This window comes from Oncorhynchus keta, chromosome 23 (genome assembly GCF_023373465.1).
Source record: "Oncorhynchus keta strain PuntledgeMale-10-30-2019 chromosome 23, Oket_V2, whole genome shotgun sequence".
NCBI classification, from domain to species: Eukaryota; Metazoa; Chordata; class Actinopteri; order Salmoniformes; family Salmonidae; genus Oncorhynchus; species Oncorhynchus keta.
The window spans coordinates 44,862,144-44,934,232 of NC_068443.1; the positions used below are offsets into that span (position 1 = coordinate 44,862,144).

The 72,089-nt window shown below is 42.9% G+C and overlaps 1 protein-coding gene across 5 annotated transcripts; it reads right to left on the reverse strand.

Annotated features, from left to right (window-relative positions):
• Positions 1-10,094: 10,094 nt before the first annotated feature.
• On the reverse strand, positions 10,095-50,996 carry slc39a6 (solute carrier family 39 member 6). 5 transcript variants are annotated; one of them, XM_035800628.2, is made up of 12 exons: positions 50,957-50,996; positions 35,769-35,976; positions 32,578-33,229; positions 32,088-32,244; positions 27,997-28,158; positions 27,534-27,703; positions 27,032-27,220; positions 17,755-17,839; positions 16,826-17,221; positions 16,287-16,367; positions 15,603-15,793; positions 10,095-11,594 (listed from the first exon to the last, which is right to left on the reverse strand). In XM_035800628.2, exons 1-12 carry the CDS (start codon positions 50,979-50,981, stop codon positions 11,442-11,444), a joined length of 2,469 nt encoding a protein of 822 aa, XP_035656521.1. In that variant the 5' UTR covers positions 50,982-50,996; the 3' UTR covers positions 10,095-11,441. The 5 variants fall into 5 exon arrangements, with proteins under 5 accessions (XP_035656521.1, XP_035656523.1, XP_035656522.1 ...); XM_035800630.2 differs by lacking the exon at positions 50,957-50,996 and adding an exon at positions 48,363-48,523; XM_035800629.2 differs by lacking the exon at positions 50,957-50,996 and adding an exon at positions 47,960-48,186.
• Between the last annotated feature and the right edge of the window lie 21,093 nt (positions 50,997-72,089).

Below are 72,089 nucleotides of genomic sequence, written 5' to 3' on the forward strand. Positions count from 1 at the left end.
AAATAAGAGCATAATTACATCACTGATTCAGAGGGGTTTGGTTAAACGCAGAAGACACATTTCAGTTGAATGCATTCAGTTGTATAACAGACTAGGCATTCCCCTTTCCATTTAATTTTAAAACAATATTGTGTTCCTGTGTGTGTGGGGGAGAGAGAGAGACAGACAAAGAACGAAAAGGAAATGGAGTTCATATTGTGTACAAACCTAGATCTATGATCAGGAGCAACACTCTTCAGGGTAAGGGGGTTCAGAGGAGTTGAAGCACACAACAGGACAGTTGGGGCAGGAGAGCATCTAGGAGAGAGATGTCAGCTGTTCCCCATGGGGCTCTGTAGCAGTCTTCCTCAGTTTTGATTTGTCAGCTTCTCTCACCCCCAGGACAAGCATAGAAAAAGAATGAATAGAATGAGAGACTGAGAGGACCAGGTCTGTTACTCTGTGGGTAAAAAGACAAGTGACGTATCATGTTGGGACATATCAAGCTGGTGTCGTGTGTGTACTTGCCTCACTGGAGGTCTTCAATCTAACTTAATGAGAATGGGACAATGTAGGGGTTGAGAACAGCTGGCTTCCTCCGGGCCACCTTGCCATCCACTTTGTTCCATCTTCAAGGGTTCATCATCTTGGGATGATTTGAACCAGGGATCTATACAGCTACAGTGGGGAGAACAAGTATTTGAGACACTGACAATTTTGCAGGTTTTCCTACTTACAAAACATGTAGAGGTCTGTAATTTTTTTATCATAGGTACACTTCAACTGTGAGAAACGGAATCTAAAACAAAAATCCAGAAAATCACATTGTATGATTTTTAAGTAATTCATTTGCATTTTATTGCATGACATAAGTATTTGATCACCTACCAACCAGTAAGAATTCCGTCTCTCACAGACCTGTTAGTTTTTCTTTAAGAAGCCCTCCTGTTCTCCACCTGTATTAACTGCACCTGTTTGAACTCGTTACCTGTATTAATTAAGAATTAAGAGAATTAAGACCACTTTCGAGTAGTAAGACATGTATAAAAGCAAAGCATACCATTAATAAGTAGGGGCTAGAAGCAACTTATATGGTGAACTACCGAGTGGCTAGGACAAGCAAGCCCCATACTGTATGGGAGGACTTATTCTATCTGCTGCGCGGATATGGCTGGGACAATGATCGGGGAAAAGGCCAAAAATCTATACAGAGAATACCTTCATCAAACAACACTGCTTCACGACGCATCAGTGACATGGCAGGAGATGTTTTGATGAGTCAACAGACGTGGCGGGCCTGGGACAGCTCCTGGTATATGTCCGTTACGTTCATGGGGGGTCAATTAAGGAAGACTTCCTCTTCTGCAAACCACTGGTAACCAGGACAACACGAGAGGATATTTTTAAAGTACTGGACAGCTTTGTGACATCAAATGGACTTTGGTGGTTAAGATGTGTTGGTGTCTGTATTGATGGTGCAAAAGCCATGACAGGGAGACAGTAGAGTGGTAACACGCGTGCAAGCAGTTGCTCCCGACACCACTTGGGTACACTGCAGTATCCACCGAGAGGCTCTTGCTGCCAAGGGAATGCCTGACAGCTTGAAAGACATTTTGGACACTACAGTGAAAATGGTTAACTTTGTAAAAGCAAGGCCCCCTGACTCTTGTGTATTTTCTGCACTATGCAACGATATGGGCAGTGACCATGTAACGCTTTTACAACATACAGAGTATTGACATTTCTTTTTTAAATTGAGAGACAACCTTAAATTTTTCTTTACTGACTGTAATTTTCACTTGTCTGACTGCTTGCATGATGTTTCTCACATGACTGGCCTATCTGGGTGATTGAGGCTGATTTAAGAAGTTGGAGCTCTTCTCTGTCTGCATTAACAAGGACAACACACAGGTCTTTCCAGCATTGTATGATACTTTTGTGTGCAAATTAACTCAAGCTTACGGACAATGTCTGAACAAGAGAGCCTCATCGAAATTGCAACAAGCGGTTCTGTGAAAATTGAATTTAATCAGAAGCCACTGACAGATTTCTGGATTGGGCTGCGCTCAGAGTATCCTGCCTTGGTAAATCACGCTGTTAAGACACTGGTGCCCTTTGCAACCACTACCTATGTGAGAGTGGATTCTCGGCCCTCACTGGCATGAAAACCAAATACAGGGACAGACCGTGTGTGGAAAATGATTTAAGACTGAGACTCTCCAATACAACCCAACATTACAGAGTTATGAACATCCTTTCAAGCGCACCCTTCTCATTAACCTGTGGTGAGTTATTCACCATTACTGAACAATTCAAGTATTGTATGTAAGTAAAGAGCAAAATGATTGATTATTATTATAATTATTTGTGCCCTGGTCCTATAAGAGCTCTTTGTCACTTCCCATGAGCCGGTTGTGACAAAAACTCACACTCATTCTTATGTTTAATAAATGTATCGTACAGCGTGTGTATTCTACAGTGTGTGTCAGGCTTACAATGAAGGCAAAAAACAACATTTTGAGAGTGCACTGACCCTGGTGCTCGAGGGGGTACGCAGCTGGAGGTTGAATGTTTGAAGGGGTACGGGACTATAATAGTTTGGGAATCACTGGACTACTCAATGCCACAGACTATTTCACAAGAATCGCAACATTTCCCTTTCTTTCTGTGCTATGTTTGCATACTACTGGTACAGAGAGCAGGTTTATTTAATACTGTAACATTATGGAACAATGTGGTTTAAATTAAAGAAATGGTTAGCCGGGAAAGGCTATACAGACACAGACATACACGGAGTGTACCAAACATTAGGAACACCTTCCTAATATTGAATTGCACCACCTTTTGCCCTCAGAACAGCCTCAATTCATGGACTCTACAAGGTGTCGAAAGCGTTCCACAGGGATGCCGGCCAATGTCCCAGCTCATTTGTTTCGGCACAACTTGTGAAAATTCTGTGCAACTTCCAGCTCGTGTTTACTGTGAATACAGGCTGTACCCGATCTAAGTTACAGTTTCAGACACTGGCTACCGTGGCTATTTGATCATAATGTCGGCCTACCAGGGTGGCCCTATCATCAAAGACAATGGAGAAAATTCATCCCATAACATTTGAACATTTTAAAATAGCTGTTCAAACATTCAGCCTACAGTAGCAACCAATGTGTGGTGTTCAATGTAGGCTTACATCCCATGAGACCTTTGAAAGAAAACATGCAGGGATTACCATGAACCTGCTTATCCACTTGTCCTTCAGAAAAGTTATGTTGTTTGATGCCAGAACTTTCCAGTTCAAAGTGAATGGCACATATCCATGTACAGCAATGGTCTATTTGCATATAGGCCTACTGCAGCTCTAATTGGTTATGCCACACCGGTCTGTGGGCTGAGTTATGCAAGTCAATGGAATGGAATCCTACTCAGATGCATTCTGCCTACAGCAAAATCTCTTGCATAGTTAGTTTAGCATACTAAGTCTTGTATAGTTTGTTATGTTTTTGTAAAGTGGCTAATATTGTGTTGATTAGATCACAATTACCACAGTAAAGAGAAACGTTGACCTGTTAAGGATTGGACCCTTTCAAAAATGTTAGCCTATAATGACATACCCAAATCTAACTTGAATACTTTGAAGTTTGTGTATATGTGAAATCAGGACCAGAAGCAAGGATAAGCATATTCTTGATACCATTTGAAAGGAAACACTTTGAAGTTTGTGGAAATATTTTTTTTTTTAAATTGTACCTTTATTTAACCAGGCAAGTCAGTTAAGAACAAATTCTTATTTTCAATGACGGCCTGGGAACAGTGGGTTAACTGCCTGTTCAGGGGCAGAACGACAGATTTGTACCTTGTCAGCTCGGGGGTTTGAACTCGCAACCTTACGGTTACTAGTCCAACGCTCTAACCACTAGGCTACACTGCCGCCCCAAATGTGAAATGAATGTAGGAGAATAAGGTGTTCCTAATGTTCTGTACACTCAGTGTATATCGGACATGCTATCTATCCTTTATCACATGGCAGTATTTGTTTTATATCCAATGTATTTAGTTTACGTTAGGATGAAGTAGCCTGGGCCTTCTAATCTAAGTAGATTGCATCCTATCACCTTTCAATATTAGTTATCAACAACTAGAAAACCATGTTATCTGGAACATCAGTGTTTATTTAACCAGGTAGGCAAGTTGAGAACAAGTTTTCATTTACAATTGCGACCTGGCCAAGATAAAGCAAAGCAGTTCGACAGATACAACGACACAGAGTTACACATGTAGTAAAACAAACATACAGTCAATAATACAGTATAAACAAGTCTATATACGATGTGAGCAAATTAGGTGAGATTAGGGAGAAGTGTAATTGAATAATATGCATGGATGTGATAGTTGTCTGAATTAATCAACATGCAAGCTTACTCATTAGAAGAATTCGGCAGCTCTAATGCAATATTAGGTTAACAGTAAAACACCACTATTCTGCAATAAAGATACTAAACAAGTCAAAGTACCTTAACCAGCAACTGCTGAAAATATCATTCCACTTCACAGCTGCGTCAAGAAGATATTTACTAAAATAGTCCGAGCTTCATGTGTCTCACCTGACAGCATGAGATGGCGATGGAAACAAATAACTTGAATATACAGTAGGCATAAGCTACAGTATGTCAGAGTCATTTTTACAAGAAGCTTCCAATTACAGTTAATAAGAGTATTTTCCAGAATTCTACCCACAATGCAGTGTAATCTACAGCATTAATGCTGTTAAACACATTTACAGTTTTTTTTACTGTTGAAAATACAGAAATGTCTTACAGTGTAACCAGCATGTTGGCGCCAACCCTCCAAGAGCCCCAACATTGACATCTATTTGGCCGAATAAAAATAAAGAAATAATGTTGCACCCTCTAATTATGCTCTCAAATGTTTCAGCACGCAGTGCTTCCTTCAGGGTAAAGTCAACGCCTTTACAATACATTTTTGGGTGCATCAGCTCATGCCTTTTGTTAATATAGTTGGCCATAACATAGGCATATATAATGTGCTATGCTGTACTGTACTCTACTGTACCCTACTCTACTGTACTGTACTCTACTGTACTGTGCTCTACTGTACCCTATGGAAATTGCATGGGGTGTGCTTGATTTTATACATCTGTCAGCAATGGAATCCACTAATTTGAAGTGGTGTCCACATACTTCTGTCTACGCATGGTATTATTTTAAATGTTTCTATTATCAATTCTTGCGACTGGTGATTATTTTTCCGTGAATCAAAATGACATTTGCCGATGTCGAATGTGCATGCTCTGAGTTTAGTAACTCATTTAGTGCCAAAAGTTTTGTCAATTAAAGAGCAGGTGTTGAAAAGTGTTTTGTGCACTCAGTGTACGCCAGTGCTGATGTTACAGTTGGAAAGCTGTAACGTTGCTGTGAAGCCCTTTGTGACTTGACCAAGGCTGTCCTGATTAACATGAGACAATATTTTTCCAATGATAAATGTTTTCTATGGATTTTTGATGAATATTCCCTTTTGTTCAATAACAGCTTCTACACATCATCAAATTCAAATCAAATCAAATTTATTTATATAGCCCTTCGTACATCAGCTGATATCTCAAAGTGCTGTACAGAAACCCAGCCTAAAACCCCAAACAGCAAGCAATGCAGGTGTAGAAGCACGGTGGCAAGGAAAAACTCCCTAGAAAGGCCAGAACCTAGGAAGAAACCTAGAGAGGAACCAGGCTATGTGGGGTGGCCAGTCCTCTTCTGGCTGTGCCGGGTGGAGATTATAACAGAACATGGCCAAGATGTTCAAATGTTCATAAATGACCAGCATGGTCGAATAATAATAAGGCAGAACAGTTGAAACTGGAGCAGCAGCACGGCCAGGTGGACTGGGGACAGCAAGGAGTCATCATGTCAGGTAGTCCTGGGGCATGGTCCTAGGGCTCAGGTCCTCCGAGAGAGAGAAAGAAAGAGAGAAGGAGAGAATTAGAGAATGCACACTTAGATTCACACAGGACACCGAATAGGACAGGAGAAGTACTCCAGATATAACAAACTGACCCTAGCCCCCCGACACATAAACTACTGCAGCATAAATACTGGAGGCTGAGACAGGAGGGGTCAGGAGACACTGTGGCCCCATCTGAGGACACCCCCGGACAGGGCCTAACAGGAAGGATATAACCCCACCCACTTTGCCAAAGCACAGCCCCCACACCACTAGAGGGATATCTTCAACCACAAACTTACCATCCTGAGACAAGGCTGAGTATAGCCCACAAAGATCTCCGCCACGGCACAACCCAAGGGAGGGGGGTGGCGCCAACCCAGACAGGATGACCACATCAGTGAATCAACCCACTCAGGTGACGCACCCCCTCCAGGGACGGCATGAGAGAGCCCTAGTAAGCCAGTGACTCAGCCCCTGTAATAGGGTTAGAGGCAGAGAATCCCAGTGGAAAGAGGGGAACCAGCCAGGCAGAGACAGCAAGGGCGGTTCGTTGCTCCAGAGCCTTTCCGTTCACCTTCCCACTCCTGGGCCAGACTACACTCAATCATATGACCCACTGAAGAGATGAGTCTTCAGTAAAGACTTAAAGGTTGAGACCGAGTTTGCATCTCTGACATGGGTAGGCAGACCGTTCCATAAAAATTGAGCTCTATAGGAGAAAGCCCTGCCTCCAGCTGTTTGCTTAGAAATTCTAGGGACAATTAGGAGGCCTGCGTCTTGTGACCGTAGCGTACGTGTAGGTATGTACGGCAGGACCAAATCAGAGAGATAGGTAGGAGCAAGCCCATGTAATGCTTTGTAGGTTAGCAGTAAAACCTTGAAATCAGCCCTTGCTTTGACAGGAAGCCAGTGTAGAGAGGCTAGCACTGGAGTAATATGATCAAATGTTTTGGTTCTAGTCAGGATTCTAGCAGCCGTATTTAGCACTAACTGAAGTTTATTTAGTGCTTTATCCGGGTAGCCGGAAAGTAGAGCATTGCAGTAGTCTAACCTAGAAGTGACAAAAGCATGGATTAATTTTTCTGCATCATTTTTGGACAGAAAGTTTCTGATTTTTACAATGTTACGTAGATGGAAAAAAGCTGTCCTTGAAATGGTCTTGATATGTTCTTCAAAAGAGAGATCAGGGTCCAGAGTAACGCCGAGGTCCTTCGCAGTTTTATTTGAGACGACTGTACAACCATTAAGATTAATTTTCAGATTCAACAGAAGATCTCTTTGTTTCTTGGGACCTAGAAGAAGCATCTCTGTTTTGTCCGAGTTTAAAAGTAGAACATTTACAGCCATCCACTTCCTTATGTCTGAAACACAGGCTTCCAGCAAGGGCAATTTTGGGGCTTCACCATGTTTCATTGATATGTACAGCTGTGTGTCATCCGCATAACAGTGAAAGTTAACATTATGTTTTCGAATAACATCCCCAAGAGGTAAAATATATAGGGAAAACAATAGTGGTCCTAAAACGGAACCTTGAGGAACACCGAAATTTACAGTTGATTTGTCAGAGGACAAACCATTCACAGAGACAAACTGATATCTTTCCGACAGATAAGATCGAAACCAGGCCAGAACTTGTCCGTGTAGACCAATTTGGGTTTCCAATCTCTCCAAAAGAATGTGGTGATCGATGGTATCAAAAGCAGCACTAAGGTCTAGGAGCACGAGGACAGATGCAGAGCCTCGGGTCCGATGCCATTAAAATGTAATTTACCACCTACACAAGTGCAGTCTCAGTGCTATGATGGGGTCTAAAACCAGACTGAAGCATTTTGTATACATTGTTTGTCTTCAGGAATGCAGTGAGTTGCTACGCAACAGCCTTCTCTAAAATTTTTGAGAGGAATGGAAGATTCAATACAGGCCGATAGTTTTTATATTTTCTGGGTCAAGGTTTGGCCTTTTCAAGAGAGGCTTTATTACTGCCACTTTTAGTGAGTTTGGTACACATCCGGTGGATAGAGAGGCGTTTATTATGTTCAACATAGGAGGGCCAAGCACAGGAAGCAGCTCTTTCAGTAGTTTAATTTGAATAGGGTCCAGTATGCAGCTTGAAGGTTTAGAGGCCATGATTATTTTCATCATTGTGTCAAGAAATATAGTACTAAAACACTTGAGCGTCTCTCTTGATCCTAGGTTCTGGCAGAGTTGTGCAGACTCAGGACAACTGAGCTTTGAAGGAATACGCCGATTTAAAGAGGAGTCCGTAATTTGCTTTCTAATAATCATAATATTTTCCTCAAAGAAGTTCATGAATTTATCACTGCTAAAGTGAGTCATCCTCTCTTGGGGAATGCTGCTTTTTAGTTAGCTTTGCGACAGTATCAAAAAGGAATTTTGGATTGTTCTTATTTTCCTCAATTAAGTTTGAAAAATAGGATGATCGAGCAGCAGTAAGGGCTCTTCTGGTACTGTCTTTCCAAGCTAGTCGGAAGACTTCCAGTTTGGTGTGGCGCCATTTCCGTTCCAATTTTCTGGAAGCTTGCTTCAGAGCTCGAGTATTTTCTGTGTACCAGGGAGCTAGTTTCTCATGATAAATGTTTTTAGTTTTTAGGGGTGCAACTGCATCTAGGGTATTGCGCAAGGTTAAATTGAGTTCCTCAGTTAGGTGGTTAACTGATATTTGTCCTCTGGCGTCCTTGGGTAGACAGAGGGAATCTGGACATCAAGGAATCTTTGTGTTGTCTGTGAATTTATAGCACAACTTTTGATGCTCCTTGGTTGGGGTCTGAGCAGATTATTTGTTGCAATTGCAAACGTAATAAAATGGTGGTCCGATAGTCCAGGATTATAAGGAAAAACATTAAGATCCACAACATTTATTCCATGAGACAAAACAGAGTATGACTGTGGCAGTGAGAAGGTCCAGAGACATGTTGGACAAAACCCACTGATTCAATGATGGCTCCGAAAGCCTTTTGGAGTGGGTCTGTGGACTTTTCCACGTGAATATTAAAGTCACCAAAGATTAGAATATTATCTGCTATGACTACAAGGTCCGATAGGAATTCAGGGAACTCAGTGAGAAACGTTGTATATGGCCCAGGAGGTAAAACCTTAGCTAGCTAGTTGGCTATGCTATAAATTATATAATAATGATTATTAAGGTTTCTCCATGTCCTCTTCTTGGTTGTGAAGGTAATGTAACCTTAGCTAGCTAGTTGGCTATGCTAGAAATGATATAATCATGTTTCTTACTCTCCATGTCTTCTTGGTTGTGAAGGTAATGTAACGTTAGCTAGCGACCAAAACAGGCACTCCATGGGTGTCTAAAATATGAAGTCAACACCTGACTGTTCTGGGTCACCACACACAGTATCCCGCTTGGATGCACGAGTCTTCGTCAGCCCAGTTGATGAAGAAAGAGTTATGTCAATGAGGTCCAATGTTTGTTTTTTTCCCGTCTAGAGCCTTTGCTTGAAGGCTTGAACCATAAATAAGAAAAAGGGTAACAAACCAAATACGTTACCCTACCTATGAGGATGTTAAAATGCTTGTTCAACTTATCACAGTTGTATGAAGTAGCAACCAACAATTCAAGTAGCTCATGGTTGTATTTCAACAAGGTACAATGGACTTAACATGGAAGTGTTTACATTACCAACACACACCACCTGCTACCGGCAAAATGGATTTAGAATATTAATTTGACCACTGGATGGCAAACTCATATTTTCTCTGGTAGGCTTGGGCGGTATACCAGGATATTCCAAATACCGACGGTGTGATTAAAAGTACAAGACATCTAAGATGTGTCAAATCAATTATATCCAGCTCAGGGCTCCAGCTTAATGCATTTGTTTTGCTAACTTAAAAGATAGCTAAACTCGTAACACATTTCTTTTGGAAGCAAAGTGTCAAGATCAAACTTCTTGGTTACAGCAGACATTCAAATTGTTTTGTGTCGTCGTCGTCCCGACAGTATGAACATCTGAATACTGCCCAACCCTATTCAGTGGCACTGTCAATTGAGTTCAATGTCAGAGGACCTGCCCGAGCAGCATAACTACTTTCAAGTTCCAGATCAAAAGTATTTTCAATGTTCACAGTTACATTCTTGTGGGTGCAGTCATACTCTACTTATCCAGTGAGGCCAAAGAGGGTGGTAGTAGGCAATAACTTTTATTTTTCTTCTGGAATGTAAAGTAACACATATTACATCCAAAGCTGCCTGACGTACACAACAGTAAAATAATGGCACACAGACAGGATCTCTTCATGATATGCCTCTTCCTAAACAGTGTGTGAAACAGATGAAAACATTACATTTTTCCTAACCAAACTTTTGGTTATCTTCTCAAAACACAGCGCGATGAGATATTGTCACGATAACTTAAAAACATAATACCACGGAGTGGCTTCATTTCTGAACAGACACAGATCACACATTCATCACAGGACCTTTGAAAGAAGTTACCACTATAAATCACTTAGTGAAGAGAGAATGTTCATGTTATCAGATCGATCGCTGTCTATCTAGTCCCATGACTGGATATCCTCTACTGACACTGGCTAAATGAACAAACTTCGGGATCGAGATGGAGCCTTTTTTCTCTAATAGACTACGTTCATGGGAGAAAATGCTCAACACTGTGTTACTTGTGAGATACTGTACCTCTGAAATAGCTCTGCAAATCAAGGCTAATTTCCAACACATTTACAACCACGTTTCCTCTGTGGACAATGTAACAGACTTAAAAGACTGATCTAAGTTCCCCCCCCCCACCACCGAGTATAGCACCATGCACACAATTCCAGAGGCATAGTGATTAACTGCCCTTAAATTGGCTTGATTCATTTTGATCGGGCATTTAAAGACTTGGTGCACTGTTACCAAGGAGGTGGGACAGGTTGGGATTAAGTGGATTTTAAATAAACAACATTTAAAGGATTGACCCTTGTTCTGACGCCCACAAACAAAGCTTGTCCTTTCCAAACATCCCGTCAACAAAACACAGTTCTCCATTTTTTTTTTTTTTTACTGTAAATCTTGACCAGAAATAAAACATGAAGCACACTGAGGGAAGACAGACAACTATGCAACAAAGGTTTGACAGACATAAAAAAACACATACAGAATACATGCCAATTGACATTTTGCAACAGGTGAACCTTGACCAAAAAGAAATGTTCACACTATTCATTTCTTTTTCAATTCTTGGAGGAGATGAGCGGGAAAAAAACAGTAATGGCTGACTCGTGATGTGGCCACTCGGCAGGTGAGACACACGGCACTTGGTCCTGTCAGTTTGAGGAGTGTTTCTTAACACTGCTGGTTTTCCAAGGATGCCTGTGAATGTGGGCTTTTACAATCAAACTTAAGGCTACATTCTGTTCTAATCAACTAACCATGTTCGATTAATCTATTCCTTCTCCCAGTACCAAATTCGGTTTGGATTCAAACCTGCAAACACAGGGGTCCTTGGAGACCAGGTTTGAGATCCATCAGTTTAGATGTCTATTTCCAGCTGGATTTTGTGTTCAAAGATTGCGATGAGCAGCATGATGCAGAAGCCCAACAGGATGCCTGCGTTCTGGAGCAGGAAGAAGCCGCAGTGGCTGAAGCCGTGATCCCCAGCATCGTTGTGGAGCATCTCCGGGACCTGTAAAATGTCAAACACTGGTTTGTACTGAATGGAAGTTATCTGGGAAAGCAGCTTCTAATTCAAGGCATAGAATCAAGTAAACAGGCCAAGCCTGCATCCCCATTCTCCACCCTTCCGCTAAATATGCAATTTTACACTTTCTTGAAAGGATTTAACAAAATGGTGGACCAATAATAATGGTCCTTCTGTAGCTCAGTTGGTAGAGCATGGCGCTTGTAACGCCAGGGTAGTGGGTTCGATTCCCGGGACCACCCATACGTAGAATGTATGCACACATGACTGTAAGTCGCTTTGGATAAAAGCGTCTGCTAAATGGCATATATTATTATTATTATATTTAATTACACCAACCCTTTTGCTTTTAAAATGCATGATGGAAAGGGCTGCACGATTTATCGAATTTATATTGACATCACAAGAGATCCATACTTTTACTATACTTTGAAATGCCACTAAGTCGCTTGTAATGTAAATTTGTGGTAACAGAAACCTCCAATCACAGACGCACCTCAAATGTATTCCTGGTCGAGAAATTGCTCTTATGCAGCTTTGGAAGACATCACATGCATTCATCATGGCCACAAGAGGTCAGACTTGAGGGGACTTAGCTGGGCTGTACAACAGCTGCCTGTGACAACCTGCTTCTCTCACAGAGTGAGTGAGTGAGTGAGTGAGTGAGTGAGTGAGTGAGTGAGTGAGTGAGTGAGTGAGTGAGTGAGTGAGTGAGTGAGTGAGTGAGTGAGTGAGTGAGTGAGTGTGTGTGTGTGTGTGTGTGTGAAGAGGCCATATGGTTCAGAGGGCCACTTATCAGCAAGCTAAGCAAAAGGCTAAGCAAAAAGCTAAGCAACAGTACAATTCTGTTTGCCTTGATGGGATGGGTATTTTTTGACAAGTCCTGCTGAACCAGCATAACAGATGGTAATGACTGTTGGTTAAAAAAAACAACTCAACGTTGCTCTGTTGGTGGTTGGACAACTGACTACTGCTAAAAACAGTTGCATGGCCTGAAAATTAGGGGTGTAACAGTTCACCAACCCCATGTTTCGGTACGTATTGCCGTTTTGGGTTCATGGATTCCTTTTAGCAGGAAAATGAAATGTCAACAGTTACAAACTGAAATTTAGTACAGTAAGAAAATGCAAAGTGTTGGTATTCCTGATTCCATACATTACATTACATTAAAAAAAACACGATGACTCATCAACAACACTAAAATAAAGTGCAATATGCTTGTGAAATTAATATGTAAACATGGCTTAGACATTGTATAGGCCTATGCTATAATGTTTTCTTACAAACAGAAAAATATGCGCACTTGTGTGACTTTCATAAAGTGTGTGTAGCACAGTACTTCTCATTTCCCACTCCAGGTATGTGATGTTACAGTGCCTTAGGAAAGTATTCAGACCCCTTGACTTTTTCCACATTTTGTTACGTTACAGCCTTATTCTAAAATGTTGTAAATTGTCTTTTCCCCTCAATCTACACAAAATACCCCATAATGACAAAGCAAAAACAGGCTTAGAAATGTTTGCAATTTTTTTGTTGCTAAAAACTGAAAAATCATTGACATAAGTCTTCGGACCCTTTACTCAGTACTTTGTTGAGGCACCTTTAGCAGCGATTACAGCCTAGAGTCTTCTTGGTTCTGACGCTGGCACACCTGTTTCTCCCATTCTTCTCTGCAGATCCTCTCAAGCTCTGTCAGGTTTGATGGGGAGTGTCACTGCACAGCTATTTTCAGTCTCCAGAGATGCTAGATTGGGTTCAAGTCCAGGCTCTGGCTGGACCACTCAAGGACATTCAGAGACTACTCCTGCAATGTCTTGGCTGTGTGCTTAGGGTTGTTGTCCTGTTGGAAGGTGAACCTTTATCCCAGTCTGAGGTCCTGTCTTCTGGAGCAGGTTTTCATCGAGGAGCCCTCTGTACTTTGCGCCATTCATCTTTCCCTCGAAACCTGACTGACTCCTAGTCCCTGCCGCGGAAAAACATCCCCACAGCATGATGCTGCCACCACCGTGCTTCACCGTAGGGATGGCGCCAGGTTTCCTCCAGACGAGATGCATGGCGAGTTCAATCTTGGTTAGTCCAGAGAATCTAGTTTCACATCATCTGCAAGTCTTTAGGTGCCTTTTGGTAAAACCCCAAGCAAGCTGTCATGTGCCTTTTTACTGAGGAGTGGCTTCTGTCTTGGGAGACGAAGTGATGCTGTTTTTCTCCGGTGGTAGGAATGTGTAAACATGAGGTGTTGGCTGCTGAATGGGCTATTCTCGTTGAGCATTGGCAACATACTCTCTGTCCATCATCACCATTGTAATCTACTGGGAAGCCAAAATGTTCCCAAATTGGACATAACGAGGATGGAGAATCCTCCAGGTTTATCAACCCCACCATTCACCATCGTACATAACTAGTCAGTGGTGTAAAGTGCTTAAGTAAAAATACTTTAAAAGTACAACTTTTTATAAATTTATTTAACTAGGCAAGTCAGTTAAGAACAAATTCTTATTTTACAACCCACTGTTCCCCGGTAGGCCATCATTATCTGCCTTGTTCAGGGGCAGAACGACACATTTTTTACCTTGTCAGCTCAGGGATTCGATCCAGCAACCTTTCGGTTACTGGCCCAATGCTCTTAGGCTCCCTGCTGCCCCAATATATCTGTAGTTTATCATTTATATTTGTCAACTTTTGCTTTTACTTCCCTACAGTCCTAGAGAAAGTACTTTTTACTCCAAACATTTTCTGACACCCAAAAGTACTCGTTACATTTTTAATGCTTAGCAAGGACAGAAAATGGTCCAATTAACACTTATCACTTACCCTGGTCATACCTACTGCCTCTGATCTGGCAGACTCAAACACAAATGCTTAGTTTGTCTGAGTGTACCCCAGGCTATCCGTAAATAAAAAAAAAAAACAGACAATAATGCCATCTAGTCTGCGTAATTTAAGGAATTTGAAATGATTCTTACTTTTTATCTTGATAATTAAGAATATATATTTTTTTACAGTTATTCTATAGTTCTTATTTTATATTTAAAACCAAATTCTTTTAATCAAGTAGTATTTCACTGGGTGACTTTCACTTGAGTCATTTTCTATTAAAAATGTATATTTACTTTTACTCAAGTATGACAGTTAAGTTCTTTTACTCAAGTATGACAGTTAAGTTCTTTTACTCAAGTATGACAGTTAAGTTATTTTACTCAAGTATGACAGTTAAGTTATTTTACTCAAGTATGACAGTTAAGTTCTTTTACTCAAGTATGACAGTTAAGTTCTTTTACTCAAGTATGACAGTTAAGTTCTTTTACAGTTAAGTTCTTTTACTCAAGTATGACAGTTAAGTTCTTTTACTCAAGTATGACAGTTAAGTTCTTTTACTCAAGTATGACAGTTAAGTTCTTTTACTCAAGTATGACAGTTAAGTTCTTTTACTCAAGTATGACAGTTAAGTTCTTTTACTCAAGTATGACAGTTAAGTTCTTTTACTCAAGTATGACAGTTAAGTTCTTTTACTCAAGTATGACAGTTAAGTTCTTTTACTCAAGTATGACAGTTAAGTTCTTTTACTCAAGTATGACAGTTAAGTACTTTTTCCACCACTGTAACTAGTTCCCGGCTGCGCCACACAAAAAAAATAAAGTTTGAAACGCAGCAATTAAGATCCAAATTTTCATTACGTGAGCATAGGCTCTAGTTGTTTTAGCGGAATAGCCAGAAATGTTTGTTTTTTCAGCTCCGATTTACTCAAGAGGCACACAACGCAGCGTAGGCATAGCCTAATTGACCTAAAGTTTTTATTAAAAATAATTTAATGTACAGGAGGTCCCTATATGAACAGTTCGGTACGAATATGTACCATTACACCCCTACTGATTATGACGTATGGCCTGTGCAAAACACCTAAAAAGTATGGCCAATAATGCTATAAACTGTCCTTTCAAGAACCTGCAAGTACACAGACATGCATGTTAATAATGTTCAAATCATGGGACTTACCATGTCCACCAGGGCAACATACATGAAGAGCCCGGCGGTGAGGGCGAAGATCCACATGCAGATGTTGTCAGCGTAGTGCCCAATGAGGATGCCCGTGATCATGCCCAGGTACGCCATCATGGCAGACAGCATGTTGTAGAGAATGGCCTGTCGCACTGTCATGCCAGCCTTCAACAGCACAGCGAAGTCACCTAAGGGGGAGGAAGGATGCAAGGCTTTAGGACACACGGACCGGAGAAAAAGATGCAACAATTCAATGAGCACTAGTGTTATTTTCTAGATTCCTTTAGCAGCGGCACTGCACCAATGTTAAATTGTTGCCAAACCCCCAAAAAATATGGAAGATGGAAAAATATTTCTGAATAAGCGCACTTTCAAGATGCTAAAGCTGTCCACATTTATGAAGACAATCCCATAGTAGCAAACTTGTCTATTGGTCAGCTTGTCGTTGTGCGTTCTATGAGAGGACAAAACATTCCTCGAAGTGCTTTCAAATTGCAAGTGCCACATGGGAGAGAAACATGCAAAAGCCCAGTCATTGCACAACATTTTGATGCAATTGGGGAAAACCACACCTTTGAAAGCAGTTTTGACAGCTACTGTTAAAAAAAAAAAAGAGAGAGGGGGTGTTCATTCAACATCAAGTTAAAATGACAGCTGTAAGTATTGGCTGTTTCGTCTTACCCAGCTCGTGAGGCAGTTCATGGCAGAACACGGCTACCGACGTACTGAGGCCACTGGACAGCCCTTCTGTGAATGCCGCCCCTGTCATAAGTCATTAAGAAAACATGAAATAACCGTTAACCCAAAAACAACAACTGCTCTCCGGACTCCGATGATGTGGACGTTGATTAAGGCACCTCTCTGACACAGATTGGGTTAAATGTGGAAGACATGTTGCATGCATTCAGTTGTGCAACCGACTAGGTATCCCCTTTCCCTTTACAAAAACGTTAAGAAATAAAGTTTCTGTACAGCACTTTGAGATATCAGCTGATGCAAGAAGGGCTATATAAATACATCCGATCGATTCTGTAATAGCGCAAACTCATTTCTCTCCTCGTCAATTTATTTAGGTCATCCTCAAATAGCTGAAAAGAAAAAACAAAACCATAAAAGCGTCTGCTAAATGGCATATATTATTATTATTTATTATTATAAAACAGCATTATCAACCTGACGCTTTCCCCTTGTATTGAGGCCAAGTTAAAACGTGAACCCACCGATGGCCAGGCCGTCACTGAAGTTGTGCAGCCCGTCGCCCATGATGACCATCCAGGCCAACGTGGCCACACCCGCCTGCTGGAAGTGCTGTTCCGAGTACGAATGCGAGTGGCTGTGTGGATGGTGGTTCTGAGAGTGGTGGTGGTGCAGGATGTGATGGTATTCGTGGTGGTGGTGGTGCAGGTTGTCTGCCTCGCCCACCGTGTCGTGGAAGTGGGAGTGGCACTTGTTCTCACAGTCCCCTGCTGTGTAGGTGGCAGCAGCCGAGCCCGACATGGAGGCGTAGCCCTCGGGTGAGGTGGCGGGCGCCAGCATTACCTCCTCCTCCTCGCTGACCCGGTGGAGCCCGTCGCTGTGGTGGTCGCCGAAGTTGCCACCTCCGTTAGTATTCACATCTTTGGGGGAAATGGACACGACAGAAGGCAGGGTTAATTGTTTTGTTTTGTGTTTTTTTTTAAAGAGTGGGAATTCTTACTAATTTCTGTATTTTTCATGTTTATTAGAAAGAGACAGTGAGAGAAACAAAGTTAGGCGGACAGTGTGTGTTAGAAATTGCATCGGATTCGAACTCACAAACACTAGCAACAATGTGCTCCGAAAGTAATTGCTAACCCACAACACATGGTCGTTTCAATGTTAATCCTTTGTCTGGACAAGGACAATGTCTTACTGGTGAAATTAGCCTTTGAGACAAATCTGGCACATGCATTACATAAATGCTGATCAATGTGCATTATCCCTGTCAAATAGACGTCATAAAAATAAAGTAAGTAAAAGTTGGTTTGCATGCATTGTCAATAAAATGTTAGGATTATAAAACTAGGAAGTCAAACTTTGTCTCTGCATCTGTGTTTTAACACACTGAGACAGAGTGAATGTCACATTGTTAAATGTCTCCACAACCCTCGACGATCTCTTTCAGATTGACCTTCAATTGGCTTTAGGTCATTCTCCTCCAGGCCCGGTAGTTTCTCAGGATCCACCTTGTCATCATTCTGGTCATATTTCTTCACCTGTTTGGTTAATATGAGATTAATAGTGGTAAGAACAAAGATAATCATCACATTTTTGTAACTGCAGATCACAACATACATGAAACTAAAATAATACAAATACAAGATGCTGAATGATGGAACCATGTGGTTGCAACGGTATTTCCCCTAGGATTGTTTTCAGCAGTGGTGAAAAGGGTGAGGTGGCATTGCTACTAGCATAAGAGCAATGAGAAGCTAGCTGCTCCCATTCATTGAATCGACTATCCATTTAAAATGTAGTCTCGGCAGAAATACTGTACACACACACACCTTGTATAACTAACCTTGTGGGGACACACAATTCAGTCCCATTCAAAATCCTATTTTACCTAACCCCAACCCTAAACCCCCTAGAAATAGCATTTCATGGTGTGGAGACTAACAAAAGTTCCCCAGTTTGTAAAACAAGTATAGTACCACAAGTATAGTTAAACACACACACAAACATTAAGAACACCTTCCTAATATGGAGTTGCGCCTTTGGAACAGCCTCTACCGCCCCGTAGCACTCACTTCCGTCATCATGAAGTGCTTTGAAAGACTAGTCAAGGACCATATCACCTCCACCCTACCTGACACCCTAGACCCACTCCAATTTGCTTACCGCCCAAATAGGTCCACAGACAATGCAATCTCAACCACACTGCCCTAACCCATCTGGACAAGAGGAATACCTATGTGAGAATGCTGTTCATCGACTACAGCTAGGCATTTAACACAATAGTGCCCTCCAAGCTCGTCATCAAGCTCGAGACCCTGGGTCTCGACCCCACCCTGTGCAACTGGGTACTGGACTTCCTGACGGGCCGCCCCCAGGTAGTGAGGATAGGTAACAACATCTCCACCCCGCTGATCATCAACACTGGGGCCCCACAAGGGTGCGTTCTGAGCCCTCTCCTGTACTCCCTGTTCACCCACGACTGCGTGGCCACGCACGCCTCCAACTCAATCATCAGTTTGCGGACGACACAGTGGTAGGCTTGATTACTAACAACGACAAGACGGCCTACAGGGAGGAGGTGAGGGCCTTCGGAGTGTGGTGTCAGGAAAATAACCTCACACTCAATGTCAACAAAACTAAGGAGAGGATTGTGGACTTCAAGAAACAGCAGAGGGAACACCCCCCTATCCACATCGATGGAACAGTAGTGGAGAGGGTAGTAAGTTAAGTTCCTCGGCATACACATCACAGACAAACTGAGTTGGTCCACCCACACAGACAGCATCGTGAAGAAGGCGCAGCAGCGCCTCTTCAACCTCAGGAGGCTAAAGAAATTCGGCTTGTCACCAAAAGCACTCAAACTTCTACAGATGCACAATCGAGAGCATCCTGGCGGGCTGTATCACCGCCTGGTACAGCAACTGCTCCGCCCACAACCGTAAGGCTCTCCAGAGGGTAGTGAGGTCTGCACAACGCATCACCGGGGGCAAACTACCTGCCCTCCAGGACACGTACACCACCCGATGTTACAGGAAGGCCATAAAGATCATCAAGGACAACAACCACCCGAGCCACTGCCTGTTCACCCCGCTATCATCCAGAAGGCGAGGTCAGTACAGGTGCATCAAAGCTGGGACCGAGAGACTGAAAAACAGCTTCTATCTCAAGGCCATCAGACTGTTAAACAGCCACTGCTGCCAACACAATGACTCAACTCCAGCCACTTTAATAATGGGAATTGATGTAAAATATATCACTAGCCACTTTAAACTATGCCACTTTGTTTACATACTCATCTCATATGTATATACTGGACTCGATACCATCTACTGCATCTTGCCTATGCCGCTCTGTACCATCACTCATTCATATATCTTTATGTACATATTCTTTATCCCTTTACATTTTGTGTGTGTATAAGGTGGTAGTTTTGGAATTGTTAGCTAGATTACTCATTGCTTATTACTGCATTGTCGGAACTAAAAGCACAAGCATTTCGCTAAACTCGCATTAACATCTGCTAACCATGTGTATGTGACAAATTTGATTTGATTTATAATAGCCCGTTATAGGGCTCTTCAATCTTTTGTCCTTTTACCCTCTGAATGGCACACATAGACAAGCCATGTCTCAATTGTCTAAAGGCCTAACAATCCTTTGTTAACCTGTCTCCTCCACCTCATCTAGACCAGTGGCTCCCAAACTTTTTATAGAGTTTGAGAGTCTGTCTTAAATCATTTTCCACACAGTCTGTGCCTGTAATTAGTTCATGCAAGTGAGGGCCGAGAATCCACTCTTACATAGGTACGTGGTTGCAAAGTGCACCAGTGTCTTAACAGCGCGATTTACCAAGGCAGGATACTCCGAGCGCAGCCCAATCCAGAAATCTGGCAGTGGCTTCATTTTCACAGAACCGCTTGTTGCAATTTCGATGAGGCTCTCTTGTTCAGATATCGGTAAGTGGACTTGCGGCCAGGGCATGAAAGGGATAACGAATCCAGTTGTTTGTGTCATCTATTTTGGGAAAGTACCTGCGTAATTGCGCACCCAACTCACTCAGGTGCGTCGCTATATATCACATTTAACATTGTCCGTAAGCTTGAGTTCATTTGCACACAAAAGTATCATACAATGCTGGAAAGACCTGTGTGTTGTCCTTGTTAATGCAGACAGAGAAGAGCTCCAACTTCTTAAATCAGCCTCAATTTTGTCCCGCACAGAGTCCCTGTAATCCTAGATTCAGCTCATTCAGGCGAGAGAAAACATCACCCAGATAGGCCAGTCATGTGAGAAACTCGTCATCATGCAAGCGGTCAGACAAGTGAAAATTACAGTCAGTAAAGAAAACTTTAAGCTAGTCTCTCAATTCCAGAAAACGTGTCAATACCTTGCCCCTTGATGACCAGTGCACTTCTGTATGTTGTAAAAGCATTACATGGTCACTGCCCATATCATTGCAAAGAGCAGAAAATACAGTTCAGGGGCCTTGCTTTATTAAAGTGAACCATTTTTCCACTGTGTCCAAATGTCCAAAACGTCTTTCAAGCTGTGAGGCATTCCCCTGGCAGCAAGAGCCTCTCGGTGGATACTGCAGTGTACCCGATACTGTATGTATCATTACAGATCCATACAGCAACATGAGCAGCAGCAGCTATATTTGGCTAAATATGGACCATTTGTGGAATTGGCGAGAATCACATTTTTATTTGGGGTACTCCCAACGGCAGCATCGCGTATCCCAGTTTGGAAATATCTGATAGACACTGATTCAAGTGCATTTAATAAAGACATATCAGTAATCGATCATAGCTTCACCTAGTTGACTGTGCCTTTAAAGAGCTTGGAAAATTATGTCATGGCTATAGAAGCTTCTGATAGGCTAATTGACATCATTTGAGTCAATTGGAGGTGTTCCTGTGGATGTATTTACAAGGCCTACCTTCAAACTCAGTGCCTCTTTGCTTGACATCATGGGAAAATCAAAAGAAATCAGCCAAGACCTCAGAAAAACAAGTGTAGACCTCCACAAGTCTGGTTCATCCTTGGGTGCAATTTCCAAACGCCTGAAGGTACCACATTCATCTGTACAAACAATAGTACGCAAGTATAAACACCTTGGGACCACGCAGCCATCATACCGCTCAGGAAGGAGACGCGTTCTGTCTCCTAGAGATGAACGTACTTTGGTGTGTAATGTGTGAAAAAGTGCAAATCAATCCCAGAACAAGCAGCAAAGGACCTTGTGAAGATGCTGGAGGAAACAGGCACAAAAGTATCTATATCCACATAATCTGAAAGGCCACTCTGCAAGAAAGAAGCCACTGCTCCAAAACCGCCATAAAAAAAGCCAGACTACGGTTTTCAACTGCACATGGGGACAAAGATTGTACTTTTTGGAGAAATGTCCTCTGGTCTGATGAAACAAAAATAGAACTGTTTGGCCATAATTACCATCGTTATGTTTGGAGGAAAAAGGGGCACGTTTGCAAGCCGAAGAACACCCATCCCGACCGTGAAGCACAGGGGTGGCAGCATCATGTTGTGGAGGTGCTTTGCTGCAGGAGGGACTGGTGCACTTCACAAAATAGGTGGCATCATGAGGTAGGAAAATACATCCAAAGTTGTGGCAAAATGGCTTAAGGACAACAAAGTCAAGGTATTAGTGGCCATCACAAAGACCTGACCTCAATCCTATAGAACATTTGTGGGCAGAACTGAAAAAGTGTGGGCGAGCAAGGAGGCCAACAAACCTGACTCAGTTACACCAGCTCTGTCAAGGGGAATGGGCCAAAATTCACCCAACCTATTGTGGAAGGCTACCCGAAATGTTTGACCCAAATTTAACCATTTAATGGCAATGCAACCAAATACTAATTGAGTATGTACACTTATGACCCATTGGGAATGTGACAAAAATAAATAAAAGCTGAAATAAATCATTCTCTACTATTATTCTGACATTTCACATTCTTAAATAAAGTGGTCAACCTAACTGACCTAGACAGGGAATTTTTACTAGGATTAAATGTCAGGAATTGTGTAAAACTGAGTGTATGTATGTAAACGTCAACTGTATACACACACACACACACACACACTAAATATTAAGAACACCTGCTCGTTCCATGACACTGACCAGGTGAAAGCTATGATCCCTTATTGATGTCACTTGTTAAATCCATTTCAAATGAAGGGGAGGAGACAGGCTAAAAGAATGTTAAAGAATCATTTAAGCCTCGAGACAATTGAGACAGTGTATGTGCCATTCAGAGGGTGAATGGGCAAGACAAAAGATTTAAGTGCCCTTGAGCGGGGTATGATAGTATGTGCCAGGCGCACCGGTTTGTGTCAAGAACGACAAAGGTGCTGGGTTTGTCACACAACAGTTTCCAGTGTGTATCAAGAAAGGTCCACCAACCAAAAGGACATCCAGCCAACTTCACACAACTGTGGGAAGCATTGGAGTCGACATGGACCAGCATCCCTGTGGAACGCTTCCGACACCTTGTAGAGTCAACATGGGCCAGAATCCCTGTGGAACACTTTCAACACCTTGTAGAGTCAACATGGACCAGAATCCCTGTGGAACACTTCCGACACCTTGTAGAGTCAACATGGACCAGAATCCCTGTGGAACACTTCCAACACCTTGTAGAGTCAACATGGGCCAGAATCCCTGTGGAACACTTCAGACACCTTGTAGAGTCCATTGCCGGATGAATTGAAGTTGTCCTGAGTGCTAAAGCGGGGGTGCAACTCAATATTAGGAAGGTGTTCCTAATGCTTTGTACACACACACACACATTCAAAAAGTATTCAGACACCTAGACTTTTTTCACATTATTTTTTTACGTTACAATGGATTAAATAAAAAGCAAAAACCAAGCCATGAGGTCAAAGGAAATGCCCATAGATCTCTGTGATAGGATTGTGTCGAAGCACAGATCTGGGGATGTGTACCAAAAGATTTCTGCAGCATTGAAGGTCCCCAAGAACACAGCCTCCATCATTCTTAAAATGGAAGAAGTTTGGAACCACCATGACTCTTCCTGAAGCTGACCGCACACGCAAACTGAGCAATCGGGGGGAGAAGGGCCTTGGTCAGTGACCAAAAATCCAATGGTCACTGACAGAGCTCCAGAGTTTCTTCTTTGGAGATGGGGGAACCTTCCAGATGGACAACCATCTCTGCAGCACTCCACCAATCAGGCCGTTATGGTAGAGTGGCCAGACTGAAGCCACACCTCAGTAAAAAGGCGCATGACAGCCTGCTTGGAGTTTGGCAAAAGGCACCTAAAGGACTCTCAGACCATGAGAAACAAGACTCTGGTCTGGGAAAAAAAAATAAGATTGAACTCTTTGGCCTGAATGCAAAGCAACACTTCTAAAGGAAACCTGGCACCATCCCTACAATGAAGCATGGTGGTCATGCTGTGGGGATGATTTTCAGCGGCAGGGACTGGGAGACTAGTCAGGATCGAGGGAAAGATGAACAGAGCAGAAGTACAGAGTGATCCTTGATGAAAACTTCCTCCAGAGCACTCAGGACCTCAGACTGGGGTGAAGGTTCCCCTTCAACAGAACAACGACCCTAAGCACACCACCAATACAACGCAAGAGTGGCTTCGGGACAAGTCTCTGAATGTCCTTGAGTGGCCAAGCCAGAGCCCGGACTTGAACCTGATCTAACATCTCTGGAGAGACCTGAAAATAGATGTGCAGTGACTCACCCCATTCAACCTGACAGAGCTTGAGAGAATCTGCATAGAAGAAAATCCCCAAATAAAATGTGTGCCAAGCTTGTAGTGTCATACCCAAGAAGACTCTAGGCTGTAATCGCTGCCAAAGGTGCTTCAACAAAGTACAGAGTAAAGGGGTCTGAATATTTATGTAAATGTGAGTTGTTTTATTTATACATTTGCAACAATTAATTTTTTATTTTATTTTTAAAAACTGTTTTTGCTTTTTAATTATGGGGTATTGTGAGATTGAGGGAAAAAATATATATATTCCATTATTGAATAAGGCTGTAACGTAACAAGATTTTGGAAAAAGTCGAGGGGTCTGAATACTTTCCAAATATCCATTGTGTTTTACTGTACATTTTAGTGGACTTTTATTGTCCACAGCACAAGGTGCACCTGTGTAATGATGCTCACTTCGTGAGCATTTTATCCTTTGTCAGTATAATCCATCCACCTAATTGATTAATCATAGATGTGATTAATTAGAAGGATCATTACAGGTCAAAGTCTCATCAAGTATGTCTCAGTCAGTCAGTCAGTGTCTCCCTCAGTCAGTGTCTCCCTCAGTCAGTCAGTCAGTGTCTCCCTCAGTCAGTCAGTCAGTGTCTCCCTCAGTCAGTCAGTGTCTCCCTCAGTCAGTCAGTGTCTCTCTCAGTCAGTCAGTGTCTCCCTCAGTCAGTCAGTGTCTCCCTCAGTCAGTCAGTGTCTCCCTCAGTCAGTCAGTGTCTCCCTCAGTCAGTCAGTGTCTCCCTCAGTCAGTCAGTCAGTCAGTCAGTCAGTCAGTCAGTCAGTGTCTCCCTCAGTCAGTCAGTCAGTCAGTGTCTCCCTCAGTCAGTCAGTGTCTCCCTCAGTCAGTCAGTCAGTCAGTGTCTCCCTCAGTCAGTCAGTCAGTCAGTGTCTCAGTCAGTCAGTCAGTCAGTCAGTGTCTCCTCAGTCAGTCAGTCAGTGTCTCCCTCAGTCAGTCAGTCAGTGTCTCCCTCAGTCAGTCAGTCAGTGTCTCCTCAGTCAGTCAGTCAGTGTCTCCCTCAGTCAGTCAGTCAGTGTCTCCCTCAGTCAGTCAGTGTCTCCTCAGTCAGTCAGTGTCTCCCTCAGTCAGTCAGTGTCTCCCTCAGTCAGTCAGTCAGTCAGTCAGTCAGTCAGTCAGTCAGTCAGTGTCCCCTCAGTCAGTCAGTGTCTCCCTCAGTCAGTCAGTGTCTCCCTCAGTCAGTCAGTGTCTCCCTCAGTCAGTCAGTCAGTCAGTCAGTCAGTCAGTCAGTCAGTGTCTCCCTCAGTCAGTCAGTCAGTCAGTGTCTCACTCAGTCAGTCAGTCAGTCAGTGTCTCAGTCAGTCAGTCAGTCAGTCAGTCAGTCAGTCAGTCAGTCAGTGTCTCTCTCAGTCAGTCAGTGTCTCCCTCAGTCAGTCAGTGTCTCCCTCAGTCAGTCAGTCAGTGTCTCCCTCAGTCAGTCAGTCAGTGTCTCCCTCAGTCAGTCAGTCAGTGTCTCCCTCAGTCAGTCAGTCAGTGTCTCCCTCAGTCAGTCAGTCAGTGTCTCCCTCAGTCAGTCAGTCAGCCAGTCAGTGTCTCCCTCAGTCAGTCAGTCAGCCAGTCAGTGTCTCCCTCAGTCAGTCAGTCAGCCAGTCAGTGTCTCCCTCAGTCAGTCAGTCAGCCAGTCAGTGTCTCCCTCAGTCAGTCAGTCAGCCAGTCAGTGTCTCCCTCAGTCAGTCAGTCAGCCAGTCAGTGTCTCCCTCAGTCAGTCAGTCAGCCAGTCAGTGTCTCCCTCAGTCAGTCAGTCAGCCAGTCAGTGTCTCCCTCAGTCAGTCAGTCAGCCAGTCAGTGTCTCCTCAGTCAGTCAGTGTCTCCCTCAGTCAGCCAGTCAGTGTCTCCCTCAGTCAGTCAGTCAGCCAGTCAGTGTCTCCCTCAGTCAGTCAGTCAGCCAGTCAGTGTCTCCCTCAGTCAGTCAGTCAGCCAGTCAGTGTCTCCCTCAGTCAGTCAGTCAGCCAGTCAGTGTCTCCCTCAGTCAGTCAGTCAGCCAGTCAGTGTCTCCCTCAGTCAGTCAGTCAGCCAGTCAGTGTCTCCCTCAGTCAGTCAGCCAGTCAGTGTCTCCCTCAGTCAGTCAGCCAGTCAGTGTCTCTCTCTCAGTCAGTCAGCCAGTCAGTGTCTCCCTCAGTCAGTCAGCCAGTCAGTGTCTCCCTCAGTCAGTCAGCCAGTCAGTGTCTCCCTCAGTCAGTCAGCCAGTCAGTGTCTCCCTCAGTCAGTCAGTCAGCCAGTCAGTGTCTCCCTCAGTCAGTCAGCCAGTCAGTGTCTCCCTCAGTCAGTCAGCCAGTCAGTGTCTCCCTCAGTCAGTCAGCCAGTCAGTGTCTCCCTCAGTCAGTCAGCCAGTCAGTGTCTCCCTCAGTCAGTCAGCCAGTCAGTGTCTCCCTCAGTCAGTCAGCCAGTCAGTGTCTCCCTCAGTCAGTCAGCCAGTCAGTGTCTCCCTCAGTCAGTCAGCCAGCCAGTGTCTCCCTCAGTCAGTCAGCCAGCCAGTGTCTCCCTCAGTCAGTCAGTCAGTGTCTCCCTCAGTCAGTCAGTCAGTCAGTCAGTGTCTGTCTCCGTCAGTCAGTGTCTCCGTCAGTCAGTGTCCGTCAGTCAGTGTCCCCGTCAGTCAGTGTCTCCCTCAGTCAGTCAGTCAGTGTCTCCCTCAGTCAGTCAGTCAGTGTCTCCCTCAGTCAGTCAGTCAGTGTCTCCCTCAGTCAGTCAGTCAGTGTCTCCCTCAGTCAGTCAGTCAGTCAGTCAGTCAGTCAGTCAGTGTCTCCCTCAGTCAGTCAGTCAGTCAGTCAGTCAGTGTCTCCCTCAGTCAGTCAGTCAGTCAGTCAGTGTCTCCCTCAGTCAGTCAGTCAGTGAGTTGAAATTCACACCTATGTTTCCAAACTGAATGATCAAAAATGAATAAACATTTCAGCAAATATATAACATGAAGACTAAAACTACATACGACACAATAGAAGCCAATCCTTGAAGAAACCCCCGACCTTCTGTTTGTCCTTGTACATTTTGCCCAGTGTGAGGAAGTGCTCGATGAGGAACATGAAGTAGACTCCGCCCAGGGCCGTCAACCCCTTCCACACCCCGTCCAGGTCATGGTCCTCTTCCTCCTCCCCGTGGAGACCGTGCCCTGATGTCTTGTTCACAGAGTGCTGATGGTGGTGGCCCCCCTGAGACTGGTGGGGTAGAGGAGGATATGGGAATTTATGAGGGAGTGTGACTGAAGTATAGGAAGCAATAGGTGCATTTGTTTTAGCTCACCAGAGCACCAGGGGGGCAGTTTTTGTACAGACCATTCAAATTGGTCCTAACTAATGTAACCAATCATTGTGACTTTTTTCTGATTCATGGCAATCTTGACTTAAGTGCAGCTCAGAATGATTAACTGGCCAGTCACATTGACCAAGCGTCATGTTTAGCTTTTAGAAACAACCCCCATGTTCTGCCCCAATATGTAGTGCTCCAAAGCAGTCATCTAGTGTGACTCACGTGGGGTATGAGGTGTAGGAAGGCGTCTCCGCTCAGCGTGCCCACAGCCAGCGCCACCAGGAAGCTGAGCAGGAACTTGAAGAAAACCCGGTTCATCAACGGGATGAGCACCACGCCAGCCAAGGACAGCAGGCTGATGATGGTGATGGAGACAAAGCCGCCGGCCCACGCTAGAACACACATACACACGTTCAAATACACGCACAGATCCAGTTTTTGATTAAAAGTTTCATTGGTGCAAGTGAAACGGTGACATTTTAGCACACTGCTAATTGCTCAAGCAAAATGTCCCCCAAAAGTATAAATAGACCAACTGGTGTAATGGAATGAAATTAGCACAGTGAAAGACATTTAATGACAACTAATAGATTCATCTTCATCTACCACAGAATTGGAGAGGCAGAATACGAAGGAGGACGCCATACTGAAAATTAACCCGGTCGCAAAATACAGCGGTTCTTACCTGCTTGAATTGAGCCTAATTTGTTGTTGTTGTTGTTTTCATTCACTTGATGGTCCTCGTGAGTGTGATCATGGTTGTGATCATGGTTGTGATCATGGTTGTGATCATGGTTGTGATCATGGTTGTGATCACCATGGTGATGAGGATTATTATTCTTGTGAACTGGAAGGCAGAAGAAAAAAAAACATGTGATTAATGCATATAAGGAATTGCTAAAAACGAATATGCTTAATAGTTTTACTAATTTTCTTTACATTATGCTGTAGTAAGTGACATACTCTTCAAAATGTCATTATTGTCCAGGCACAATCTGACTTCATTAACCAGTTCAGAAGAAGCACTTTGGCTGGATATAAAAGTAACAGATTGTGCCTTTTAGGCAAGCCAAAAGAGGAACCGTACTCTTCAGACCAGAAAAATGGAACATGTGCAGATTACAGTATGCACTATTATCAATCTTGCAGTTAATATTTCTCTAAATGTACCAAAACACATGTGAAACTCAAGGTCAAAATCAAGAGACCTCAGCCACTTGAGTGTCCAACTGACTTGCCATGAAATTCAATCAAAGCAGCTATAATTACATTACATTACATTTCATTGTTGTCTGCAAGCTGAATAAACCGAGGAGAGTAAAAAAAAGAAGAGATTCCTGCACACTGCTCGCTCACAGTTACCCTTTTGTTCTGACAAAGATTGGCTGACTCTAACATTGGCACTTCAAACAATTATTGCATTATGCGAGAACAGGTATCATATTATATATTCCAAAGCACCTACCAGAGACTCCCACTAGATTAGCAAGTGGATCCCATGTTTTTATTACTTTCTGGCTAGACAGTGTGAGTTGACTACACTTTCTGTAAGAGGAGATACAGGCTCTGTCGATATGGTTTTGAAATCAATCCTCTGCTCGTCCCCCCTTCCAACAGCACTGATTGACCTGACAGATGAAATCAATACAGCACATAGTAAGGCTGGCTTTGACCCGGTTTCCCAATAGCGATGGAACTTAGGAGTGTTTAACGATGCATTTTTACTGATGAACCATGCGTTTCCCAAAAACGTCACACACAGAGAGAGAGAGAGCGGTCGCTAAGGGAGTCGTTTGTCGAGACGGGGTCAGCGTTCTCCATTCAAATAGTTCCTTAAAAATATCATTAATTCACAATACTGACGACAGATCAGCCCCAGAGATATCACCAACTACGGCTGCAAATATTGAGGGGTGGCATATTCTAATGCTTACCCAATAAAAAGATTTGGCACATCTTTGCGCAAAATAGAAGTCTATTGAAAACACCTATAGGCTACTGTTTAGATGTTAATGCAGTCATCTCTGTTTCCAAAATAGAAGTCTATTGAAAACACCTATAACCTACTGTTTAGATGTTAATGCAGTCATCTCTGTTTCCAAAATAGAAGTCTATTGAAAACACCTATAGGCTACTGTTTAGATGTTAATGCAGTCATCTCTGTTTCCAAAATAGAAGTCTATTGAAAACACCTATAGCTGTTTAGATGTTAATGCAGTCATCTCTGTTTCCAAAATAGAAGTCTATTGAAAACACCTATAGGCTACTGTTTAGATGTTAATGCAGTCATCTCTGTTTCCAAAATAGAAGTCTATTGAAAACACCTATAGGCTACTGTTTAGATGTTAATGCAGTCATCTCTGTTTCCAAAATAGAAGTCTATTGAAAACACCTATAGCTGTTTAGATGTTAATGCAGTCATCTCTGTTTCCAAAATAGAAGTCTATTGAAAACACCTATAGGCTACTGTTTAGATGTTAATGCAGTCATCTCTGTTTCCAAAATAGAAGTCTATTGAAAACACCTATAGGCTACTGTTTAGATGTTAACGCAGTCATCTCTGTTTCCAAAATAGAAGTCTATTGAAAACACCTATAGCTGTTTAGATGTTAACGCAGTCATCTCTGTTTCCAAAATAGAAGTTATTGAAAACACCTATAGCTGTTTAGATGTTAATGCAGTCATCTCTGTTTCCAAAATAGAAGTCTATTGAAAACACCTATAGGCTACTGTTTAGATGTTAATGCAGTCATCTCTGTTTCCAAAATAGAAGTCTATTGAAAACACCTATAGGCTACTGTTTAGATGTTAATGCAGTCATCTCTGTTTCCAAAATAGAAGTCTATTGAAAACACCTATAGGCTACTGTTTAGATGTTAACGCAGTCATCTCTGTTTCCAAAATAGAAGTCTATTGAAAACACCTATAGCTGTTTAGATGTTAACGCAGTCATCTCTGTTTCCAAAATAGAAGTCTATTGAAAACACCTATAGGCTACTGTTTAGATGTTAACGCAGTCATCTCTGTTTCCAAAATAGAAGTCTATTGAAAACACCTATAGCTGTTTAGATGTTAACGCAGTCATCTCTGTTTCCAAAATAGAAGTCTATTGAAAACACCTATAGCTGTTTAGATGTTAATGCAGTCATCTCTGTTTCCAAAATAGAAGTCTATTGAAAACACCTATAGCTGTTTAGATGTTAATGCAGTCATCTCTGTTTCCAAAATAGAAGTCTATTGAAAACACCTATAGGCTACTGTTTAGATGTTAACGCAGTCATCTCGGTTTCCAAAATAGAAGTCTATTGAAAACACCTATAGCTGTTTAGATGTTAACGCAGTCATCTCTGTTTCCAAAATAGAAGTCTATTGAAAACACCTATAGCTGTTTAGATGTTAATGCAGTCATCTCTGTTTCCAAAATAGAAGTCTATTGAAAACACCTATAGGCTACTGTTTAGATGTTAACGCAGTCATCTCGGTTTCCAAAATAGAAGTCTATTGAAAACACCTATAGCTGTTTAGATGTTAACGCAGTCATCTCTGTTTCCAAAATAGAAGTCTATTGAAAACACCTATAGCTGTTTAGATGTTAATGCAGTCATCTCTGTTTCCAAAATAGAAGTCTATTGAAAACACCTATAGCTGTTTAGATGTTAATGCAGTCATCTCTGTTTCCAAAATAGAAGTCTATTGAAAACACCTATAGCTGTTTAGATGTTAATGCAGTCATCTCTGTTTCCAAAATAGAAGTCATCACCTATAGCTGTTTAGATGTTAATGCAGTCATCTCTGTTTCCAAAATAGAAGTCTATTGAAAACACCTATAGGCTACTGTTTAGATGTTAACGCAGTCATCTCTGTTTCCAAAATAGAAGTCTATTGAAAACACCTATAGCTGTTTAGATGTTAACGCAGTCATCTCTGTTTCCAAAATAGAAGTCTATTGAAAACACCTATAGCTGTTTAGATGTTAATGCAGTCATCTCTGTTTCCAAAATAGAAGTCTATTGAAAACACCTATAGGCTACTGTTTAGATGTTAACGCAGTCATCTCGGTTTCAAAATAGAAGTCTATTGAAAACACCTATAGGCTACTGTTTAGATGTTAATGCAGTCATCTCTGTTTCCAAAATAGAAGTCTATTGAAAACACCTATAGCTGTTTAGATGTTAATGCAGTCATCTCTGTTTCCAAAATAGAAGTCTATTGAAAACACCTATAGGCTACTGTTTAGATGTTAACGCAGTCATCTCTGTTTCCAAAATAGAAGTCTATTGAAAACACCTATAGCTGTTTAGATGTTAACGCAGTCATCTCGGTTTGAAGCATCGTTTTATACATCACTTCTCTGTATCACATTGCAAAGACATTGTCAACTTCATATTTGTAGTCAACTTTTGTTCTGAAGTTATCGGTGGTCAGAGACAGATGAACTATGTATTCTGTTTAGCGGAGCTCTCGTGTATTAAGTAAGGCGGGAGGGCATAAAAAACCCCATCTAAAGACACATTTAGCTGTTCGATGAGTGGTCTGAGCGAGGCATTAGATTACAAGCGTTTTTTCAAGTGCAACATCAATAACGATGGTTATGGTAAACAGCTTGGATATTTAACAATGCTCCTATGAAGGTTCTAACCATGACATCAGCCTTAAGATGCTTTTGGGAAACCGGGTCCCTGGTCAGTTCTTTCAGATCAGTTCAATGAAATGAAGAGAAGAAGTAGGGAGAGGTCCGATCTTTTTCGATCAATTGCGAAAGAGCCATAATCATACCTTTGTTGACATGCTGGGGTGTTTGGTTGCCGTGCAGTATGCAGGACTTGGCATCGATCTGGTTGAGAAGGGCAGGACAGAGGTAGCTGAAGTCACTGAGAGACAGGGGCCCTTTGGCCATTCCATGGGACGACAGGATACTGGAGGCATTCAAACACTAAAATATACAACGACGATACAAATTATGCATGTGCCCAAATACACAAACTAAATATGAAGCAAGCACATACAGTACATATATAGCTTGATGATTTGTTTTGACAAAGATATGCGAGAGAGAACCCAATTAGAAAAAAGTTCTGAATATGGGACAATGAAATAACTGGAAGACAGAATTGAGTTCAAGCACATCAGACACCTAAATATGGGAGAAACATTTGTCATATACAATGACAAATGTCGAAGTGGTACGTGCAATGGGAATTATGAGTATGAGAATGTTTGTGTGGTATCAAACACCCCGAATGTCACATTGCTGCCCACATCCTACCTCTGCTTTCTCCTGTATGTGACCTTGGCTCTGGTTGTGGAGGCTGTCCTGACCATGACTGTGGTCATCATGACTGTGGTCATCATGACTGTGGTCATCATGACTGTGTTCATGATCATGGTTGTGATCATTATGGTCAGTATCGTGGTCATCTAAGTGCGGATTATCCGAGCCCTCCTGCCTGACCATGGGTGGCTGCGTTTGGTTCTCAGCCCCCAGAGAGTTGCTGACCAGTATGACAGAGGTCAGACTAGCAGTGGGGGCTTCCCGCCGACTGCGCACTGCCTCAGTGGTGGTGCTAATCTCCTGCGCTGCGGTGGTTTTCTTCACATAGAGGTTATGGTGGGCATCCGAATTCTCCACTTTCTTCCCCAGGACAGGGTCATCTACTTTGGGCACCTTGGGGGTCTCGGGAACCTTTTTGGGCTCAACGGGGGGGCGGCGGGAGTGCTTTTGACGGTGTGTGCCATTGTGGTCGTCCTCGTGTTGGTGGTTACGGTGGTGGTTGTGGTGTCCATGCCGATGCCCCTCTGCTCCGTCGTCCACGGGTTGGTCATGGTGTTGCACCATGACCTTTCGTATTCGGTCCAGTCCCACGTTTTCCAACAGCCGCTTCAGGCCTGCCAGCGAAATGGTGCCATTCTCCCCGTACCTGTACAATTTCAAATAATGTATATTTAGGCATTATGCAGCGGATTTTCATCACCTTTGTACACAGTTCACACATTCAGAACGCGAATAAATCAAAATAGCTATATTATACCCTATTAAAAACACACTCAAGGTGTACATATAGACCAGAGAAAGGTTTGAGCAAAGTTTTTTATTTTTAACAACTGCAAACTTCAAGGGAGTTGACCTTTAAACAGGTCAACATTCACAAGGCCGCAGGGCCAGACAGACTACCAGGAAGCATACTCAGAGAATGCACTGACAAGCTTGGCAGGGGTCTCCACTGAATTTTTCAACCCCTCCCTGACCCAGTCTGTAATACCTACATGTTTCAAGCAGATCACCACAGTTCCTGTTCCCAAGAACTGAACTACAGGTCTCCTCAGATCCACCCGTACCCAAAAAACTGAAACGTGAGCCGGATCCAGAATTCTAAATAACGTCACAGTTCTGGGTCAGATCTGATTATAAACAGGTTTTGGTGTGTGTCATTTTAACTGAGTGGTCCGGAAGGGCCAGTACAGATCCACAACGAGACTGCTGCAGTAGAGAGAGAGAGAGAAATTGCACAATGTATGCTGCTGTTCTGGCTTTCCACAAGAGTAAAGCGTGGCGCGTGTACATTTACATTTAAGTCATTTAGCAGACTGTTGTTGTAGTTGTTGTTGTTGTTGTTGTTGTTGCTGGAAATCACACAAGCCATCAAAGAGGCAACAGGCTACAGTCAGAGCCTCCGTGTGGCGAAAGTTAGGCCTAAATCAATGGAAGATGGAACTAAAATGACATCATTAAAAGGAGAAGGATAGGCTACAAGGACCAAGAGCCAACAGGTAGACTGCTTGCTACTTAAAATTCTGAATGGAGTGGTTATTATTTGTAACTGTAGGATAAGAAAGTGCATGCACTGAAGCCTGAATTAGCCTAGCTAGCTTCTCCTAGTTTAATGCAGTCAAGACAGGTACTACGTAATCATAGTTTATGTTAAATAACAGTAGACTAATAGCTGCCACGGCTATAGAGCAAGTCGGGTTGGTTGGTTGAAGTCTCTCTTCTCACCCTTCCTGCGTCACAGTACGGCCCCTCTCCCTCCTCTCATTCTGTATCAGCTCCGGTTAATGAAGTAGCTTAAAAAAAATATATACTGTATATATTTTCTGCTGCTTCCCTCACTTGGATTGGACCGGGTCTGGATCCGACCAGGTCTATACAGAACAGGTATAGTTGTCCTCGGGCACATTCGGAACCAGTCATATTTATATATATTTATTTTGGAAGACCTCTAGACTGAACACCTCCCTTTGCAAGTGGATTCTGGACTTCCTGACGTCCAGGCAGTGAAGGTAGGCAACTGCCATGCTAACCCCTCAACATGGTTGGTGGGTTGGGTGCTTAGTCCCCTCCTGTACTCCCTGTTCACCCACAACTGCGTCGGCAGGCACGACTCCAACGCCGTCATTAAGTTTGCTGATGACCCGACGGTGGTAGGCCTGGACACCCCGAAAACGACGAGACAGCCTAAAGCGAGGTCGTCAGAGACCGGTCAGTGTAGTACCAGGACGACGACCTCTACCTCAACGTCAGCAAGACAAAGGAGCTGATTGTGGACTGCAGGAAACGGAGGGCCGAGCATGAGGGGTCATGAGGGGTCATGAGGGGTCAAGAGGGGTCAAGAGGGGTCAAGAGCGTCAATTTCCTCTGTATCCACATCACTAAGGATCATAGTACACACACACACACAAACACTGTCGTGAAGAGGGCCCCTTCCGGACACTGACAAGTTTTATCATGGGCCCTCAAATCCTCAAAATAACTCTACATCTGCACCATTGACAGCATCTTGACTGGCTGCATCACCTCTTGGTACGCCAACTGTTTCGCATCCAACGCCAAGGCGCTACAGAAGGTAGTGTGTACAGCCCAGTACGTCACTGGGGTTGGGCTCCCTGCCATCTAGGACCTCTATACCAGGCAGTGTCAGAGGAAGGCTGCAGCCACCCAAGTCATAGACTGTTCTCTCTGCTACCGCACGGCATGCGGTACCGATACACCAAGTCTGGAACCAACAGGGTCCTTAACAGCTTCCACCCCCAAGCCATTAAGACGGCTAAATAGTTATCTAAATACGGACTACCTGCCAGTTTTGAACTGACTTTGACTCATCACATAGATCATAAACAGTAGTGGATCTTGTTGCCTAGTCACTTAATTACTAGTTATGTGTACACATCTACCTCAATTACTTCGTACCACTGCACAGCGACTCTGCATGTACCCTGCGTATATAGTCAAGTAATCGTTAGTGATGGTGTATTTCTTACTTTTCTATTTTCTCTCTGCATTGTTGGGAAGGGCCAGTAAGTAAGCATTTCACAGTTCGTAAACAACCGCTGTAGACTAAACATGTTTAGAATAAAAATTGGACTTGAGGTCATGACTTACCTGGACTACCTATTGAGATGTGCCTTAAGTCAGGTGTTAAAGGTGAAAAAGGAGACTGGAGCTCCACTTGAAGGATTTACCTGTCGAAGAGAGCTTCCAGGTGCTGCCGCTGGGTCTGTTCTGCCATCTGGGTGTCGATAGTGGACAGAAACTCACTGCCACTTTTACCAGTCTCCCCAGTGACACGAGTGCACTCTGGACCAGTGTCCCCAGTAGAGCAGGGCCAACACATAGCAAGACCCAGCACTGCCAGGGCAGCTGCTGCCCACCTCCTCGTTGCCATTCCCTCTAAAAGTGAATCAAATGGAACACGGTCATAGGTTAGTTGATTGCTCAAACAGTCTTGCAAATGCAAGCCGTTTCGGTAGCCGTGACCGATACCATGTGCACACTGTCGTGCCGACCCAAATTATGCAGGCTCAAATAAACTCAGCAAAAAAAAGAAACGTCCTCTCACTGTCAACTGTGTTTATTTTCAAACTTAAATAAATGTAAATATTTGTATGAACATAAGATTCAACAAAAGTTCCACAGATTAGTGACTAACAGAAATGGAATAATGTGTCCCTGAACGGGGGGTCAAAATCAAAAGTAGCAGTCAGTATCTGGTGTGGCCACCAGCTGCATTAAGTACTGCAGTGCATCTCCTCCGCATGGACGGCACCAGATTTGCCAGTTCTTGCTGTGAGATGTTACCCCACTCTTCCACCAAGGCACCTGCAAGTTCCCGGACATTTCTGGGAGTTGAGTTCCGGCCATGGCAGAACACTTGACATTCCTGTCTTGCAGGAAATCACAAACAGAATGAGCAGTATGGCTGGTGGAATTGTCATGCTGGAGGGTCATGTCAGGATGAGCCTGCAGGAAGGGTACCACGAGGGAGGAGGATGTCTTCCCTGTAACGCACAGCATTGAGATTGCCTGCAATGACAACTGCGACTTGTTAGTGAAGAGCACTTTTTGCCAGTCCTGTCTGGTCCAGCGAGTTGTGCCCATAGGTGACGTTGTTGCCGGTGATGTCCGGTGAGGACCTGCCTTACGACAGGCCTACAAGCCCTCAGTCCAGCCTCGCTCAGCCTATTGCTGACAGTCTGAGCACTGATGGAGGGATTGTGCATTCCTGGTGTAACTCGGGCAGTTGTTGTTGCCATCCTGTACCTGTCCCGCAAAGTGTGATGTTCAGATGTACCGATGTGTTAGAGTGGTCTACCACGGAGAGGACGATCAATTGTCCATCCTGTTTCCCTGTAGCGCTGTCTTAGGCTTCTCACAGTATGTACATTGCAATGTATTGCCCTGGCCACATCTGCAGTCCTCATGCCTCCTTGCAGCATGCCCAGCATGTTCACACACATGAGCAGGGACCCTGGGGATCTTTCTTTTGGTGATTTTCAGAGTCAGTAGAAAGGCCTCTTTAGTGTCCTAACTTTTCATAACTGTGACCTTAATTGCCTACCATCTGTAAGCTGTTGGTGTCTTAACGACCGTTCCACAGGTGCGTGTTCATTAATTGTTTATAGTTCATTGAACAAGCATGGGAAAGTGTTTAAAATCCTTTACAGTAAAGATCTGTGAAGTTATTTGGATTTTTACTAATTATCTTTGAAAGACAGAGTCCTGAAAAAGGGACGTTTCTTTTTTTGCTGAGTTCTTCCTTTTCAGCAGGGTTAATAGAGAAACTATGGTGGATGCATAACCAGGCTTGCCGGCCATCTCAAAACAGCTTGATTTGGCCGTGTTCAGTACGGCTTAGTAGTGTGAAAAGGATATGATACAGGAGACTATTGAGACTTTGTATTCAAAAGCCCACACAATAAATCTTAGTGTTTGTGTTAAGTGAATGAGTGAGTGTGTGTAGACACCCGAGCTGAGCCATAAAGCAAACGGAGCATTTACCACCCCACTATCAGATTAGGGGTGGGGCAATTTATGCCCCAACTTTTTATCTGAAATTCCCATCACCCACTGCTTAACTATGCATTTTTGCAGATAGAAAAAGCTAATGCTGTTAATATTTATCTTTAGAAATTAGCATGGCATTTACTTAGCCAATTAATATAATGCAGCTTTGTATTTTACAGCCCATCTCCAAAGCGAACGGTTTAGACCATCTGGAAACATATGCAGCTGCCCGACCAATGCGACAACAGCTGCCCGACCAATGCGACAACAGCTGCCCGACCAATGCGACAACAGCTGCCCGACCAATGCGACAACAGCTGCCCGACCAATGCGACAACAGCTGCCCGACCAATGCGACAATATTCAGTTCACAAATATGGATTGCTGTCCTGTAAGAAATTACCCTAAAAATGACAAATATAAAAAAAGGAAAGCTATTTCTTATGGTCTAAATCAAATCTATAGGATTGAAAACACCAATCAGTAGTTGGATGTGTTGTGTGTCCACTCTGCTAGGCTATACCACTCCAGTAACTCCATTTTCTACAGCGAATGGAAACAATGACCTGGCAACTAATAGAAACCAATAACTTTAGTAGAATAGTAGAAAACCAATAGCTTTTGCTCATGATGAAAATAAATTGTGTGGTCATCCTCACAAGTCAACCCAGTCCTTCTCGAAAGCAATTCAATGTGTCCTTCCATACACTATACCCCTCAGACCTTTGGGGTAGCAGGTAGCCTAGTGGTTAGAGCATTGGGCCAGTAACCCAAAGGTTGCTGAATCCAATCCCCGAGCTGACAAGGTAAAAATGTGTTGTTCTGCCCCCTGAACAAGGCAGTTAACCCACTGTTCCCCTGAACAAGGCAGTTAACCCACTGTTCCCCTGAACAAGGCAGTTAACCCACTGTTCCCCTGAACAAGGCAGTTCCCCTGAACAAGGCCCCACTGTTCCCCAAGGCAGTTAACCCCACTGAACAAGGCAGTTAACCCCACTAACCCCACTGTTCCCCTGAACAAGGCAGTTAACCCCCCACTGTTCCCAAGGTAACCCCACTGTTCCCTGAACAAGGCAGCTCCCATTTCCCCTGTAACCCACTGTTCCGCGGTAATTGTAATTTGTTCATAACTGACTGGCCTAGTTAAAGATTACATTAAGAAAATTAAATAAACTCTGGACCTCAAAGCCAGTTCCACTGCTTATTTTTCCTTCTTCAGTTTTCCCCCTCAGGGACTGATTAAGACCTGGGACACGAGGTGTGTGCAACTATTTAATCAGGTAGCACAGAAAACCAGCAGACTCTGGATCTCATAGGTTAAGAGTTGAATACTCCTGACCACATTTACAGTCGCACCAATATCCCGTTATTATTCGGAGTACTCTGTTTAAGAGTTGACTTATATAAACATATCCTGTTTACAATAGCCCCAAAATGTTTGTATCCCGGTTATGAGACACCCGGATAAGAAACCTGGCTTATATTAGACGGGATACTGTGGCATGTAAACATCTTATCCAGTTTACTGTTGTTTTTGTCTCGGCAGGCTCAGTTTCACAGATCGTGGGTGATGTTTTCATCTGATTGTCAAACAAATCCCTTCAAAAAGTAGGCTACCGCAGTTCGATCCAGCATAATTTTATTATTTATTTTTGCTGATACTCCATACTGGACAGTATAGCCTACTTTCACCCCTAATTTGGCAATGTTTCTGCAAATCATTTCCGACATTTGGTAGGCCATTTGTTTGTCAAGTATAGTTGGATCGATGCAGCTTCTCTTTTGTCATAACTTGTTGCCCCAGAAGACTAAATAAAGTAGGACTCACGAGAATAATGTCTTAAGGTGTTTTTATATATAGTGCTCTTTAAAAATAACTGATCTCAGTCCTCTTTAAAAAGAACTAAATAACTCAGGTTTCTTTGTATTCACACTGCCCTTGCCATTGAATGAGGAGTCAAAATGAGGTGTCAACTTTTGCCAGTTTACCTCACCTATTTTGTGGAGTTCTCTTCGCATTCACAATGTTTAGAAAGGAACCAAGGTCTTTTTTCCCAACATGCACACTGGCTTTATACAAAGTGCAGGACAAGCCAGGTGGTATCAGATAACTATTCACATTTTGGAAGCTAATAGATTTAATTTAGTTATGATACATAATGGTAATCAGAAGATACTATTAACATGTACATTTGATTGGTAACAGAATAAATGCCAAATAAATAATGCTGTAATTAAAAATTTTTTAAAAATCTACACCCACGGTAGGCTACTGCCCCTTTAAGAGCTAGAATAGATTTTGTACCCTATGGTGCGATTTTCACAAAATATATTGGTCTTGGCCATAGTGGAGTTTGGAGTGTGACTGAGGTTGTGGACAGGTGTCTTTTATACTGATATCAAGTTCAAACAGGTGCCATTAATACAGGTAACGAGTGGAGGACAGAGGTGCCTCTTAAAGAAGAAAAGTTACAGGTCTGCGAGAGCCAGAAATCTTGCTTGTTTGTAGGTGACCAAATACTTATTTTCCACCATAATTTGCAAATAAATTCATTTAAAAAAATCCTACAATGTGATTTTCTGGATTTTTTCCCCTCATTTTGTCTGTCATAGTTGAAGTGTACCTATGATGAAAATTACAGGCCTCTCATCTTTTTAAGTGGGAGAACTTGCACAATTGGTGGCTGACTAAATACTTTTTTGCCCCACTGTACATCTTAAACGAAATGGGCCTCAAGATCTCATCACGGTATTTCTGTGCATTCAAATTGACGTCGATAAAATGCAATTGTGTTTGTTGTCAGAAGCTTATGCCTGTTAAAAAAAAATCAGCTTCTTGACATGCCACACCTTTCAGGTGGATGGATTATCTCAGGAAAGGAGAACTGCTCAAACATGGATATAAATACATTTGTGCACACTGGAAAGATTGGTCCTGTGCTAAATGGTATCAGTTTGACCAGTTGAGTAAACGAAAAGCTGAGAAAATTATGAAACACGTTTCTGATAAAACTTCAGTACTTCAGCATAACAGTGTCAGAGACCACACATTACAAGCGCATTTCGTATTTTCTCAAGAGATGCTGAAATAAATATTTCTCCACTCCTGTTAGAGACAAAATTAACATCAGTTGTATAATTTTACTGCAAGAAATGCATTATTCTGCAGAAGTTAATATTATATTGTGCAACATGTGAGATGTTCTAGGCCTTACAGTCAGTGTCCAGATTTCACTTACTATTCCACTTGATTCCATATGAGGAATATTCAGTTTATTCGTGGCTACAGGGATACTTGTGAGCGGGATATCAAAGATGGGTGTAAAACAGCTTATCCCAATTAAGACCATAAGCGGGATATGAGCTACTATTCGGAATGCAGTGCACGTGGTCATTGTGTTTTTGGAACTTTGATCATTTAAGACCATAACACTGAAACCATTTCAACTGCTGCTGCCTAATGGTTTGCTTGTTCACTGGGATTAGTCTAACTAATCCAGACCTCTATTGACCAGAATAAACCAGAGGCAGGACAAAGATTACAGTGCCTTCAGAAAGTATTCAGACCCCTTGACTTTTTCCACATTACAGGCTTATTCTAAAAGGGATTAAATACAACACACACAATAGCCTATGACAAACTGAAAACAGGTTTAGTTGGCAAATGTTTAAATCATTTTTGAAACAATTTTACACATGATCCTTTCCTATGACACTTGAAATTGATCTCAGGTGCATCCTGTTTCCATCCTTGAGACGTTTCTACGACTTAATTGGAGTCCACCTGTGGTATATTAAATTAATTGGTGGTTGCCATAGTTTGTTATAGTCCCGTACCCCTTCAAACATTCACCCTCCAGCTGCGTACCCCTTCTCTCTCTAGCACCAGAGTCAGCACACTGTCAAAATGTTGTTTTGCCAGCATTGTAAGCCTGCCACACAAACATGAGAACGAGTGTGAGTTTGTCACTTCCCACGAGCCGGGTTGTGACAAAGAGCTCTTATAGGACCAGGGCACAAAAAAAAAAAAAAAAAAAAAAAAAAAAAAATGTTGCTGCTCTTTATTTAGCCATCTTACATATGAACACTTATGAAAAGGGTGTGCTTGAAAGGATGCACACAACACTGCAATGTTGGGTTGTATTGGAGAGAGTCTCAATCTTAATAAATAATTTCACACAGTTTGTGCCTGTATTTAACCTGTCTCCTCCACCTCATCTAGACCAGTGGCTCCCAAACTTTTTATAGAGTTTGAGAGTCTGTCTTAAATCATTTCCCACACACAGTCTGTGCCTGTATTTAGTTTTCGTGCCAGTGAGGGCCGAGAATCCACTCTTACATAGGTACGTGGTTGCAAAGTGCATCAGTGTCTTAACAACACGATTTACCAAGGCAGGATACTCTGAGCGCAGCCCAATCCAGAAATCTGGCAGTGGCTTCTGATTAAATTAAATTTTCACAGAACCGCTTGTTGCAATTTCGATGAGGCTCTCTTGTTCAGATATCGTTAAGTGGACTAGAGGCAGGGAATGAAAGGGATTACAAATCCAGTTGTTTGTGTCATCCGTTATGGGAAAGTACCTGCGTAATTGCGCACCCAACTCACTCAGGTGCTTCGCTATATCACATTTGACATTGTCCTTAAGCTTGAGTTCATTTGCACACAAAAGTATCATACAATGCTAGAAAGACCTGTGTGTTGTCCTTGTTAATGCAGACAGAGAAGAGCTCCAACTTCTTAATATAGCCTCAATTTTGTCCCGCACGTTGAATATAGTTGCAGTGAGTCCCTGTAATCCTAGATTCAGCTCATTCAGGCGAGAGAAAAAAAACGTCACCCAGATAGGCCAGTCGTGTGAGAAACTAGTCATCATGCAAGCTGTCAAACAAGTGAAAATTACAGTCAGTAAAGAAAACTTTAAGCTAGTCTCTCAAGTAAAAAAAAACGTGTCCATACTTTGCCCCTTGATAACACTTTTACAACATACAGAAGTGTGAGGTGGTTACATGGTCACTGCCCAGATCATTGCATAGTGCAGAAAATACATGAGTTCAGGCCCTTGCTTTAACAAAGTTAACCATTTTCACTGTAGTGTCCAAAACATATTTTTTTTGTAATGACTTGGTGCTGCCTATCTTGGCCAGGGCGCTCTTGAAAAAGAGATTTTAATCTCAATGAGCCCTTCCTGGTTAAATAAAAAAATAAATTTTAAAAACGACCGTATGCACAAGACAATGCAGGACTGGCTTCAGGGCAAGTCTGAATGTCCTTGAGTAGCCCAACCAGAGCCTATGCCACTTTGTTTACATACTCATCTCATATGTATATACTGTACTTGATACCATCTACTGTATCTTGCCTATGCTGCCCTGAACCATCACTCATTCATATATCCTTATGTACATATTATTTATCCCCTTACACTGTGTATAAGACAGTAGTTTTGGATTTGTTAGTTAGATTACTTGTTGGTTATTACTGCATTGTCGGAACTAGAAGCACAAGCATTTCTCTACACTCGCATTAACATCTGCTAACCATGTGTATGTGACAAATAAAATTTGATTTGATGATTTGGATTTGATTTCCTTGAGTAGCCCAACCAGAGCCTGGACTTGAACACAATCTAACATCCCTGGGGAGAGCTGAAAAATAGCTGTGCTGCAACCCTTCTCATCAAACCTGACAGAGATTGAGAAGATCTGCAGAGAAGAGTGGGAGAAACTCCCCAAATACAGGTGTGCCAAGCTTGTAGCGACATACCCAAGAAGACTCGGGGCTGTAATCTCTGCCAAAGGTGCTTCAACAAAGTACTGAGTAAAGGGTCTGAATAATTGTGTAAATGTGATATCAGTTTTAGTTTTTTTTGCAAACCAGTTTTTACTTTGTCATTATGGGGTTGTGTGTAGAGTCAAGTTTTATTTAATCCATGTTAGCATAAGGCTGTAACGTAACAAAATGCAGAAAAAGTTGTCTGAGTACTTTCCGAATACACTGTACATACATAATTACTGTATTGTAATAATTCATAGTTACACTGTAATAACATGTAACTGGTGTTAAATATAGTCTGTAATTACAGGGGTGTAACAACGAATGCTTGGTACCATGCTAGTTACAAATGTTAAAGTTTCCGATAGCATCCTAAAGCAATATTTTTCTCAGCCTGCACCAACCACGTGATAAGTGTTATCCAATTGAAAACCGACCACCTCATTGACACAACTCTGCAATACAGATCTGGAGTCTGATGCCTGAGCCCAAATTGCTTTAAAATGGTTAAATATTTAATGCTGCATTTGACAATGGGCCAAATACTTTAACCATCAATTAAACAGACACATGAATAGTTAAAATTGTGAGATAGGCTTATAATTTGGCAAGCACGAAGGACTATTAAAGCTTGGTTGAATAAGGGTTTATAAATAGTCATAAGACAAAACTCCATCATGTAACCTTAGAAGGGTTTCACAGGTGATGAACATTCTCACTTTTGGATGGGATGCATTGGTGCAATTATTTACTTATAACAGGAAATAAGGCATTATGTCAAGATCTGCCCAACACTCAAAATAACTGAGGTCATGCAGCAGTGCGCAAATAACTGGGTTGAGAAGGTCAGTGTGTGCAAATCCAGGCATGAAAGATTGCCTTGACTAGCTAGCTAGGTACCTTAAAGATGGCAAATATTCTATGGTCCCTACCCGCTAGCTTGGCTCGATGGTCTTATCTTCCATTAACCTTTTCTCAGGGTATCCGTACATCAAGGGTATTACATGAATCTGGAATGTAACAAAACGTGGAAAAGGTCAAGGGGTCTAAATACTTTCCCAATGCACTGTAAGTCTAAGAAGTCAAACTGAATTACTCTCATAGAGGACCGACTTGACTTGTGAGGATGACCACACAACTTAGTTTCATCAAGAGCAAAAGCTATTGGTTTTCTACCCAAAGTTGCAAAGACAATTGTCATAAATAAACACCAGCAAAATAGATAAAAGGGTGTGACAGGAACAGCTGCAAAACCTGGTACTTTCACACTTATTTATGGGGAAAATATAGGTGTTAAACAAGAGGGGAAAAAACAATCAAATTTACTGAGAATACATTACATGGAACGAATAAACAATACACCAAGCTTTATACTATGTGTCAAACAGAACTGATACTGTATACTGGCTGTTGGAGTGGGCAAGATTTGGTTGGAGAGGTCCCCACCTCGCAGGCAAAACATTTTTGTCCCCCCTTCTTGACGGCAGAGATAACATTGTACATTTTAAAGTTAATTTTCTGCAATTCTACACATTTGGCCAAGATTTATACCATGTTAATACGATCTGAGTGAGTGTGACAAATAAAGTTTTTTTTATTTTTAAATGGGGTCCCCTGAAGGTCACGGCGTTGAACACATGCCCTGCGTGGCCTGTTGGTATTTGGCCATGCTTATTACAAGTTTAGATAGATGGGCGAAACTAACTTACCAATCTAAAAATTGGTAGCGGACATGGTTAATTGAGATGACTGACATGAGAGGAAAGACTGCCGATGCACAACCAAATTTCGAAATGACACTGTGCATTCTACTATTCAAACTGAACAGCAAATTGAGACTCTGAAGGACTGGGGACACTAAGCGACCGCTTACGTCTGGCTCCGGCCCTGCGGCTGTGGCCAGTCTGTGGGTGGCTTTTGGCAATTTCTCATGTCTTACTCATTGTTAGGATGACCTTTTGTCCAAATAGGATGTTAGGTACTATATTTATTGAACTTTAGAAATACATTTTAAAAAATGCCAATTTGATGCAATCAATTAGATATAATTTGTTCTGTGAGAAATGTATATCAACTAAACAATGTTGCAGGAATGCTAACCCTATCAGTTTCAAACTACAGAAACGATTTCAGAATAATCTAATAATAAGGTGTTGAAATCCTCTTTCTTGCGCCAAGGTGAATCAGGTGTGCTTAGTTCAGACTTAGCTAGCTACAACAAGCCATTAACAAAGATTTCATCTGTGCTATTAGCCAATTATCTAGCTGGCTAACTAGCATGAAGTGATGTAATGCCATTTCAAAACAACAGGAAAGCAAGGCAATGTTTTCCCCCAGAAATGATGCAACTGCTCTTTATACTTCTACTGGTCAATTTAAGATAGGACTCCGGTACACAGGCGAAAGGCAGGGGCGCTCCAGTAAACTAGGTGATGAACATAATGTTGGACGCAAACTAACAAAAACAACTATATAAGAAGGGGTGGGGGCGGCAATGGTGTCCTTCGCCCCCGCCTGTCGGGCACCGCTTTATTGCGGGTCATGACTGCGAGGACACGTGTTCACCGCAGGCTGGAGCGAAAGAAACGGTGTGCTAGCTAGTTAGGATTCCGGTACACAGCAGGTGAGATGGGTAGTTAGGACACTGGTAGACAGTGTCCTTTTCCCCCGCCTGTCGGGCACCGCTTTATTGCGGGTCATGACTGCGAGAACACGTGTTCACCGCAGGCTGGAGCGAAAGAAACGGTGTGCTAGCCAGTTAGGATTCCGGTACACAGCAGGTGAGATGGGTAGTTAGGACACTGGTAGACAGTGTCCTTTTCCCCCGCCTGTCGGGCACTGCTTTCCAGCAGTTCTGTTAAAGTCGAGAGCAAGTGTTCGGCAGGTGTAAGCAAAGGACACTGTGCTGGGACTCCGTTACACAGCAGGTGTAAGCAAAGGACACTGTGCTGGGACTCCGCTTAACAGCAGGTGTAAGCAAAGGACACTGTGCTGGGACTCCGCTTAACAGCAGGTGTAAGCAAAGGACACTGTGCTGGGACTCCGTTTAACAGCAGGTGTAAGCAAAGGACACTGTGCTGGGACTCCGCTTAACAGCAGGTGTAAGCAAAGGACACTGTGCTGGGACTCCGCTTAACAGCAGGTGTAAGCAAAGGACACTGTGCTGGGACTCCGCTTAACAGCAGGTGTAAGCAAAGGACACTGTGCCGGGACTCCGTTACACAGCAGGTGTAAGCAAAGGACACTGTGCTGGGACTCCGCTTAACAGCAGGTGTAAGCAAAGGACACTGTGCTGGGACTCCGCTTAACAGCAGGTGTAAGCAAAGGACACTGTGCTGGGACTCCGTTTAACAGCAGGTGTAAGCAAAGGACACTGTGCTGGGACTCCGTTACACAGCAGGTGTAAGCAAAGGACACTGTGCTGGGACTCCGTTTAACAGCAGGTGTAAGCAAAGGACACTGTGCTGGGACTCCGCTTAACAGCAGGTGTAAGCAAAGGACACTGTGCCGGGACTCCGTTACACAGCAGGTGTAAACAAAGGACACTGTGCCGGGACTCCGTTACACAGCAGGTGTAAACAAAGGACACTGTGCTGGGACTCCGCTTAACAGCAGGTGTAAGCAAAGGACACTGTGCCGGGACTCCGCTTAACAGCAGGTGTAAGCAAAGGACACTGTGCTGGGACTCCGCTTAACAGCAGGTGTAAGCAAAGGACACTGTGCTGGGACTCCGTTTAACAGCAGGTGTAAGCAAAGGACACTGTGCTGGGACTCCGCTTAACAGCAGGTGTAAGCAAAGGACACTGTGCCGGGACTCCGTTACACAGCAGGTGTAAACAAAGGACACTGTGCTGGGACTCCGCTACACAGCAGGTGTAAGCAAAGGACACTGTGCCGGGACTCCGTTACACAGCAGGTGTAAGCAAAGGACACTGTGCTGGGACTCCGCTTAACAGCAGGTGTAAGCAAAGGACACTGTGCCGGGACTCCGTTTAACAGCAGGTGTAAGCAAAGGACACTGTGCTGGGACTCCGCTTAACAGCAGGTGTAAGCAAAGGACACTGTGCTGGGACTCCGCTTAACAGCAGGTGTAAGCAAAGGACACTGTGCTGGGACTCCGTTTAACAGCAGGTGTAAGCAAAGGACACTGTGCTGGGACTCCGTTTAACAGCAGGTGGGAGAGACACCGGTAGTTCATGTCCTTCCGTGCCTGGCATGCTGGACGGGGGGGGTGTTCCTGCAGATGCAGGAATGAAAACAAGCAAGAAGGCCACGAATTGCAGGCCACAATCACACACCATTGTATCTTTATGGTCAATATTGCTATCCGGGATCGCTGCTTTTACGTCCCAACACATTTCCAAGTTGACATTTAAAAATCGTTTCGTCACAAAGAAATCGGATTGAACAAAACGAGGACAAAACGCATCATCATTTACCGTGTTTGGTCAAAAATGGGGCCAGTATATATCTGAGAATAACTCATCGGGTAAATACGAACGTCGACAGATCCACACTCCTAGTTCGTGTTTGCATACCCACGACAAAAAAAAAATCACTTATAACAACAAACAAAAAAGGCCAACATGCAAGTACCCAGACTCATAGCTAGAGATTTCTTTCTCCTTTCTCAACAGATGCGGCGTTTCGAAGGAACATATGGTGGTTGCTTGCGGGCCTTGCCAGGGCCTAGTCCGGGTGTAGATGATAGGCAATCAAGCGCGAATTAAAAACGATACAATTGTGTTTTGTAACGACACACACAGGAATCTCGGAGACGAAATACACCGAGTTTACTATCAAAATAGAGCGCCGTGAGCTGAATTTATGCACTCTGCACTAGCAAAATCTACGGTGCCGTGTGCAGAGAAAACGTCAAGCAGCATAGACCGGAAACTAAACAAACCCATTGAACAAAAACGCAAGGCGGGCGACATACTCCGCCGCTTAATACATTGTGTTAAAATCTAGCTAAACAATAGCACAAGGCATCTCCTACCTGGAAACCGTAGCGCTTGTAGGATACACGTTTCTTCCAAACCTTCCTTCGAATGAAGTGTGTGTTGGTACAGAATAGTGCTGACTAAAGTATTTATCTCGGCAGGAGAGACGTCTGGTGGTCAAAATGTGCAATAGGGTGCATACCAGTATTAGGTGCATTACCGCCACCTACCGGGAAGGAGTGTGGTGAGACTGATGCTGATCTAGATTCTGCGCTCTCGTCTACATGACTGGGAGAAGGAAGTTGTTGATAAATGGATTACAGTGTGTTCTGGGCGGATTTTGAGCAAATTGGATAAAGGTGAAGCTTATTCCCAGGGACGTAATCATTCTTCTGAGCGTTTGCCTTTGATGTCAGATCTAATTCTATTGGTCACATACACATGGTTCGCAGATGTTAATGCGAGTGTAGTGAAATGCTTGTTCATAAGTTTGACAGTGAAGGAGGATGTGATCTGTTTCTGCTCCTGGACAGTTAGGACATGAACCCGTGTGCAACTGCAGCCCTCAATGTGGGGCGTTCCTGCATGTGGGCATCTGCCTCCCACCCAAGCATCCCATTGGTTCCTTCATGAACACCCCCACTCGAGCATCCCATTGGTTCCTGCCCCCTCCACACCTACTGAAGTCCTCTTTGCTAGCTAGCGGTAGACGGTATCCTTCGATCCCGCCTGTCCTCACCGTCATTAACAAAACACACAGGAAAGCAGTGCCCGACTGGCGGGGATGAAGGAATTTGTCTATCGGTCGCCTCCGCGTGCTAGCTAGCTTGCTAGTTAGCGTCGCCACCCCACATCCCGCCTGCTGTATACCGGAGAAAACCAAGCCTGACGGGCAGGGGCGAAGGACACTGTCTACTGGTCGTCCCCACCTCCTGCTAGCACAACAGGAGGGAGGCTGGGGCGACACCAAGTACTAGCTAGCTTGATAGTTAGCGACACAGAGTGCTTGCTAGACAGCACACGCTCCGGGCTGCTGGGTACCGGAGTCCTCCTTAGGACGAGCTGGTTAAACTAGCACCAAGTGTCCTTCGCTCATAGTACAGCACAGGTAGTTTTTGATGAGTTTGAGCTTGGAGAAGGTGCACTCTCCACTTGCCACTGTCACAGTGGAGTGTGAGAAGAACTCTCAGGGCAACAAAGGCATTGGGGTACAAGGAGGTCATTTGGTGTCTTGGTATGTACTCCAGTGCATTGAGTGGTTTTGCCTCACTCTCCAGTCTCCTGCTCAAGGCTTTGAGCTCATCACACAGCTCTTTTGCATCGATGTCCCGGGAATCCCTGTTCTTAAGGGCCCTCTCCAGTGTTGCACAGTCCCTGGTAAGCGCTGCAGTGTCCATGTCCTTGATAGTGGGGATGTTGTACAGGATACTGAAACCACTGCTCTGCTCCTCAACCTGTGTGAAGCGTTCATTGGTGGATTGGGTAGAGTGTCAGTCAGAGGCTCATCCTCTCCGTCGCAGCCAAACAGACTTCTCTTCTTCCTGGGATGAACCGTGAGCTACGCTGGGAAACAGGGTTCAATCCACGTCTCCTCTGACAACTCTTTTACGCTTGCTAATGTGCCTGCGAAAGCTGCATCTGAGCGATAGTCTTGGAAGAACTCTTACTGGCTATGTTAACTTGAGAACAAGATGCCATACCAAACGACCACTGCACACATGAAGCCAAAGTTATTAATCTGCAACTTTGTTTTAACACCACAGTTGCCTGTGAGCTTGGTGTCAGTGGAAAGAGACAATAGGACATCATAAATCTCCCCCGAGTTGTTAAAGGAGAATTTTACCCTGGGGGAATCTGGGATTCCCTGCTCGCTGAATGATACACCCTATGACAGCTTCCGGTGTATTGATGACGGAGGGGGGCGAGATCTATGAATAAATGTAGTCCTGCTTTGTGGCATTTCGTGAAGGCTCTATGTTATATTGCTCGCACTATAAGTTTTTGTGGGTGTAGATATGGTTGTCCTTGTTCGATAGAGTCATTGGACGTCTTTCAGCAATGTTCCCATTGGCGGATTCAACTGACCAATGGCTCATCAACACAAATTTGACGATGGAGCATCTCTCAACTACATGGTGACATTTAACCATACATGCTTTAACCGGAATAAAGCGCAAAGGACTCGAAACAAAAAGTTGGGTTTAGCTAATAACACCAAGAGGGCAGATGACAAACATGGTGCCTAGCTAATTAAATACATTTTTCTGCAAGCCACCTAGCTAGATAGTTAACTTAAGTTTATCTACTGAAACCGATACTGTGTATTGCTGGCTAACATACTACTATGTTACAGTGGGGGGAATCAAATTATTTTTCTGTTTGCTAACTTAGCTGGCTAGCTAATCAACTACAGGTAGCCATATCTATGACTAAAAATAGAAGAGGTTTTACAATCTGAGATATGTTGTATCTTGATTGTAAAACCTGTTCTGTTTTTAGTCATAGATATGACTAGCTACTAAACAGTAAGCTACAACATTACAACCAGCTACCTAAAGCTAGGTTTACCAGCAAACCATAGCACATGACTGGAGTTAGCCTGGCGCCTGCTACAGTGGCAAGAAAAAGTATGTGAACCCTTTGGAATTACCTTGATTTCTGCATAAATTGGTCATCACATTGGATCTGATCTTCCTTTAAACTGATAACACACAAATTATTGTATTTTTCTTGTCTATATTGTCTACATCATTTAAACATTGGAAAAGGTATGTGAACCCCCCCAAGGCTAATGACCTCTCCAAAAGCTAATTGGAATCAGGAGTCAGCTAACCTGGAGTCCAATCAATGAGACGAGATTGGAGATGTTGATTAGAGCTGCCTTTCCCTATAAAAAAACACTCACAAAATGTGAGTTTGCTATTCACAAGAAGCATTGCCTGATGTGAACCATGCCTCGAACTAAAGAGATCTCAGAAGACCTAAGATTAAGAAATGTTGACTTGCATAAAGCTGGAAAGGGTTACAAAATTATCTCTAAAATTGTAAGACAAATTGTCTTTAAATGGAGAAAGTTCAGCACTCTTGCTACTCTCCCTAGGAGTGGCCATCCTGCAAAAATGACTGCAAGAGCACAGCACAGCATGCTCAATAAGGTTAAGAAGAATCCTGAAGTGTCAGCTAAAGACTTACAGAAATCTCTGGAACATGCTAACATCTCTGTTGACGAGTCTATGATACATAAAACACTAAACAAGAATGGTGTTCATGGGAGGACACCACCGAAGAAGCCACTGCTATCCAAAAAAAACATTGCTGCACGTCTGAAGTTTGCAAACGTGCACCTGGATGTTCCACAGCGCTACTTGAAAAATATTCTGTGGACAGAAGAAACTACAGTTGAGTTGTTTGGAAGGAACACACAACACTATGTGTGGAGAATAAAAGGCAAAGCACACCAACATCAAGACCTCATCCCGACTGTAAAGTCTGGTGGAGGGAGCATCATGGTTTGTGGCTGCTTTGCTGTCTCAGGGCCTGGACAACTTGCCTACATTGACGAAAAAATTAATTCCCAAGTTTATCAAGACATTTTGCGGGAGAATGGTTATCAAATTAAATCAAATGTTATTTGTCACATGCGCCAAATACAACAGGTAGACCTTACAGTGAAATGCTTACTTACAAGCCCTTAGACAACAATGCAGTTTTAAGAAAAGAGATAAGAATAACAAATAATTAAAGTGCAGCAGTAAATTACCATAGCGGGGCTATAATTATAATTATTATAATAATTTTGTTTCTGGTGTCCTTTGACAGCTCTTTGGTCTTGGCCATAGTGGAGTTTGGAGTGTGACTGTTTGAGGTTGTGGACAGGTGTCTTTTATACTGATAACAAGTTCAAACAGGTGCCATTAATACAGGTAATGAGTGGAGGACAGAGGAGCCTCTTAAAGAAGAAGTTACAGGTCTGTGAGAGCCAGAAATCTTGCTTGTTTGTAGGTGACCAAAATACTTATTTTCCACCATAATTTGCAAATAAATTCATTAAAAATCCTACAATGTGATTTTCTGGATTTTTTTTCTTCTCATTTTGTCTGTTCATAGTTGAAGTGTACCTATGATGACAATTACAGGCCTCTCACATCTTTTTAAGTGGGAGAACTTGCACAATTGGTGGCTGACTAAATACTTTTTTGCCCCACTGTAGATACGTTTACTAGCAAACTGTGAGGTGAAACAATAATACAACAATTTACTGTTGTAAATCTCTGAAACTTAAGTTTTACTATAAAAAAATATTTGCCTCAGCATGCATGATATACATGGCTGTAGGCAGATACTGTTGTATGTGGTCACTATGCAACGGTTGAGCGTTATGCCATATATCTTTCTATTAGGCTAGATATTGTTGTAAATGTAATCTCTGTGCCTGTGCACACATATGCATGTTCAACTAGTCTACCCTAATGTTGTTGTTATGTTGGCACAGTTCAACTAAAAGTTCAAACTGTTTAATAGAGTATCATTTATTTTAGTTTTCCGTCTTATAGACTGTACCGTGTGATGCATGTTGCAGAACTGTATCCCGTGAACTGTATCTCTCTCTCTCTCTCTCTCTCTCTGTCTCTCTCTCTCTCTCTCTCTCTCTCTCTCTCTCTCTCTCTATCTCTCTCTCTCTCTCTGTATCTCTCTCTCTGTATCTCTGTATCTCTCTCTCTCTCTCTCTCTCTCTCTCTCTCTCTCTCTCCCTCTGTCTCTCCCTCTGTCTCTCTCTCTGTATCTCTCTCTGTATCTCTGTATCTCTCTCTCTCTCTCTCTCTCTCTCTCTCTCTCTCTCTCTCTCTCTCTCTCTCTCTCTCTCTCTCTCTCTCTCTCTCTCTCTCTCTGTCTCTCCCTCTGTCTCTCCCTCTCTCTCTCTCTCTCTCTCTCTCTCTCTCTCTCTCTCTCTCTCTCTCTCTCTCTCTCTCTCTCTCTCTCTCTCTCCTCTGTCTCTCTCTCTCTCTCTCTCTCCCTCTGTCTCTCTCTCTCTCCCTCTGTCTGTCTCTGTCTCTCTCTCTCTCTCCCTCTGTCTCTCCTCTCTGTATCTCTCTCTGTATCTCTCTCTCTGTATCTCTCTCTCTGTATCTCTCTCTCTCTCTCAGGATTAGACATTATGCTGAATTTCAAGCAGATGACTCATGAGGAATCATCATGACAATACTCCACAGCTTTACAAGTATTCCTGGAACTTACTGTATGTTTCTTTGGAATGGCAATTTCATCATGGCCACCTCTCCCATCATCTTCTGATCGCCAGTTATTTTAGCTACCGATTGTTACACCAGGTAACGTGATTTAACCAAAGATTTTTGGTATACATTACTGGGAGGTACAGGAGAGGTACTGTTTGGTGTAGCACAGAGGATCCATGACCAACCTTAGTGATGACGTCTTTGTCATTGATTCAGGGGAAACAGGAGTCTCCTATAAGATCAGTGTCCAGTTGCAGGGGGTCAGTTTAAATTTAGAAAATGCTCCATAGTTCTCCAACAATATGTATCTATTTCAAGTCTTCCCACTCATTGATCGAGACAGGTCTCTGTCATCATTTTTTATTATTATTTTTTTAACTAGGCAAGTCAGAACGAATTCTTATTTACAATGACGGCATACACTGGCCAAACCCGGACGACGCTGGGCCAATTGCGCGCCGCCCTATGGGACTCCTAATCACAGCCGATTGTGATACAGCCTGAACTCGAACCAGGGTGTCTATAGTGACGCCTCATGCACTGAGATGCAGTGCCTTAGACCGCTGCGCCATCACGGCATGTAGCACTTTGTGGTGGACACCCCTCTGTCTTGATCAATGAGAGAAGACTTGAAATAGACAAGATGTCTGCAAAAATCTTGGTTAAATAACATTATCTGGTGTAACAATCTGTAGCTGCTGTTCTCTCTACACCCGAGACACACTCGGACACACTGAACTGTACTATGTTACTTCTACCATATAACATTCTTATTGAATACTCAGTTATCTTGAGTTAGTATTAAATAGTGTACACTCCCATGTATTTTAGATTTTGACAAATAAACAAACATTCTTTGGACATCTGAATGTCTAGTATCTGTTTGATGCTACAGAACCCAGTACAGCTTATATACATTGCATTTGGAAAGTTTTCAGACCCCTTGACTTTCTCCACATTTTGTTACGGTAAATCCTTATTCTAAAATGGATTCAATTATTTCCCCCCCTCGTCAATATACACACAATACCCCATAATGACACAGCAAAAAAAAGGTTCAGAAATTGGAACATATTTATCAGATTTAATTAAGTATTCAGACCTTTTTCTCAGTACTTTGTTGAAGCACCTTTAACACCAGTTACAGCCGTGATTCTTCTTGGGTATTCCACTACAAGCTTGGCACACCTGTATTTGGGGAGGTTCTCCCATTCTTCTCTGCAGATCCTCTCAAGCTCTGTCAGGCTGGATGGGGAGCATCGCTGCAAAGCTATTTTCAGGTCTCTCCAGAGATGTTTGATCGGATTCAAGTCCAAGCGCTGGGCCACTCAAGGAGATTCAGAGACATGTCCCAAAGCCACTTCTATGTTGTCTTGGCTGTGTACTTCGCGTTGTTGTTCTGTTGGAAGGTGAACCTTCACCCCAGTCTGAGTTCCTGAGCGCTCTGGAGCAGGTTTTCATCAAGGATCTCTTTGTACTTTGCTCCATTCATCTTTCCCTCGATCCTGACTAGTCTCCCAGTCCCTGCCACTGAAAAACATCCCCAAAGCATGATGTTGTCACCACCATGCTTCACATTAGGGATGATGCCGGGTTTCCTCCAGATGTGACGCTTGGCATTCAGGCAAAAGAGTTCAATCTTGGTTTCGTCAGACCAGAGAATCTTGTTTCTCATGAACAGGGCTCCGGGCAGCCGAGCGGAAATGGAGGAAAACTTGCCTCCCTGCGGACCTGGCATCCTTTCACTCCCTCCTCTCTACATTTTCCTCCTCTGTCTCTGCTGCTAAAGCCACTTTCTACCACTCTAAATTCCAAGCATCTGCCTCTAACCCTAGGAAGCTCTTTGCCACCTTCTCCTCCCTCCTGAATCCTCCTCCCCCCCCCTCCTCCCTCTCTGCAGATGACTTCGTCAACCATTTTGAAAAGAAGGTCGACGACATCCGATCCTCGTTTGCTAAGTCAAACGACACCGCTGGTTCTGCTCACACTGCCCTACCCTGTGCTCTGACCTCTTTCTCCCCTCTCTCTCCAGATGAAATCTTGCGTCTTGTGACGGCCGGCCGCCCAACAACCTGCCCGCTTGACCCTATCCCCTCCTCTCTTCTCCAGACCATTTCCGGAGACCTTCTCCCTTACCTCACCTCGCTCATCAACTCATCCCTGACCGCTGGCTACGTCCCTTCCGTCTTCAAGAGAGCGAGAGTTGCACCCCTTCTGAAAAAACCTACACTCGATCCCTCCGATGTCAACAACTACAGACCAGTATCCCTTCTTTCTTTTCTCTCCAAAACTCTTGAACGTGCCGTCCTTGGCCAGCTCTACCGCTATCTCTCTCAGAATGACCTTCTTGATCCAAATCAGTCAGGTTTCAAGACTAGTCATTCAACTGAGACTGCTCTTCTCTGCATCACGGAGGCGCTCCGCACTGCTAAAGCTAACTCTCTCTCCTCTGCTCTCACCCTTCTAGACCTATCGGCTGCCTTTGATACTGTGAACCATCAGATCCTCCTCTCCACCCTCTCCGAGTTGGGCATCTCCGGCGCGGCCCACGCTTGGATTGCGTCCTACCTGACAGGTCGCTCCTACCAGGTGGCGTGGTGTGAATCTGTCTCCTCACCACGCGCTCTCACCACTGGTGTCCCCCAGGGCTCTGTTCTAGGCCCACTCCTATTCTCGCTATACACCAAGTCACTTGGCTCTGTCATAACCTCACATGGTCTCTCCTATCATTGCTATGCAGACTACACACAATTCATCTTCTCCTTTCCCCCTTCTGATGACCAGGTGGCGAATCGTATCTCTGCATGTCTGGCAGACATATCAGTGTGGATGACGGATCACCACCTCAAGCTGAACCTCGGCAAGACGGAGCTGCTCTTCCTCCCGGGGAAGGACTGCCCGTTCCATGATCTCGCCATCACGGTTGACAACTCCATTGTGTCCTCCTCCCAGAGCGCTAAGAACCTTGGCGTGATCCTGGACAACACCCTGTCGTTCTCAACTAACATCAAGGCGGTGGCCCGTTCCTGTAGGTTCATGCTCTACAACATCCGCAGAGTACGACCCTGCCTCACACAGGAAGCGGCGCAGGTCCTAATCCAGGCACTTGTCATCTCCCGTCTGGATTACTGCAACTCGCTGTTGGCTGGGCTCCCTGCCTGTGCCATTAAACCCCTACAACTCACCCAGAACGCCGCAGCCCGTCTGGTGTTCAACCTTCCCAAGTTCTCTCACGTCACCCCGCTCCTCCGCTCTCTCCACTGGCTTCCAGTTGAAGCTCGCATCCGCTACAAGACCATGGTGCTTGCCTACGGAGCTGTGAGGGGAACAGCACCTCAGTACCTCCAGGCTCTGATCAGGCCCTACACCCAAACAAGGGCACTGCGTTCATCCACCTCTGGCCTGCTCGCCTCCCTACCACTGAGGAAGTACAGTTCCCGCTCAGCCCAGTCAAAACTGTTCACTGCTCTGGCCCCCAATGGTGGAACAAACTCCCTCACGACACCAGGACAGCGGAGTCAATAACCACCTTCCGGAGACACCTGAAACCCCACCTCTTTAAGGAATACCTAGGATAGGATAAGTAATCCTTCTCACCCCCCTAAAAGATTTAGATGCACTATTGTAAAGTGGCTGTTCCACTGGATGTCATAAGGTGAATGCACCAATTTGTAAGTCGCTCTGGATAAGAGCGTCTGCTAAATGACTTAAATGTAAATGTAAATGTCCTCTTATGATAATGTAAATAGGTTAAAAATTAATTATTAAACTGTTATTTATGAAAATTGTCTATGAAAGTGTAATAAAATAAAATAAAATATATACAAATAATTTAATTTGCAAACTCATCGGTCATTTTATATAATTACTATTACCCTACATCATACTTCTATCATGTTCCAATACATCATTATATATTAAGAGATAGGTAATCTTTTAATGTTATTCAAACAATTGTAGTGCTGCATTTCACACTTGTTATTTTTTATAACAAGACATGGGCTACTTGTAAAACACAGTATGTAATGTAACTAATGCAGAACCTACATCACCATGTAAATGCAACTGCTATCTAAGTGGAAGACACACAAAAGAGGCAGTTTCAACTCTGTTACACGGTCAGTAATTACAATGCTCTTTTGTAATTACTCTGTTACCCATTTGTAAGAAGCATGGTAACAAGCATTTGTTGTTACACCTGTGTAACTACAGACTGCAATTAGCACCAGTTGCATGTTGTTATTGTGTACTTCTATAAATAATGGGGCTAACATGTGACATTGGGATAAACATTTAAAATGGTTTGAAACAAAAATAAATAGGATTTTCATGCAGTTCCACATGTTTACTTAAATGAATAAAAATGAATATATGCAAATTAAACAAGATTCTCTTTCTATTTGAAGCCAACTTCATGTTGTCGTACTCATAACAACCGCACATGGTTTAATCACAAAGAGTAGCGCAACACCCTTCAATTGAAGTGGCGGGTGTCACGGCCGTCGTCGGAATTGGTCATTTCCTCAACTTGGTAAAAAATAAATAAAAAAAAGCACCAAGTTGAGGAAATGACCAATTTTCAAGGTAGGCCTATTCCTGTACTTGAATTCTCTAAGCTCCAAATTCAAGTTCAAGTATGGATTTGTGTGCTAATGAAAACTGTTTCGACCACATAACATAACGAGACACGAAATGTTACATACTCACACTACATTTCTGAGATCTCTATTCAAAGAACTGTCCGATAGCTAGATCCAGGATTCTTATAGCATTAGTCATTTAACTTAAACCTGTATGATATAAAGACAAAATACACTGCCATAAATGCAAGGACAGAAAAGTAATATTTTATGTCACACGATTTTGAGCAAATCCGTCAAGACACCAACCATAAAGGGTTAAGCAGGTTTTAAATCAACTCGTGAATTTGATTGAATATAGCTATGATCCCCTTATATCTTAATGTAGTGCTTTTTTTTTTGCAGATTATTATCAATGACTTATCAAGAGCTGCAACAAGTTGTCCAGTGTAGGAAATCATCACTGGTACCCTAGTTTATAGAAACACCTACATAAAACCCACTTGTCCATTCTGCGGGCGTAATTCAGATTAATGCATGTCATCACAAGATGCCCAGCGCTTTAAGTCAAGCCTCCTCCTCCGCCTTCTCTCCCTCTCTCACCACCCGCACAATTTCAGTCGCATCTCGCATCCTACACTTGTCTGTCCATCACGCGTGTAAACAACTACCTTGCCCACTCCATAGCAAGCTCCTCTATCAGCACTGATTGGTGAAGTAATTGAAAAAACAAAAGTCGATTTCCGAAGTTTAAAAATAAACATAAAGGAACGGTATAACGATATAAACCGTTTCTCTTTTGGGCTTCGTACCAGTTCAGAACTTTGTAACAGAATGAAAAGAACAATGGTTCTGTTCAGAAAGAAGCGATTGGAAAATACTGTAACAACCCTGGGTTTATAAGCGTGGATATCAACTTTTGCCGCTTGAGCATGCTTTTGCGGCACAGTCGATAGCGCGCTGGACTTTGGACTAGAAGGTCGAGGGTTCGAGACCTGCTCCCTGCTGTTTCATTTCGCTGGTGTTAGAAGTGATCGGACGTTGCATCCACGACAGTGCGTGTGCACGTGGCCGGAGAGCGCGTTCCTATAAGACGTTGAGTCGCAAGCTAGCGCGAGGACGTGATCTTTGAAAGGAGGGAGTAGTGTAACGACCCTGGTTTTATATAAGCGCGGATATCGACTCTGCCGCTTGAGCATGCTTTTTTGCACAGTACTACATAGAGGCATGAATACCTGGTACTCTAATCCACATCAGGTAACTCATGCAAGCAGTACAATTTAATTTAAAAAACACAGATAAAAATACAGCTTATGGAACAGCGGGGACTGTGAAGTAACACAAACATAGGCACAGACACATGCATAGACACACATGATAAAATATGCACTATACACACTTACACACGGATTTTGTGTTGTAGATATGTGGTAGTGGAGTAGGGGCCTGAGGGTACACACCTAGTGTGTTGTGAAATTTGTTGTGAATGTCTTGTAATGTTTTTAAAGTTGTATAACTGCCTTAATTTTACTGGACTCCAGGAAGAGTATATGCTGTCTTGGCAGCAGCTAATGGGATCCATAATAAATACAAATACACATATGTCAGAGGAAGAACCCTAAGAACTGTCAAAGACATCAGCCATCCAATCATATGTCAGAGGAAGAACCCTAAGAACTGTCAAAGACATCAGCCATCCAATCATATGTCAGAGGAAGAACCCTAAGAACTGTCAAAGACATCAGCCATCCAATCATATGTCAGAGGAAGAACCCTAAGAACTGTCAAAGACATCAGCCATCCAATCATATGTCAGAGGAAGAACCCTAAGAACTGTCAAAGACATCAGCCATCCAATCATATGTCAGAGGAAGAACCCTAAGAACTGTCAAAGACATCAGCCATCCAATCATATGTCAGAGGAAGAACCCTAAGAACTGTCAAAGACATCAGCCATCCAATCATATGTCAGAGGAAGAACCCTAAGAACTGTCAAAGACATCAGCCATCCAATCATATGTCAGAGGAAGAACCCTAAGAACTGTCAAAGACATCAGCCATCCAATCATATGTCAGAGGAAGAACCCTAAGAACTGTCAAAGACATCAGCCATCCAATCATATGTCAGAGGAAGAACCCTAAGAACTGTCAAAGACATCAGCCATCCAATCATAGACTCTTCTCTATCCTACCGCACGGCAAGCGGTACCGGAGGTCCAAGTCTGGGACCAAAAGGCTCTTGAACAGCTTCTACCTCCAAGGCATAAGGCTGCTGAAAAAATAATGAAATGGCTACCCTGACTATTTGCATTGAACCCCTGACTATTTGCACTCTCTCTTGCACCGGCTCAATGCACACTCACTGGAGTCTACCCATACACTACACATACTACACTGACACTCCAACACACATACGCTAACACAGGCAAAACACACAGACACACTCTTCAAATACGCTGCTGCTATTCTGTTTGTTATCTATCCTGGTTGACTAGTCACTTTTACCCCTACCTACATGTACACTACCGTTAAAAAGTTTGTCACTTAGAAATGTTTTTTTTTCCTTTTTGTTTGTGAAAGAAAAGCACTTTTTTTTTGTCCATTAAAATAACATCAAATTCATCAGAAATACAGTGTAGACATTGTTAATGTTGTAAATGACTATTGTAGCTGGAAATGGCTGATCTTGTTAATGGAATATCTACATAGGTGTCACGTTCTGACCATAGTTCTGTTATTTTATTCTTTGTTTTAGTATGGTCTGGGTGTGAGTTGGGGTGGGCAGTCTATGTTTGTTTTTCTATGTCGGTTTTTGTGTTCGGCCTGGTATGGTTCTCAATCAGAGGCAGGTGTCGTTAGTTGTCTCTGATTGAGAATCATACTTAGGTAGCCTGGGTTTCACTTTTGGTCTGTGGGTGTTTGTTTCCGTGTGAGTGTTTTGGCCACACGGTACTGTTTCGGTTTTCGTTTAGTTCACATCGTTTATTGTTTTGTATTTCAGTGTTCAGTTGTGGTTTTGAATAAATCAATATGGACACGTACCACGCTGGGTTTTGGTCCGATCCTTACTCCTCCTCAGACGAGGAAATCCTCTGTAAGGTGTACAGAGGCCCGTAATTACAGGCTCAAAATGGCCAGAAATAAAGATCTTTCTTCTGAAACTCGTCAGTCTATTCTTGTTCTGAGAAATGAAGACGAGAAAATGCAAGAAATTGCCAAGAAACTGAAGATCTCGTACAACGCTGTGTACTACTCCCTTCACAGAAAAGCGCAAACAGGCTCTAACCAGAATGGAAAGAGGAGTTGGAGGCCCCAGGGCACAACTGATCAAGAGGACAAGTAAATTAGCGTGTCTAGTTTGAGAAACAGACGCCTCACAAGTCCTCAACTGGAAGCTTCATTAAATAGTACCCGCAAAACACCAGTCTCAACATCAAAAGTGAAGAGGCTACTCCAGGATGCTGGCTTTCTTGGCAGAGTTCCTCTGTCCAGTGTCTGTTATTTTGCCCATCTTAATCTTTTATTTTTATTGGCCAGTCTGAGATATGGCTTTTCTTTGCAACTCTGCCTAGGACAGCATCCTGGAGTTGCCTTTTCACTGTTGACTTTACTTGGGTGCTGCCGGCTGTGGACTAAAGGACTAAAATTAACCCAACCCAAGGAATGCTGTTACGGTACCCTTCATTCCGTGACATGCTATTTTTTCCTATCTTTACAAATCTCAGTTTTGTACGAGATCGACTTAGACTGACTTATTACCAGTGTCGTGTCTTTACTATCATTAAATTGAAGACTTATTTTTTATCAAAGATTCTCTGTAATTAGTATTACGCGATCAAACTGATTAATCATGTAACTGTAATTAACTAGGAAGTCAGGGCACCAAGGAAAATATTCAGATTACAAAGTTCTAATTTTCCTAATATAACATTTCAGATATTTTATATCTGATCAATTCGTCTTCGAATTAATGAATGATTTACTTTACCTCACGTTAGTCTTCTAATTAATTAATTATTTACTTTACCTCACGTTAGTCTCATTCCAAACGTTGTAAATTGTTGGTTATCTGCACGAACCCAGTCTTCACTATGAGTCATCTATACATCAATTGTCTTAAATCATTTATTTATTACTAACTAAGTAATTCACAGAAATGCATAAACAAACAAAGTAAATATGGTTACAAGAAATGATAAGGGAATGTGCCCTAGTGGGCTAAACCGGCATCACAGCTTGGTGGACAAAATGGGGAGTGGGGGTCAGCTGAGAAGTCACTACAGAGTTGATAATTAAAACAAATTAAATGCTAATCCTTTGCACATGAACGCTCACTCATTCGGGAACAATTGCAATCAATCAATATATTTACGCTCAGTGTGTCGTCTTGATCGATGGTGAAAAGTGTGTTTCTTTTGTAGAATTGTCCGTCTCTCTCCCTCTCTCTCACCGTTGTGGTTAGAGTGGATTGTTCAGAGTGACATTCATTCATTTGTTATACCATGGATGTTTCGGCGGTTGTCGTTCTTCGCGTTCAATGATACCGAATTCCTAGCTGCAGACTAGTAATTAATATCAAAGACTTGTTCTTATTCTGTCGGTATCGATAGTCTAAGAGTTTAACCACGTGGTATGGTTAAAATATTCAGCAATGGTCTACAACCTTCGTCCTCCTAATGGAGAAAAACATGGTCTGGTGATCATTTTTCAAAGGTTTTATTCGAAATTGCAGAAAAGGGCTGTCCCAGGATGTCTGACCCTAACTGCTGATTTAGTTAAACTCAAAAGGGAATTGGAGTTTCCTTCATTAAACAGTCCAAAATCACATCACACAATTTTACAAACAGTATCATACTCACTCATTCATCTTATACAACTATTAGATGTAAACCTCATATCTGAGGCTATTATATAAACAGCGTTATGGCAATGTGGCCACACCGTCTCCCATGAGCTTCCCCAAAATGTGACAAACTGACCAGTTCGTAGCTGGATTCTTCACCGATCTTTTATACCTTGTCCGGAAGATGAAATTTGTTCGGACCTCAAGATCTGTGAGGTGGAAGAAATTCCTTTGTTCTCTATGAAAATTCACTCTGTCTCTTATACTGTGTGGCCATGAGGCAGGGTCTTCTCAGGAATTTACGACCTCTCTCTGACCACAGCAGCCTAGTTGAAGGAGGCAGGGGGAGGCAGGGAGAGGGGGATGGGCTTGCTGTACCCAAAGAAGGCAACGTCATGACACCAGAATTATACTATTTAATACATTTTGACACTAGAATACATTTTTTGTATGTACATTGATTGATTAATTAATTGTATTTTTCTCAAATTTAAGCAGCATACATTTTTCTAAACTATTCCAATCTGTTTGAAAGAGAGCGACGTGGCGCTACGTATTTTGCTGGTTTGTGACTCATTGACACCACCACCGGTTAGAGGGGAATAAAGCAGCCCAAGAGTTAACACACACAGGAACTTTATTCACACACGGAAGAAGATGAACGTGGGTATGGTTCTGTACAGGCACAAAAACAGAGAGACAATGAATATGCACACGGAATGCAATGAATAGAGCGGGATGGACGGATGCACATCAAATAGGCTACAACATTGAATAAAAATGGAACAGAACGGGAATAGCACAGTAGTTAAGTACTGTATTTAATAACCAGGTAATACATAAAAGTACAATAATAACATCTTCCCTAATACCATACAATGAGGCTATACAAATGGGCAACATAAATAGCAAGTAATGCACATAGAAATTACACAGGTAGTAATACCAATAACAACTTCCGAATATAACATTGTAATAGCTACGTAGTGATATACAAAGCCAAGCTAAACAACATGAGGGTAATGGCGCCGGAGGGGATGGCAGCTCTTTTACGGGCTCCTAACCGACTGTGATATTTTGTGTGTTTTTTTTTTTGCATTGTTTGTACTTATGTTGTACATAATGTTGTTGTTACTGTCTCGTATGACCGAAAAGAGCTTCTGGATATCAGAACATATTTTTTCTTTAATGAGTCCAACGCGAAGGATATACTGGGTACACAGTCCCCTCCTGTACTCCCTGTTCACTCATAACTGCACGGCCTGACACTATCGGCAGGGTAGCCTAGTGGTTAGAGCGTTGGACTAGTAACTGGAAGGTTGCAAGTTCAAACCCCTGAGCTGACAAAGTACAAATCTGTCATTCTGCCCCTGAACAGGAAGTTAACCCACTGTTCCTAGGCTGTCATTGAAAATAAGAATTTGTTCTTAACTGACTTGCCTAGTTAAATAAAAAAAATATCATTATGTTTGCTGATTTTGCTGATCATTAAGTCATTAAGTTTGCTGATCAGGCCTACCACACAACAGTGGTAGGCTTGATCACAGACAACGACGAGACAGCCTATAGGGAGGAGGTCAGAGACCTGGCAGTGTGATGCCAGGACAACAACCTCTCCCTCAACATGATCAAGACAAAGGAGATGATTATGGACTGAAGGAAAAGAATGACCGAGCACGCCCCCATTCTCATCGACGGGTCTGCAGTGGAGCAGGTTGAGAGCTTCAAGTTCCTTGGTGTCCACATCACCAACAAACTAACATGGTCCAAGCACACCAAGACAGTTGTGAAGAGGGCACGACAACACCTTTTCCTCCTCGGGAGTCTGAAAAGATTTGGTACGGGTCCTCAGATCCTCAAAACGTTCTGCAGCTGCACCATCGAGAGCATCCTAACGGGTTGCATCACTGCCTTGTATGTCAACTGCTCGGCCTCTGACCGCAATGCACTACAGAGGGTAGTGAATACGGCCCAGTACATCACTGGGTCCAAGATTCCTGCCATCCAGGATCTATATACTTGGCTGTGTGAGAGGAAGGCCCAAAAAATGGTCAAAGACTACGGTCACGCAAGTCATAGACTGTTCTCTCTGCTACCGCACTGCAAGTGGTACCGGAGCGCCAGGTCTACTGTAGGTCTAAAAGGCTCCTTAACAGCTTCTTAACATACTGCTGAACAATTAATAAAATGGCCACCAGGACTAATTACATTGACCCCCTCCCCTTTGTTTTTACACTGATGCTACTCACTGTTTATATTCTATGCATAGTCAATTCACCCCTACCTACATGTACAAATGACCTCAACTAACCCTTGCACATTGACTCAATACCGGTACCCCCTGTATATAGCCTCAGTATTGTTTTTTTATTGTGTTACTTTTTATTACATTATTTACTTTGGTTTATTTAGTAAATATTGTCATGACTCTATTTATTGAACTGCATTGTTGGTTAAGGGCTTCTAAGTAAGCATTTTCACGGAAAGGTCTACACCTCTGTTGTACTCGGCGCATGTGACAAATAGGCTTTGAACAGCAACAACTTACTTTGTGTTCACGTATCCCACGCACATAACTCCACCCACAATAACACGTCAAGTTCAAGAGTATATTTATACACTTGAAAGAGCATGCAAACGGCCCAATTGGTCAGTGCTGGGCTAGCTATGATCATCTGACCAATCATTTGATGCGGTGTCAGTGCATGGGCAAAGTGTGGATCCTGAGGGATCTCCTCCCAGACCTGGACTAAAGCATCCGCCAACTCCTGGACAGTCTGTGGTGCATGTGGATGGAGCGAGACATGATGTCCCAGATGTGCTCAATTGGATTCAGGTCTGGGGAACGGGCGGGCCAGTCCATAGCATCAAATCGTTCCTCTTGCAGGAACTGCTGACACACTCCAGCCACATGAGGTCTAGCATTGTCTTGCATTAGGAGGAAGCCAGGGCCAACCGCACCAGCATATGGTCTCACAAGGGGTCTGAGGATCTCATCTTGGTACCTAATGGCAGTCAGGCTACCTCTGGCGAGCACATGGAGGGCTGTGCGGCCCCCGAAAGAAATGCCACCCCACACCATGACTGACCCACCGCCAAACCGGTCATGGTGGAGGATGTTGCAGGCAGCAGAACGCTCTCCACAGCGTCTCCAGACTCTGTCACGTCTGTCACATGTGTTCAGTGTGAACCTGCTTTCATCTGTGAAGAGCACAGGACGCCAGAATTTGCCAATCTTGGTGTTCTCTGGCAAATGCCAAACGTCCTGCACGGTGTTGGGCTGTAAGCACAACCCCCACCTGTGGATGTCGGGCCCTCATACCCCCCTCATGGAGTCGGTTTCTGACCGTTTGAGCAGACACATGCACATTTGTGGCCTGCTGGAGATCATTTTGCAGGGCTCTGGCAGTGCTCCTCCTGCTTCTCCTTGCACAAAGGTGGAGGTAGCGGTCCTGCTGCTGGGTTGTTGCCCTCCTACGGCCTCCTCCACATCTCCTGATGTACTGGCCTGTCTCCTGGTAGCGCCTCCATGCTCTGGACACTACGCTGACAGACCCAGCAAACCTTCTTGCCACAGCTTGCATTGATGTATCATCCTGGATGAGCTGCACTACCTGAGCCAATTGTGTGGGTTGTAGACTCTGTCTCATGCTACCACTAGAGTGAAAGCACCGCCAGCATTCAAAAGTGACCAAAACATCAGCCAGGAAGCATAGGAACTGAGAAGTGGTCTGTGGTCACCACCTGCAGAACCACTCCTTTATTGGGGGTGTCTTGCTAATTGCCTATAATTTCCACCTGTTGTCTATTCCATTTGCACAACAGCATGTGAAATTTATGGTCAATCAGTGTGTCACGCCCTGGTCTTAGTATTTTGTGTTTATATATTTATTTGGTCAGGCCAGGGTGTGACATGTGTTTAATTTGTTTTCGTATTGGGTTTTTTGTAGGCATTGGAATTGTGGCTGAGTAGGGGTGTCTAGCATAGGCTATGGCTGCCTGAGGCGGTTCTCAATCAGAGTGAGGTGATTCTCGTTGTCTCTGATTGGGAACCATATTTAGGTAGCCTGGGTTTCACTGTGTGTTTTGTGGGTGATTGTTCCTGTCTCTGTGTTTGTTGTCACAAGATAGGCTGTATAGGTTTTCACGTTCCGTTTGTTGTTTTTGTATATTTAGTTATTTCATGTATCGTTCAAATTTTCATTAAAGAACATGAGTAACCACCATACTGCATTTTGGTCCGCTCCTCTTTCAACAGACGAACGCCGTTACACAGTGTTGCTTCCTAAGTGGACAGTTTGATTTCACAGAAGTGTGATTGACTTGGAGTTACATTGTGTTGTTTAAGTGTTTCCTTTATACAATTCTCACCAATACAGGTTGGGCTCTGATGTTATGATACTGGCATCCACCCATGTTACGAGACTAGTATTTTGCCTTGATCCACGATTACTATTTTGCACTACTTGTTTCTTGTTGACTTAAATTGTCATTGTGAGAGGGGATTTGGCGGGGATGGGGATCCGGTGAACAAAACCAGGCTGTGGTAGTAGATCATGTCGATATTGTCACTCTGTATGGAGAGGTCCATCTGTCACGCCCTGGTCGAAGTATTTTGTGTTTTTCTTTATGTCTTTGGTCAGGCCAGGGTGTGACATGGGTTTTTGTATGTGGTGTGTAGCTTAGTGGGATTGTAGCTTAGTGGGGTGTTCTAGGAGAGTCTATGGCTGTCTGAAGTGGTTCTCAATCAGAGGCAGGTGTTTATCGTTGTCTCTGATTGGGAGCCATATTTAGGCAGCCATATTCTTTGGTTGTATTGTGGGTGATTGTCCTGAGTGTCTTGATGGCCTTAGTCTGTGTTAGTTTGCACCAGTTAAGGCTGTTTCGGTTTTCACTACGTTTATTGTTTTGTAGAGTTTGTGTTTAATCGTGTTTGCGTTGTTTAAATAAACATGAATCGCAATCGACACGCTGCAGTTTGGTCCGACTCTCCTTCACCATATGAAAACCGTGACACCATCGGCCTTTGGCGGGTCTACTTCATTGATTGATTGACTGCTTGATTGAGGCAATGTCAAAATCCAAACATTTATTCAGTGTTTGAAGTGGGGGATGATTTTCTCATAAATGTCTTGAGCACTACAGTCTCCTAACCACCTGGGCGCAGATGCTGATCTCTATAATAGTCCGTTTGAAATATTTTATAAAATGATATAAAACAAATTTTGGGGGGCAGAGGTCTACCTCTCTCTGTAATATGATCAGAATGGATGCCACCCTTTGTTGCGTTCAGAATTGATGAACGTGAAATGAACTCATTGCATTGCCTGGAAGGTGGAAGTAGAATAGTCTGTTTTGAAGAATGTGATTAAAAGATATAAAACAATTGTTCTGGGCAGAGGTCTCTACCTCTCTCTGTAATTTGATCAGAATGGATGCTACCCTAGTAACCTCTTACCAGCAGCATACCACCCTGCATACCTCCGCTGGCTTGTTTCTGAAGCTAAGCAGAGTTGGTCCTGGATGGGAAGCCAGATAATTCTAGAAGTGATGTTGTATCACCAGTAGAATGCACTCTTCCCTCTGGTCTAAGGAAGGCCCAATACCCCAGGATAGGGAAGAGGACATTGCAGGGTGCTAGGATGTTAAATGTGTGTCTTGACTCTTTGTGGTTATTAAATACCCATGGCACTTATTGTAGGGTTATAATTTTAAAGGCTTAGCAGATACAACTAATAGACTATTAGTATTTATCTGGCTAAAAGAGAAGGAATATAATATCTATTGTTTACAGGAAACTCATTCAACAATTTTAAATGAATTTGAGTGGAAAAAGAACTGGGGAGGAAATATAATTCTCCCATGGGCAAAGAAACTCAAAAGGGGTGATGTTAATTAACAATTTTGATCTGAATGTGCCAATTGTTCAAACAGCTCCTCAAGGTGGATTATTTTAAATATGTTATTAGACCATACACAGATTTGGCTCATTAATCTATACGGTCCAAATAATGATGATCCACACTTCTTTAAAAATAAATAAAATAATCTATCAAGTTTAAAAGCTATTCAAGACTCCCTTATTATGGTGGGAGATTATAATACTGTTTTAAATACCTCAATGGACCGTAAAGAAAATCACACAACGAACTATCACCCTTATGGACTTAACTTTCTCATGTCATTTCGCTGGCAGTTAAGGTTTAAAAAGTGTTGATAGGGGACAGAATGCAGTCCATTTGGAAAGTATTCAGACCCCTTCCCTTATTCCAACATTTGTTACGTTACAGCCTTATTCTAAAATGTATTAAATTTTAAAAAATATCAGCATCAGTCTACACACAATATCCCATAATGACAAAGTGAAAACAGGTTTTTAGATATTATAGCAAATGTATTAAAAAATATATATATTCAAAAAACGTATTTACCTAAGTATTCAGACCCTTTGCTATGAGACTCAAAATTGAGCTCAGGTGCATCCTGTTTCCATTGATCATCCTTGAGATGTTTCTACAACTTGATTGGAGTTCACCTGTGGTAAATTCTATTGATTGGACATGATTTGGAAAAGCATACACCTGTCTATATAAGATCCCACAGTTGACAGTGCATGTCAGAGCAAAAGCCAAGCCACGAGGTCGAAGGAATTGTCTGTAGAGCTCATAGACAGGATTGTGTCGAGGCACAGACCTGGGGAAGGCACCATAAATCCAGAGGATGCTTGACTTTGATGATAAAATTTGCCCCCGAAGGACCGCTGTGCCACCTTCCTGTTCAAGTGAGCACAGCACAACAAGGTGAGTCCAAAAATGTATTGTATGCTGCTGCATAAATGATGTAATATAACAGGGAGATATGTATAATGTAGCAAAGAAAGTAATACTAAGTGTATGTTGTGTAGTAAGATGTTAGTAGCCCATGTGTCTCACCCCAATAATTTGGTCTATTTACCCCTCTTAATTTTGCCTACCGTTCTGACTTGGTGGTGCACATGTAGCCTAGAACCTGTTTTAGGGGAAATGTGATCATTGAATGTAAGAGCTTTCATTGTCTGCTTATATATCCCCTTTATTTATCCTACGGTTCTGACTTGGTCTACAGGGAGAACACTGTAAGAACGGCCCATGTTCTGAATTCTGTCGTTGTACATTTCAAAAGTGCTAAACAAATAGTTATATTAACTACGCCCATCCTAGCTCGCTCATTGCCTCTTATCTGCTTGTCGTGCCCTTATGCCATAGTTTGTACATCTCAATTGTCATTAGAAACCACATTTGTTTAAGCTAGTTAATTAACATATCAGCTATGTTTTTTTTTACAGGCAGTAAATGAGGCTGAATGAACTGTTTCACTGCCAGACAAGGCTCCTCTGATAGCCAGGTGTAGTAGTGGTAAGGTGTTCGGACTGCTGTTGGGACAGCTTTAGGTAGGCCATTTGTGGGCACCGTTTGTCACCGTTATAGTGCAATTAATGTGTTGTTTAGTGGCTTTTCTGGCATGCATCCCACCTGATTCCCCCCCCCCCCCACCAAGATTTACATGCTAAAATTGCCAGGGGTGGTGGGGTTGGGGGAAAATAATAAAGGAAAATATATTTAAAAATCTATATATTTTATACACAGTACCAGTCAAAAGTTTGGACACAACTACTCATTCAAGGGTTTTTCTTTAGTTTTACTATTTAATTTGTCATAGCGTATGCTGTCATTAAATGTGAAGACTGTTATATTATCAAATCAATTCCCTATGTGTAATTATTCTGGGATTAAATGAATCACGGAAGAGTAATTAATAGGAAGTCGAGGCACCACGGGAAAATTCTGTTTATAGAGTTGCAATTTCCCTAATATAACTCTTCAGATATTTTATTATCTTATTGATTACAGTCTTATATTAATGTATTATTACCTCATCAGTCTCGTTCCTGAACGTTGCAAACCCTTGGATATCTGCACGAACCCTAGCATCATAAGTCATGAATCAGACAAAGGAAAGGGGTGGGGCCAGCTCAAGAGCGGGAAACTCAGTGGACCTCCGTACATACAGTCAAATGCTACACTCATGGGAATGCTAATACTTTGAACATGAACAACCGCTCATTCAAAATGGAATTGCAATTTACATATTTACGAGTTAATGCCTTTGTTGTCCCTCTCTACAATCGCCGGTCCGTCTGCTAGATAGATTGCCGACAGAAAGTCTTTGGTTGTCCACCAGAGATCAAAGTCTTTCGTAGTTGTATCTTGTTATAATCTATCACGGAGACGTGGCCACTGACTGATTTTAAGTTACTATGAAAAACAATTCTCATTTAGAAGACTAAGATCACATTGTTATCTTTCCAAAAGTATTCTTATACTTAATCATTTATTTTATACAACATTCAGATGCAAACCCCATAATTGAGAATTGTATACAAACAAAGAAACAGTCATGTGTGTCTCCTGTCCTTCATGAGGTTACCAAACTCGACATAACTGTTCCTTATGTGTCCACAGACCAATCCAACTGCTTGGAATACAGAAATGCTGTTCAATTATTCAACCTTTGATGTCCAAGTGTCTCTCTGTGTTCCACAGTCACATTCCAATCTCAAATATTACAGAGCCCAGAAGCAGAGTATTTTATGACCACCATAAAGCAGCCCTCCACCTCTGCTTGAGAGAGAGGGAGATGTAGTGCGGATCCACTGTAACCTGATCCTTAAGATCTTCACAGGAGAGTTATGACAAATACATTGTAAAATAATAGTGAGGACATCAAAACTATGACATAATACATATGGAATCATGTACCGTAGTAAGCTCAACATCAACTGTTCAGAGGAGACTGTGAATCAGGCAAAGAAACCCCTACTAAAGGACACCAATAATGAGAAGAGACTTGTTTGGGCCAAGAAACAAGAGCAATGGACATTAGACCGGTGGAAATTTGTCCTTTGGTCTGCTGAGTCCAAATGTGAGATTTGTGGGACTGCAGAGTAGGTGAACGGATGATCTCCGCATGTTTGGTTCCCACATGAGGGATGGAGGAGGAGGTGTGATGGTGTGGGGGTGCTGCATTCAGATGACCTGGCCTCCACAATCACCTGACCTCAACCCAATTGAGATGGTTTGGGATGAG

Coding starts and splice junctions, on each gene's coding strand:
- slc39a6 (XM_035800628.2), bottom strand. CDS start 50,981: ATGACCAATTTATGCAGAAATCAAG. Junction 35,977..50,956: donor CAATTTATGCAGAAATCAAG/GTAATTCCAAAG, acceptor ATTCACTTTTAG/AGGGAATGGCAACGAGGAGG. Junction 32,245..32,577: donor ACATACAGGAGAAAGCAGAG/GTAGGATGTGGG, acceptor TGTATATTTTAG/TGTTTGAATGCCTCCAGTAT.